This window comes from Primulina eburnea, chromosome 9 (assembly GCF_022965805.1).
Source record: "Primulina eburnea isolate SZY01 chromosome 9, ASM2296580v1, whole genome shotgun sequence".
NCBI classification, from domain to species: domain Eukaryota; kingdom Viridiplantae; phylum Streptophyta; class Magnoliopsida; order Lamiales; family Gesneriaceae; genus Primulina; species Primulina eburnea.
In genome coordinates, this window is record NC_133109.1 from 28,887,190 (window position 1) to 28,957,721 (window position 70,532).

A 70,532-nucleotide genomic window follows, 5' to 3' on the forward strand; every position below is an offset into this window, starting at 1 on the left:
TTTGAAAGTGTGCAGGCTATGTATGAAGAGCTATACGAAGATTGGATCAAAAGAAATAAAATAAATTTGATCCTCACCAAGGAGAATACTGATCTGAAAGAATCTGTGTCTCGACTCGAAGTCTTATTGAATAGAAGAGATCTTGAATTGTGCAAAGTCAAGGATGAGCTTGAGAAGGCCTCAAAGACTATTGGAAAATTCAACTCAAGTTCGTCAAAACTTGACTCAATGCTAACAATGGGAAAGGATGGCAGAACTGGTCTTGTATATGTTGAAAGCGCATATGAACATGGTGAATCTTCCAACTCCGGATCAAAATCAACTGTGTTTGTAAAAGGAATTAAAGACAATTCTGTCCCTTTAATGGTGAACCCTCCTATGGAGAATCTGTCAATCTCAAAGCTAGCATCGGAACAAAGGCCGAAACAAAATAGAGCTACTTCCCCTCCTTTGAAAGTTGATCCTTCGGTGAAGATATCACAAATCAAGAAACCAGTGTCAACTTCCAAACCAAAGCAAAGAAAGCGACATTTTATCTGCCACTACTGCTATAAGATTGGGCACATCAGACCCTTCTGCTACAAACTAAGAGACAACTACCTGAATTGGAAATCAAATCGGGTGTTGCCCACCGTGTTGTCCAACACCAAGCGCAACACCGTAGTCAAGAAATCTTCCACAAGGAAAGTTTGGGTACCTAAAACTGTTATTCGATGCAATATCATTTATACTTCTTTAAAAACTAACATTGCAGGTGCATGGTACTTCGACAGTGGGTGCTCACGCCACATGACCGGATCTAAAGAACACCTCACGGATTATGTTGAAATAAAAAGTGGGCGTGTAACCTATGGTGGTGGTTCTAAAGGAAGAATTGTAGGCAAAGGAACCCTGAACGTTGATGGGCTTCCTGAACTTCACAATATTCTACATGTTGAAGGACTTAACTCAAACTTAATAAGCATAAGTCAACTTTGTGATGATGATTTACATGTTAAGTTCAATAAAAATAATTGTGAAGTTTTTAATGATGTCAATGTTTGTGTAATGTGAGGTACTCGTTCAGCTGACAATTGTTATCAATTGGGAGAAGGTGATGGTTGCCGAAGTGCCAAGGTGAGTGAATTAGACGTATGGCATCAAAAACTGGGACACGTGAGTATCAATACCTTGAAGAATCTGCGTAAGTTTGATGCTGTGAGAGGTATGCCCAATTTAAATTTAGGTGTTGTGTATGTCTGTGGTCCATGCCAGAAGAGTAAACAAACCCGTGTTGCGCACCCGGTGTTGCAACACTTCGGGACAACACAGTGCCTTGAACTTTTGCATATGGATATACTGGGTCCAATGGATGTTGAGAGTTTGGGTGGTAAGAAATATTCGTTTGTTTGTGTTGATGATTTTTCGCATTTTACTTGGGTAAGTTTTCTTAGAGAAAAATCGGATACATTTGATGCTTTTAAGAAGTTGCATGCTAGGATAACAAATCTGTATGATATGAGGGTGGTTAAAATAAGAACCGATCATGGTGAGGAGTTGGAAAATTCTCATTTTGTTTCTTTGTGTCATAAGAAAGGTATCAGTCATGAATATTCATCTCCGAAGACCCCTCAAAAATTCGGCATAGCTGAAAGAAAAAATCGGACCCTCCTAGAAATGGCTCGGGTCATGCTTAGTTCTAAGAATGTGTCAAAATGTTTTTGGGCCGAAGCTTTAAATACGGCATGTCACATTTCCAACCGTGTTTATTTAAGGAGTGGTTCTACAATGACCTCATATGAGATTATCATGGGAAGAAAACCAAACCTTAAATATTTGCATATTTTTGTATGTGTAAGTTATGTGTTGAATGATAGAGATCATCTAGCTAAATTTGATTCAAAAGTGTTAAATGTCTCTTTCTTGGATATTCTACTAATGTCCGTGCTTATCGTGTATTTAATCTGAGAACTAGGACTACAATGGAATCAATTAACGCTGTGTTTGATGATCTTGCAGATCTAACAGTTAAAACACCGGAGGCTGATGTAGAAGAATGGCTGGATATAAGTGAGGCAATGACCAGAAACACTGTTGAGTCTGGTGTTGAGACCAGTGAGGCAACACCAAGCACAACACCACCTCTGAACCGAACAGAAACTGTGGATAATGATAACAATGATAATGATGATGTGGTGATTAATTGTGAAAGAGAAATTCCCAGCAAGATTCAGAAGAATCATCCATCATCACAAATCATTGGTGAATTACATGATGGTGTGCAAACAAGAAACAAAGAAAAGGTGGACTACCGCAAAATGATTGGTTTAATCTGCATGAGCTCCACGTTTTCCCAGATAAGTCACTCGTGTTTTGTGTCTCAAATTGAACTCAAGAATAATAATAATGGCATTTTGAATGAGGAAGCCTATGTCAGTCAACCTAAGGGATTTGAAGATCCTCACCACGTGGATCATGTCTACAAATTGAAGAAGGCCTTGTATGGACTGAAACAGGCTCCACGGACATGGTACGGTAGGTTAGCTAACAATCTGATAAACTTGAGCTTCAAACGAGGTGAGATTGACAAAACTCTTTTCATTCAAAAACTGAAATATGATATTTTGATCTATCAAGTGTATGTAGATGATATTATTTTCAGTGCTTCATCTCAAATGCTTGTGAATAACTCTGTGGATTGCATGTCATCACAATTCGAAATGAGCATGGTATGAGAACTAACTTTCTTTCTTGGATTGCAAGTTAAGCAATTGCATGATGGTATATTGTGACAACTCAAGTGTTATAGACATTTATAAGAATCATGTTCAACACTCTCGAACAAAACACATAGACATAAGACGTCACTTTATTCGAGATTTGGTTGAAAAAAGGCATAATTCACTGGAATTTGTTAGGACTGAGAATCAACTGGCTGATATATTCACGAAACCTTTGGATTTTGAGAGATTTTCCAATCTTCGGAAATCTCTCAGCATGTGTGTACTTTTAAAAACATTTGTTCAGTGTTGTCCGTGGTGTTGCCAACACCAGAGACAACATCCGTTTGTGCATAACCATTACTAGGATATTAGGCATACTGCATATTCATAATCATCCTATTTATTTGTGCAATGACTGAACAGTGAAGGCAAATTTCTGAAAGGTACCCCTGAGTGTTCATACTTCCAATCGTATGTTGAGAAATAGATTTTGCTCAAATCCAATGCATTGAGTAGTTGAGGACATTCATGAAAATCGTGATCTTGTCTAAAGTGAAAAGATGACTTGGAAAATGTGAGCAAAAGGAGAAAAACAGAAAAGAGGTAAATAAAAAAAAATTTGTTTAGAAGAAAATGGAAAAAGTTACCTAGAGGAGTCCATTGAAGACCGTTCTTCTAGTGTGGGAGCTACCACTTCGAAGTAAATAATAATAATGGAAAAAGCTACCTAGGGGAGTCCATTGAAGACCGTTCTTCTAGTTTGGGAGCTACCATTTCTGATCAAGATAAAATTTTATGGAAGTTTGAATAAAACTCAGTGGTGTTGCCAGGAGGTGTTGCCAACACCAAGTTCTGACACAACACAGTTTATACACTGCCTGAAATTTTGATAATTCATCATATTGGAGCCATATTTAGGACATGCATACTGATTTTTGTTTCGTGAATTCATTATGTACAGTGACATATCAGTATTGACTCATGATGGTTGATGAAAACCTTGATTACCTAAATTTTGAATTTATGTGACTACTTGTGTCAGTGGGTTATAATCGACGTGGGTTTTCACAGGATAGTATTTTGAAATCGTCGTAACACGAGTTTGAATCAATTTTACTATTTGTTTTTGGGATTAAACCATAATTAGTTTTTTTTTTTGGTAAATTTCGAAAATATTACATTCACCATGTGGATTGTTCAGAACTGAAGGAGTGAATCAATGTGATTTTTTTCCGTTGGAGCAAGAGTATATATGTTTTGTTACCGTTGAATCAATGATAATTATTCTTGCTTATTTTCACTTACTCTCCCATCTTTCCTTACTCTCGTGATTTCTTTGTGCGTAACTCCTTATATATCTTTATAATTTTCTCTCACATTTTTACAGGTGGCTAAAGATACTGCTGATGTTGAGTCCGATGTTGTCAACACCGCTGACAACACTGACTCTTTTGATAATGATGTAAGTCATTATGTCTCCACCAAATTTTACACTAAAGCTGCGTTAGTCCTATGGCCCTCTATGTTAATAGAGAATTTATTGAAGAGAGGAATATTGACATGACGGTGTATGACCAACAAAATTTGACGGCATTCTTCAGAGATCATGGAGTGTTTGCTACGGTCCAAATTAACTTTGATCTACAGTAGATTCAAAAGCCCAAAGAATCCATTGCTTACTAAGAAGCACAAGTAGCTGAGTAGAGAGCATTTTTGGAAGTTGGCTTACATTCTGGCCAAAAAGGGGGAGAAGGAGAACCAAAAATGAGATGGTTCTATGGATGGTGCTGAAGCATCTCGAGTTGTTGAGACTCTGTCTGTAATGTTGTTTGTGGGTTGCTCTTATATCTGTTTGCTTGATTATTGAATCTTTCTTTCGTATGTCTTCTTATGTTTTCAGGTGTTCTAACGATGGTGTTGTCAACACTGTCAACAACACCAGTGCTCTAACATGTTTAATTCAGGGGGAGACGAACTTTGACTCAGGGGGAGACATACTCAAATGCAGGGGGAGCTTAACTAACTGCGATGCTTACCAAGATTATCAGTTTTGGATGTTTTGTCCAGAAAGGCAAAAAGGGGGAGATTGAAAGGAATATTTTATTCCTTTATTATTTTGTTAAATTGATATTATCAATTTAAGATTTTGCCTTTCTAGACTAAAAGATTTTATTTACTTATTTCTAGATTATGAGATCTTTCTTGATTTATTTTTAGATGATAAGAACTTAATTGATTTACATCTAGATATTATATGATTTGTTTTTATCTCTAATATATTTTGTTCTTGTTTAAAAGAGTTTTATATCTAATAAAATCATGTTTCCATATTTGTAGGACTCTTCTATGGAATATCTTTTAGGCCAAGCCTTTGATATAAAGGGGGATAGACTCACAGCCGTAGAGTGCTTTGTGGAGAAGAGAGAGAAAAAGCTTTTGAGAGACAAGTGGGTTTTTAGAGAGAGTTGGACTATGATGCTTTTCACATAAAAGAAAATTACAAGTCCAACGAATATTTGCTCCGTAGTTTTTCTGTGATCGGTTATCACTTTTGTAGGAGCTTTTCGTGTGAGACTTGTGGTGTGACTATTTCGTGAGGTCGGTAGCGGAGTTCTTTCATAGAAGAAAAATACAAGAGCCGAGCCTATTTTGACGAGATGTTTTGGTGTGATCGGGAGATCACTTTACAGCGTATGAGAGCTGCTGGATTTTTCTGAACACACACAGAGTTAAGATAATTGAAGATTTTGTGTGATTGATTCACATATACCGTGTTGCCGATTGGTGTTGCCAACACTCGAAGAACAACATTGACGCAGAGTGTTGGACGAAGAGTGATTTCGTTTGGTTTTAAGCAACACGCTTTTTGTTTCATGCATCTAGTATTTACTTTGAATATTTTGATGCATGTTTAGTTTTGTTATTTTCACTAGTATTGTTTTTGGTGTAAACGACTTATATATTTTTCTAGTGAAATTTTTGCCATGAGGCATCGCACAAGTATTCGTACTTGTGCATAATTTAAATCTGGTGTTAATTTATTAAAATTATATTTGTGTGTTAAATACTTAATTTCTGCTGCAGTGTTGTGTGCTGTGTTGACAACACTGGGCACAACACTAACTTTTGATACACACATTATAATGTTTTATATTTATTTCCTGTACAACAATTCCTTACAGGACTCTTAAACGACTTGAAATAATTGAGTTTATCCAATGTTCTGAAATATCTATTTTACATAAAAGAGAACGAATAGATCCTGAAACAACTCGATATTGTTTACTTCATTGAATATAGAGGAATTGTTGTAAGGTACATAAAAACGTTAGATGATATGTATGCAATTTTTAAAATTTATGTGAATAAATGTAATATTGATATGGTACATGTAATTTTTAAATATATTTGAGTTTTTTTTAAAATGTAAACTAATAAACTTGATAGGAGATTTACGTAATTAAAAATAAAATATATTAATAACTTGTTTTTTTTGTTTCTATATTGTGGCCGCTCTTTGTTTATTGTGTAACCCGCTGAATGTTCAAAACCACATTTAGTTTTACTTTTAAAGTCACAGTTAAAAACTAAAGTAATTCGGTCTGAATTTAATGGAAATACAACATACCCCTAAGTTGAAGTTTCTCTCTTGATAAAAACATTTAGGGAAAAATAATCAAAAAATAAATGATTTTTGCTCTTTCGTTTGGAAAATATCAATTTTGGTCTATATATTTCTCTTTATAATTTTAAGAATCTATGTTATCAAATTTCAAGTTTGATAACTATATTTTTTCTCCTTCAAATTCAATCTTTTTCCACGCTAACGTGTGTGAAAATATTACTAAAATTTGTAAAAAAAAAAAAAAAACTTAAATATACTTGTCTAAGAGTAAATATTGTCAAGAACCAAAATCACAAAGTGGCAAACATAAACAACCAAAATGGCACGACAATAAACACAAGAGTTACACAAACACTCAATGCTTGCACCGGCCGACTAATACAAAGAAAAAACTCACAAGTTCGTTCTCTTCCACCATACTGTAAGTCGCACCATTTTAAGTTCAGATGGAAACCAAATTTCTAGTAGTAATCAACAGTATGAGAAAGAGAGTAGTGGTGGTAGTACTAGACTACAAGTAGATTAGCTAAGGGATTCAACAATACGGAATTAGAGATAAGACACAAGCAAATAGCCAAAGCAACACCTTAAAACACACACATCAAAACAAAGTTCTGTATAATACAAAAAACTAGTGAGTCCTTTCATAACACAGTGAACGAAAAAGCAGCAAATTAGTTCTCCCACATTCTGATGATGCTCAAAAACTCAGGTTTGCGTAGTGTTACTGCTACTGCTTCCACCAACTCGGTTGGGTTCACCCATTCTAGATGCCATAGCAAAAACTTCAGGTGACATTTCCCAGTTTCCACTTTTCCTACCCCAACTCGAACGCCTGGGATGTATTCCCACACGATCACCCTCGTCTACTGTATTCCTGATGATCTCTGGGGACATTTCACCATGTCCCACGTCCTTTGTATTTAGGCCGTCACTATCACTCAATTGACAGTCGTGATGATCTAAAACAGAGCCTACATCTCCCCAAACTGCTTTCCTTCCCATCTCAATGTCCTCAGCACCTTTCCCCATGTTTGGACTAACAAAACCACCACCCACAGATCGAGATGGTAAAGCATGTTCTTCTGGAACTTTTTTCCTAAAATCATTCTTTGATGGAGGCGTGGGACCACAAAATATCTCTTTAAAGTTCTGCACCAATCCTTTGTTGTAGGGATTGGCATGCCGATCATATCGATATCTAAAATTCTCATATGTTGTCTACAACAGCAAATAAAGCATTTAGTTTTAACCATAGGACAACAGGTTAAAAACGACAAAACACAAAGACCATCATAAAATTTCAGATAGTAGCTTACCAAGAGAAATTCTTACCTGATTTGTACTGATCAGATAAAGATGGAATGCAGTAAGACCACCCACAAACCAAACTGATATAAAAGTGTAGAGAATCAAAACAATGGAAGCAGGAGTCTTGATCATCGCTCTCCATACAGATATCCCCTCAGCATCCATGATGTTTATAATATAAATCCAGCAGAAACTGAAAACATATATACAGAGTAGAGTTGTCGAGAAGACAAACACGAAGAAGAACCGATAGTTTCTCTGCAAACAAAAATCATGATATAAACAGGTCAGACATGCTTTTGAACAATGCAAAGAGAGTCAATTACCTAAGTTGGTGTCATTGTAGAAGTTGATTTCACCAAGAAAAAGAACAATACGTAAAATATCTAGGTAGCATGAAACCTTCTTCGACTACCAACACAAAGCAAAGAGTACTACTAATCAATGTAACATGAATTTTCAGGGAGCTAAGAATACCAAAAGGCTATCAAGAAAGAATCTTCAAATGGTAAATCTTGATGGAGAAAATGTTCAACCATGCATTCATAAAAACTTGATGTTGGTATCCTGGCAAGGCAAATAAGAAGCATAAATGGACAAATTGAAGCTGACGTCTTTCTAATGCAGCAATCTACGAATGGAAGTAACCTGACTGAACTTACATGGTAAGACTAGAGATTTATATCATATAATTTTTTTTTATAAAAATTCTATTTCAATTTTACATGTATTTTCCTTCAAATTATTAAACTACAAGGAACTAAATTTCAAATCAATGGAATATGTTAACCATCATTTTTATGATGTAACGTATTAGCCTGCTCGGCTGGGTCATAACATGGCGGTAAAGAATTTTTAAGCCAAAAGATCATGCTAATGACTTCTCTATTTCACAGGAATTTAAAATTTTGTTTCTGTCCATCATTGTCAAACACGATGCACACTTCACAATTAAGTAAAATATTTCAAACATATGAACTGAAGAAAGAAAATTTTCTAGCACTTTTTACTTGCTATGAATTCTTTTTCAATTTTTGTCAACATCTTAACTCTTAAGCTCACAAAACATTGGCTGGACAATTTCAGAAAATTCTAGTCCTTTCCAATAGACAATTCACGTACAGGTATCCCTTTGCATGCGCAAAAGAATGTGTCCCAGAAAAAGCGACTCTTACCAGTCCAATGCATTGACCAACCCAAGGACAGTGATGATCAAATCGCTCAACACAATTATTACATATTGAACAGTGAGAGCAACGGGGAGGTCTATAAAGCATGCAGGTGTCACAATACTTTATCTTCACCGTAACACCGTTAACTTCAACTTCCTTAACACGAGGCAAGCGTAGCTGCGGTGTTTGAGCCCCTTCTACGCTCCCATCATAGCCTTCAGGTTCTGGTGGGTGTGCATTTCGAGGAATTATACCTGGATCTCTTCCAGAAGTAAGCAGTAGAAGAATTAAATCCTGCCATATGAACCAAGGACAGTTGAGAATCTGACTGAAAAAGTAATAATCAAGATATTGCTTCAAAAGATGCCATTAAATCCATTGAATGATCAACATTCTTAAAAAGAACCATACCGATCTTCCATAGGAGATTAGCTATATTTGAGTTCAAATACAGAACTAAATCAGGCCACACACTTCAGGGATGCATAAGTGGAGAAAAGGTATAGATCAAATATGGCACAAACAAAGAGTACATAATAAATTTTGATCATGAGTGTCTTCTCTTCAGCAACAAGACATCAAAACCAACCCATCAGCAATAAAATAATATGAAGATGATTAATAAATTATCCACAACCTCTAAGTCAATCTTTAAGTTTAGCCAAGACAATCAGAATCTCAATCCATGTCTCTGATTAATACAGCTAAAGGTCTAATCTGACAGAATCATTCAACGACAACATCAAAAGCCCAACTATATAGAATTTCCTTGGAGTCGATACACAAAAACAATGAAATATTGTCACCGGAGATTGCAAATACAAGAATCACCAAACAATGCAAAAGCCTACTGGAAGTTTTTGAAATTTAAGGAAATTGGTCAACAGCTCCATCCAGAATGGTAATTTACCTTCAAAAACTTGACCTAAAAATGACCATTATCTCAACACTTAGAAAATGCAAAACCATCACATCCAAGGTGACTGTTTTTCCATGAAAATAGCTCCAAATACTCACTTCAAACAAGAAAATTGAACTCCACCAGAGTGCATGCGTGCATGAGGTCGTGTGGGTGCATGTGTGTGAAGAGAGAGACAAAGAGAGAGAGAGAGAGACGTACATAAAATGTGAAGCCGGTGGCAATAACCATTATTGATACTCCCCAGTGATCAGAAAAATCATTCATTAGCTTTCTAGCAACAAAGACACAAAATACAGCGACAGGAACCACAATCAGTAATATTGTGAGCGCCAATGATCTTACATCTGGTCCAAAAATAAACCTTCCTTGAAGACAAAATTTCTGCAACAAGAAAAGAAAGCTAACAACATAAACATAACATAATTTCCAGAAAGAGCCTCAAAATGCGAAAACCAAAATCAAAGTTCAGTCATAACATCTCACTTGTCATCCCTACAAAGTAGTACAATATATTAGAATAAACATTGCTAACATCTAACTTCCATTAACTGGAGAGACACAAAACTTAACCACATCCCAAGTTACCAACCCCTAAAACTTAATTCGAATTAAGGTCGGGAAACGCATGACTAAAATCTCAAAAGGAATCAGATTAGATTCACAATACTAGCATACGATGCTGAACAACTCAGAGATGTAAACAGCAGATTGAAGTATTTTTACACATGCGAAGGGGCGGACTGAAAAACTCATATTTTGGCTCACCCCTTCCGCAACTGCACATGTGAATTTAAAGCAAAAATTTACACTCCTTTCCTCATCCCATTTTCACATTCCACGGGGTAGTATGATTGCTTCAGAAAAAACCCACGTACATTGAACAAGATAACAACTTTCTTAGGTGAAGAACCCGGTGAATGCCAGACAGTACAGAAACAGGTTACCCCAAATAAAAATAAAAATATAGATCGAAACAATTATTCAGACTCTATGCATTCAGACTTTATCAACTATTACACCATTTCCAATAGAAAAACCTTAGAAGATGGAATTGCCAGATACAAGCAGCACAACCCGATGTTCCAGTCGACATAATTTATAATAATGATCACAAATCACTCGCGAAACAAGAAAAAAGAACCCCAAGTATTGCCAATTTCAGCAAACACAAACTTCACACTCCAAGAAGCTAAGAAAAAAAGTAGACAAAAAGAAAGACTTACATTGCTGCCTTTCCAGGTCTGATAAACCAGCTTGGCATTCAACTCATTGGTAGATCCGGATAACGGATCGGATCTCTTCGGAGGAGGAACCACATACATCTTACTCTTTCCTTCTCTCTGAGCGCCTCAAGTTCAAATCTTTACCGAAAATAACTGCAAAAAGAATTACCACCCGAGGTGGTTCCAACAGCTAAAAGGTGCTCATAAGCTACTGGATTCAGTGTCGGAGTACCCTCCGGCAAGGCAATTAGAGACGAATTGGTGGAATATTCCGGCGGATGTAGAAGGGAGTGTTTGGGGGCAAACAGAGCGTGGGTACGAGTGTTTTCTTTATTTTGTGCGACTGAGATTTGTGAGGGCTCACTGCGGTTGTCCTATCGACGTGGCTGCCTTCCATTGCATGTGTTTTTTTTTTTTTTTTTTTGAGGAAGTATTTCTCTTTCTTATTACTCCTTGGACCTAATTAAGAAGTCAAAAGCAGACATGATTCATCAACTCGACACGGCTCAATCCAAAAAAATCAAATTTGAGTTTGAGTTTTTCGGGTTCAGTTCAGATCGGATTGGACCCGATAACTGATTCGAATAAAATGATCGGGTTGGGTTGAGTTGAGTTGGATTGGGTTCGGGTCTTGACCCGAAAATTTTAAAGTTTTTTTTTAAAAAAATATAATAATAAATATACCTACATTTTTATATATTGTACATTTGAAAAAATATTTATTGTATATCTCTATCATAAATTTTCATAATTTAATATTTATTTTGAACATTTTTTATTTTTTAAACAATTGTTTATTTCATTTAGTAAATATATTTTATTTTTCTACAATTAGATTTTTAAATTTAAATCATATATATGATGAGTGAGATTTTGTTATTATGTGTTTAAATTAAAATATTATTATTATTATTTGAATTTTATTATTAAATTTTTTTAAAAAAATTCAAAATCGGATTGATCGGGTTGATTCGGGTTTGGGTTGGACAATTTTTAAATAGTATTATTGCTCAACCCACCCGAATTGACATCTTTAGACCTAATACTTTACTCAAGGTAACTTGTGCATGTCTAAACGATTTTTTAAAAATGTTATTTTTAATAAAAAGAAAATTACCTTTTATGATACGATATAAGATTTTTTTTAGTATTTATAATTTTTTGTTGGTTAATGTCAATGATTTTTATATATCTGAACACACATGACAATCGCATTTTTAAAACTAATGTCACTGCACCAAAAATATTGCTCTCATATCCTTGGCTTGATATATTATGAGGGTCTCACGCTTTATATAGAAATAGAATTTTTAAGATGAGTTGTAACTTTGTTATCATGTAGTAAATATCTTTCTTTGTAAAATTAGTCGTGTCATCTAGCCCAAAGTTTTCCGATTTGTCTATTGCAAAAACTTGTGTGAGACGGTCTTACGGGTCATATTTTTGAGACGGATCTCTTATTTGAGTCATCCATGAAAAAGTATTACTTTCTATATTAAGAGTATTACTTTTTATTGTGAATATCCGTAGAGTTGACCTGTCTCACGGATTAATATCTGTGAGACGGTCTCACATGAGACCCACTCGTTGTCTATCTATACTTAGGCTCATCGTGTATATATAATTAGAGTGCACATGTTTGTGTAAATATTGAAGAGAAATAGAATGAAAATTATTACTTCGAATTTATTTTGTCCGACCCTTCTTTTCTTCATGGTATCAGATCCTCTTTTTTTATTTTCTGGACCTTTATGTATTCACAGTGACAGAGCCAGGAATCCGATTTTACTTGGGTTAAAATTTTAAACTCTAACATCCTTTAATATTTTAAATTGATCTACCCGAACTAATATCAAATTTATCCAAACATAACCAGTATTCCCACAACAACATATGATATATTGGAATCAAACTTGATGAAACAAATTACGATTTATGGTCCCAAGTTGTTGAATTGTACATCTCAGGCAGAGACAAGTTGGGATATGTTAATGGTGATCACCCATTACCTGAACCAATTGATCCAAATTTCAGAAGATGGAGAATAAAGAATGCTATCGTCAAGGGATGGCTAATTAATTATTTGATCGGTATGGGAGTCAATCCCCACGACTTATCTTGATGGAACCGACATGTCGCGTGTTTGCAGTTTAAAGAGACGGGTGACACGATCGAAACAAGATGGAGGTTCGCCATGCCATTGAATCTTACTACAACAATCTCCGAGGCTTGTGGAGGGAGACCGATTTCCGTAGCCCGAATCCCATGGAGTGTACAGATGTTATACAAAAATATATTGCATTTCTCAATGGAACCTCCAGCTTGTTTGTGGTCATGTTCGATGAGAGGACATTAGACATACAGTGAAGCTATCAGAAATAGAGGCGACACCTGCTGCAGTCTGGCTTCAAAAAATTTAAGACCAAATTCTCAACGGACCCCTTCCCTTCACTCAAAATAGCAAAATCTGGACTCTTTTCTCAAAATGGTGGAAAATTTAAATTTTTTCTTCTTAAGGAAAAGAACTTGCAGAAGGAGAAAGTTGTTCTCATTGTGGAAATCCAAAACATTCTCGTGATACTTGCTTCAAACTACATTGATATCCAGAATGGTGGAATGAACACAATGCTGGAGTACGAGTTTTCTAAATATTAAAGTTGGAATGAACACAATACTTCAAACTCAAAAGTTGGATTTATTAAATATTAAATTTTAGAGATTATAAAATTCAAGGAGTTGAATTTATAATTTAAATATTAAATTCAAATGTTGAATTTATAATGTATTTAATTTATTAAGCTCAAAGGTTGAGTTTATTAAATATTAAATTAAATATAGTGAGAAGTGTTTAATGGGCATGTAGGAGTACAAGTCCAACATATTAAATAATTAAAGTTCTTAATGGACTTTGATTAATTAATTATACTAATTAGACTAGTCCAATTAATTAATCAAGCCCATTAATATTAATTATGTGTATTAGGTTTTGGCTTAATTATAAATAGGAGTGAACAAGCCATAACCCTAGCCACCACCATTGTGATTTTCGAAATCCCCTCACCCAAGGACTCTAAAATTCGGCCACTTTCTTTTGAAGAAAAGTTTGAGCCGTCTCTCAAACTTTGATCTCCAATGCAAAACTTCTTCTAATTTTTTTAGTGCAAATTAGAAGAGGAATAAATCTTCCAGTCGTGGACCTGATTAGAAGATTAAACAGAGAAGTTTAGATCAGCAAACAAGTCATGAAGTTCGATCTTGTTAAGATCCTTTGACTCTCTCATTGTCATGGTCTTGACATCTCATTCTTTGGGAAGACCTCTGACCACCTTCAGTGTCACTTCTTTGTTAGAATACACATTTCCAAGTGCATTTAGCTCATTGATTATGTCATTAATCTTCTCATCATAATCATGCATGGATTCACCAGCTTTCATCTTGATGTTATCAAGTTTCTGAACATCAACTGATAGCTTGTTCTCTTTTGTTTGCTCGTTTCCTTCACACGGCTGGATCAGTTTCTCCCAGATCTCTTTGCCAGTTTTGCACATCTTGATTTTGCTGAAAGTGACTTTATCCTGCATTTTGTATAAGATATTCTTAGTCACATTGTCTAGGTTGGTTTTCTTTTTATTCTCAGTTGTCCATTCCTCTCTGGGCTTTTCTTTGCGATGAGTTACCCCATCAGTAATGGCAAGGTGCCCCATCAGTAATGTCAACTATTGTATTTGATTTTAGGATCTTCATGGGACCATCAGTAATGACATACCACATGTCATCATCTTGTGCAGCTAAATGAGCATGCATTCTGATTTTTCAGTCGTCAAAATCTTCTCTGGAAAACATTGGTATTTTGTTGAATGAAGACATGTTGATCAGTTTGTTAATAAGAGTATTCTGAGACAAGATTCAACTGCTCTGATACCACTTGTTAGGATCAGTTGATATGATGAGATGTGTTTAGAAGGCGGGGTTGAATAAACATTCACGATTTTATAATCTTTTTGAATTAAGTGTCAGTTTTGTGACAAACTGAAACTAGGAATCTTGTCAGTCAATGAAAATCAGTTTAACTGAAAACAGTTGCGGAAATAAACAGACTGAACGATAGAATAAATAACTGAAGTAATAACACAAAGATTTATGGATGTTCGGAGATTGAAATAACTCATACGTCATCCCTTCTATTACCAGGATAGGATATGCACTAAAAGACTTTGATCGATAAAAAAACTTGTACAGACCCACTTCAGTTTGGACTTAACACTGCCAAAACTGAAACTCTTAGTTTACTAAATATCTTACAGTTCTTCGACTGAATTTAGCACAACTGATCTAATTAAAGATCAAATAAACAATAAACAGTTTGTGCTTATATGCTCGAAAAGTAGCCTCAAATGCTACAAATAAATCTGATAAGTGTGAGCTTTTTTATTCTTGAATAAGAGCTATGAATTCAGCAGGGTAACAACAAGTTTAAGAGAATGGATATATCAATTATTTCTTCAGCTGCACTTCTCACCTATTTATAGGTTTCTTTTCAACGGTAACATTAAATATTCTTTGAATCTTTATATCTGTTGATTTCCACATCAATATTCCTCTGACATTCGTATACTATAAACTCTGAAATGCGGCGTTCCACTATGAGTTGCAGTCTGCTTTGTACTGTTGTCGGTGGAATGTCATTTTCAACAACTGATGACGTGTACAGCTGAATGATCAGCTGATTTGCTGGTAAGCTCACAACTGATTATATCAACTGATCAGTCAGTTGTCTTCGTAAGTTCAGTTCAACTGGTTTTAGTTGCCTTCGATAAACTGAGCATAATCTTCAGTTAGGAAACTGTCAGTTGATTTAAGTAGATCAATTTCTTCAAGCTACTTGATCAGTTAGTCCAATTAATTAATCTCTTAGTTTGTCAAACAACCGAAATTAAGTTTCCAACAACTTCTAAAAATTATTATAGTAAAAATTACGAGCAAAATAATAAAAATCTATTATAATATTTTATGGTGTACAATCACTCACTGTGTTTTCGAAAGAACACACACTCTCTTAATACAAAAGAACAAAACATCTCACAAATATTATAGAACAACATACTCAAATAAGAATATATTTAGATAAGAGAAGAATTCAAAAATGAGATGATTTTGAATGTGGAGATGAAGTTCTATTTATGGAGCTACTCGTTCATGTGAAAACGCGAACAAAAATGTGTATTCTGTCTGAACATTTCTTTTGTCAAATTATATGTCTTTCATCCGAAAATTCGGCAAGCACAATTAATATGTCATTATTTGTGTACCTCTATTATTGCTCCACCTAACTCCACATAGATTCTGTTGGTAAACATACCATGTTAATGGTTTTTATATAGTAGAGCTAGCATGTCAATTGCACTTGAGCCCAAATTATATTGTTCGAAAGTCCGCGAACTTTGATATTTTATAAATATAAATATATAATTAATAAATAGATTTCGAACCTTTTGAATATTAATTTTCGAGTAATAGTTCGAATAGTTCGTAAATACATTTGAATCTTTCGAGCCAAACTCGAAATCAAGTCTTTGTTTGATCAGAATCGAACAAAAAAAATTAATTTTGCGTACTTCAAATCGAGCGCAAGCACAAATATATATATATATATTTCGATATGAATTCAAATTTTAAAATTTTTATCATATTCAACTTGATTTAGTTTGTTTACGCCAATATAATTTTTTTTTATTTGTTTGCGAGGCCAGTGGGATTCGATGGGAGGTCTCACTGCAGCTGTCTGATCGACATGGTTGCGTCACATTGCATGTCTTTTTTTCCCCTTCTCATCTTATTCCTCCTAGGACCTATATGATACGTATTGCCATATAAACTCTCTTCCTCGTCGGTGCATAAATAATCGATTTTTTTATTTTTTATTATAATAAATAAATTATATTTAATTTTTTTTATCTTTTTATGATACAATTTAAGATTTTTGTTGGTATTTATAACTATTTTGTTGGTAAAAATTACCATGTTAATGTTTTTATATAGTAGAGCTAGCATGACAATCGCCCTTGGAACAAAAATATCGCTCTCGTGGGCTTAAATATATTACAAGAGTCTCATGCTTTAGATATAGTATGGATATAAAAATAGAGAGATGTTACAATATTTTCATTTTATGTAATGACAATTACATAAAATATTTATAATGAATGAATTATTCCGTACAATAAATGATAACTATGATTGGTTTAGTGCTTTCGAGATTTGTATTTGAACCTGCAAAGGCCGAATTTATGCATTATATATGTGAACAAAAATTGATATTACAAAAAATCAAAGGAAAAATTCCAAAGCTTCTCATGTGAGTTAATTAGTTCAAATAAACTTGACTTATCAAAATTTGATTTTCATCTATAAGTCAATCTTTTTTTTTATTTTTTTGTCAGAGTAGTGAAATCACGCCAGACATATCAACGATGTTTTTATGTTATATCAACAATGTCTGAAGTTATTTAATACTTTGGAAAAAAAAAAGATTAAAAGCGCAAAAAACATCAATTTGTTATCAAAAGACCGAATATCAACCCATTAGAGAGCTGGAAATCTATCTAAATCAAGACAAAAATTTGTGTGAGACGGTCTCACAAGTCGTATCTTGTGAGACGAATCTCTTATTCGTATCATCCATGAAAAAATATTATTTTTTATGCTAAGAGTATTACTTTTTATTGTGAATAGGGTTGACACGTCTCACAGATAAAGATTCGTGAGATCGTCTCACAAGAGACCTGCTCACCAACCAGATATACATGAGTATTATTGAAATTTTCCTTGTAAAAAAATTGAATGAGATGGCAGTTACTTGGGATGAGGCAAGAAAAGCAGTAAACGTACGTGATGGGATGGGTGGATATTTCCTTAATACAGCCAAATTTGTTCTATCCTGGGAAAGTGATCAGTAAGAAAGAATTAAGACAAAGTGCCATGCTGCTAGTCTTACTTCTACAAATTCCTTCACAAATTATGCCTCAACACTTATTTTTGTTCTTACTTTCATAATGGAAACAGATTTGGACTCCATTCTGCTGTTAATATGAACGAAAATCAAGACTATGATAGCTGTCAGACGAGGTGCAACTTGATCATCGGTTCGAATAATCCGGCCTAATATGTTCGCCTTTTTTCTCCCTACAAGTCTCACCCCACATCTTAGCCTCTGCAACGGCAAGCTCTCGATCCTGATTTTCGATGTTCAACTGTTTGGACATTTCCTGTTCCTTAAACTCACTTCTTTGTCCACCTCCTTCGTCGGTTTTATGTTGATCTGTATTCGAATCATACTCCAAAGATTGGGTTGTCAAGTAATTCATGGCATGCGCTATGTCTCTCATGCTAGGCCGAGATTGTGCATCTTCTTGGAGACACATTAGAGCCACTTCTATGGCCTTGCTTAAGATATTCTCCGAAAATCGGCCTCTTAGTAGGGGATCTGCCAGATTCACGAACTTCTTGCGCTCCTTCAACATAGGTCGTGCCTATAAAGATAAGTATCCGCAATCACAAATATGTGTATAGCAAGGATAATGCATGACTCAAACTCTCCCCACCAATTCCCCTTCCACCGATATATAAATACTAATAGTTATTTGGAAATATTTACCCAGTCTACAAGCATGTGCATTGTGCTTCCTTCAGTCACCTCCACCGCTCTACGTCCGGTGATCAACTCCAACAGAAAAACACCAAAATTGTATACATCCGACTTCACTGTGAGTTTTCCAGTTTGAGCATATTCGGGCGCACAGTATCCTCGAGTACCCATTACCCTGGTGGAGACATGTGACTTATCATCATCCGGACCAAACTTGGCGAGGCCGAAATCTGATAGTTTCGGGTGGAACTCTTCACTTAATAATATGTTAGATGCTTTCAGGTCCCTGTAGATTACTTGAGGCTTAGCTTGGTTATGCAAGAAATCCAATCCTTTTGCTGCACCAGCTGCTATTTGCATCCTTGTATTCCAATCTAATGGCTGCATATCAGGTGTAAGATCTGCGATGATATTTTTTTATTTATATATGCATGATCTAAGGATTTATCTTGAATTCATGATACAACAATGAAGAATTTATATTCATGCAGGCAACTGGGACATAAAGGAATGTAGAAGTTATAAATATCTTGGATATATAGACGATTAGTGAATGGGTAATGGAAATTATGTAGGCTAGACTTTAAATTTTACTTGTTTCTTTAATCCATCTGTCACATTATGTTTCATTAGAACTTCACAGTTTTACTTCATTAACTTGCAGTTTTTCAATTTGGGTATTTTTTCACCGGAGTGCTGGTGTGACACCGGGAAACAATGATGTGGCTTCGGACATTGTTAACGTGACTGGTGTTATGTCAGCATTCTGATGAAAAATGATTAAAATTGAAAAAAAAAAGTGTAATTTAAGTATATTGAAACTGTGAATTGACCGATAACATGATAAAAAATGAAAATATGTAAGTTATATATAATATAAAAATGTTGTTTTTCCTTACCAAAATCATCATGTAAGTTGGCTTGTATATGATTTAGTCATCGAGTCAAAACTAGGTATTAATACAATAAATATTTTGTTCCACATTTGTCTTTTTTCACCAAACTACTGAATGACACTAGATATTATTAACATAAGGTTGTATATTGCTGACATGACATGCATATATTCTAGCAAAACAGGAACACAAATAAGAAAAATTAACTTATTACTTGAAGACCAAATTTTGATTACTTCAAAAAGACCAAACCCAAACTTAGGCTAATCACTTACAGTGCAATATTGGTCATTTCCCTATTAATACAGATGTGGTTGTCACAAATTCATATAAACCTGTTTTCTGCTTTTACAAACTTTTTCTGTTCTAGAATAATTCAATTTCAACCTACCATCACCACATATCTTTTCACGTTCTAAGTTACTCCATGAATTTTTCTTTGCTTACCAACTCTTCTAGATATGGTTCTATTCTATTATTTCATGTTTGATGCTAGTATTGTCTAGAACATTATTCAAGAAATGGGCATCACAGTTTATCAGAAAATCGAAGATCATGCATGATAACATAATTATTTTACGCGATCACATGAGAGTAATAATTAATCAAGTCCAAACCATGGAGGTGACATTCCAAAGATCCCAAAGGCATGAATTCATACACAAGAAGGCGCTGCTCCCCTTCGGCACAATATCCAATCAAACTCACGAGGTTAGGGTGCTGCAGATTAGAAAGCATCAGAACTTCCACCAGAAACTCCTTGTCACCTTGCAAACCAGAATGATTTAACTGTTTAACAGCAACAACCTGCAAGTAAATTGAACAACCCGCAAAATTACAAAATGACTTGAGTTAATACAAGAAAAACTACGTCTCTGTTCATGTAACTTGTACAGTTTTCGTTTTTAGTCATGTTATCTATCAGACAATGCACGGTCTTAGCCAACTAATTTACATTTTTTTTCAGTTTTAATAATACATGACATCAATATTCGGTGTTATGTCATATTTTCCAGTACCATATCAGTATTATGATGAAAAAACATAAAACTGAAAAACTCTAAGAATGTGAATTGACTAATAACAGAGCTGAAACTGTAAAACGTGTGTATTTTCATATAATGCGTGTGTAATACCTGGCCAGTGGTTTCTATTTTGCCCTTGTATACTGGGCCAAAACCACCTTCCCCGAGAAGGGATTCTTGCCTAAAGTTGTTGGTTGCAGTAGCCAGCTCGCGGTAGCTAAATATGATCAAGCCATTACTTTTACCATGATCATTTGAGTCTGCAGTATCAAGCCTTTGCTCTATTTTCATATTCATACTCCCTGATATACATATATATATAGTTTAGCTCGAGATTTAGCGTCGATCGTCATAATATATGTGTATATATAATGTAACATATATAGATATCCGAATTCAGATCATTATAGGAAGAAGTAGACAAGAAATTTGATTTACACGTGAAAAAGGAAACGTTGATAATATTGATTATACATGAATCGAAAGCAGATATAGATCTACTAAATGATGCAAAACAGCAATCATTTAAATTAATTTGGAGACACCCTATCTGAAAACATCCATGCACATGCAAGAATCGATTCTATATCTTATAAAAAATAATCTATATGGATTGAAGATTAATTTGAAATCGAAAAATTGCAGGTTCATGATCATCTGAATCTGTTATATTTATTTGGATTCTCTTAATTTCCACAAATTTGATTCATTTTTCATCCTAAATTTTTCTATGGATCAATATAATAGATTTCAGATTCAGTCATTTGAAATTTATTCATCGGATCGAAACAAAATCCATGCAAATGCAAACGCAAACGCAAACACTAGAATAACAAGAGGACGAATTTAGAAGGAAAAGAAAACAATGAAACTGACCTATTGACTTGTCATCAAGATGTGGCTCGCTTTTCAACTTGATCTCCTTGTTTCTTCCAAAACATGAACAATGGCCTGGCCATTTCAACATGGAAAAAGATTTGTTTTTTTCTCTTTTTTTTTTTTAAATACTCTAACCTAGCTCCACAGAATTAGCAACCAAAAGTTGAGTAGACAAGCTGTTTTTAGAGGTTAGTTATATTTTCTGTTTCGCAAGCTAAGTATGTGCATGGAAAAATTATATTTATAGTCGTGTAATTTTTATGTTTTTCATTTTTAATCTTATTGTTGATCAATTTATAATTTTAGTTCATTAATTTAAAAGTCATCATTTTTTATGATACTGTCGGCAATATGAAAATGGACTATAATTGAAAAAACTTCAAAAATAATAAATGTTATATTTAAAAAAAATTATTTAGTTCTTTTTATTTATTTCAAATAAACGGGAAGGTGTGAGGCTAGCCCGTCACCCTAACCCCGGCATTGATTTATTTTTTTAAAAAAAATAAGATAACATTTTTTTTGTATTTAACGTTTATTGAAAATCCTGACTATAATCTGGTTTTAATGGGCGAACTTTAGCCAATTAATGGGAGCACCTCAAATTCTTGAATTCCTCCCAACCTCACGTTGGAATTCAACCCTCTGCATGCATGCATGTGTTCATCTCTCCTTACCCCCTCCCGGCCGGCCTGTTTCTTGCAGGCGTTTGATGTCTGAAAATGGGGTCCATTGCAATGGAACCCGATGACATAGTTTCATATGCACAGATATATCATCCGCAGGAGAATCTCTCATCAATCTGCATCCCAACCGGGAGGTATTATTCGAGGGGCATCTTCGCCAATACCAATCCTCTTGATTATTCCGTTCCTCTCATTCTGGCACAGCTCTCCCTCTCCTCCGTCTTCATTCTCTTCACCTCTCGCCTGCTCAGTCCTCTCGGCCAACCCAGCATGGTTATCCACATACTGGTAATTGATTTTGAGTTGATTACGTACTCTAGCTTGCCAGTGGGTCTATGGGATTGAAATGTTATATGGGTTGATGATGTTTTGTTCATGCAGGCTGGTTTGGCTTTGGGTCCATCGTTTTTGGGCAGGTTTGCTGGCTTTACAGAACATGTGTATCCCTATGAGAGTCTGATCCTTCTTGATGCATTTGCAGTGTTTGGTTGCATGTTCTACTTCTTCCTCATTGGAGTGCAGATGGATCCCTGGATATTGAGAAAGATTGAGAGGAAAGAGATAACCATCGGGGTTTCCACCGTCGTCCTGGCATTAATGTTGAGCATCTCTGCCTCATCCATCGTATCACGGCTCAGCTATAGTTCGACAACCCCGACTCTTGGTCTGGTGGCTATCACGTCGTCTATGCTTAGTTTTCCAATCGTAGCTCACTACCTCACGGAATTAAAAATGGCGAATACGGAGTTTGGGAGAGTGGCCTTGACATCATCCTTGGTCAGCAATGCATTTGGCTTCTGCATCATAACCATCACTATCTTGACGCATGAAGATGGTTCAAATTCCTGGATCGAGGTTATAAAAACTATTGCGGTAGGGTCTGGCTTTGTGCTGTTGGTTGCTTTCGTGGTCCGACCCATTATTCTATGGGCATTGCAAAGAAACCCGGAGGGGGAACCCTTGAAGCAAAGCTTCATTTACTTGGTGTTTGTTGGTGTTGTGATGGCTGGATTTTGCAGTAAAGCTGTCGGGCTCAACATTTTCTTTGGCCCTCTGGTTTATGGGATGGTGATACCCGCAGGCCCTCCCTTGGGATCAGCCCTCACGCAGAAGCTAGACTTCATCACTTCTTGGATCTTTATGCCTCTCTACTTCGTGAAGAACGGGCTGGTCATCGACGTATTCATGGTTAGCGTTGGAGACTATTTGACAGTGCATTCTGTCATACTCATCGCCAGCATCGGCAAGTTTCTTGGAGCAACGCTCTCTTCCATTTTTGGAGGAATACCACTTAGGGAATCAGTTCAGATTGGCCTTGTGATGAATGTACAAGGTGTTCTGGAACTAGGTCTGTACAAGATGTTCAAGAGAAACAAGGTTTGGAAAATTCTATACTCTCTTGCTTTAACAAACACACATTATTTGAAACCCGTTGATGATCTTGTATTAGTTGATTTGATGGCACAGGCAATAGATGAAAATACATTCGTGGTTTTGTGCGCATCAATGTTAGTTGTTACTGCTATCTGCACCAATTTACTCAGGTACTTGTACGATCCTTTGCGGAGGCACACATTTTACAAGAGGAGAACAATGTTGGAGTTGAGGCCAGACTCCGAACTCCGGGTCTTAGCTTGCGTGCATCACCAGGAGAACGTCCCCTCCATAATCGAACTTCTTGAAAGCCTCCATCCTACAAAGCGCAGCCCCGTTGATGTGTATTTGTTACACCTTGTCGAGCTTGCTGGTCGGGCTCATCCACTGCTCATTCCCCACAAATTGGAAAAAATAAACTCTGCCAAGACTCACACACCGATGAGTATCATCAATGCCTTCCAAATCTTGCAGCAAAAATACCATGGAGCCATCACCGTGCATCCCTTTACTGGGATATCTCCTTATGCAAGCATGCACGATGAAGTGTGTCAGATGGCAGTGGACAGGAGGGTTTCGCTCGTGATCATTCCATTTCACCGGAGATTTAACTCAACCGCTGAATCGTCGTCGTTAGGTATCAAGACGATGAATGACCAAGTTCTCCAAATGGTGCCTTGTACCACAGCCATCGTGGTCGACAGAGCACCAACCATTATATCATCATCAGCAACAACAGGAGCACCGCCATCATCACACGGGGACCTATTTGGAGTCGCTGTTTTTTTCATCGGGGGCCCAGACGACCGAGAGGCACTTGCTATAGGATCAAGGATGGCGGCACAAATCAACATCCACTTGACCATATATCGGCTGATCCTCAGGGACGAGGCAATCAGTATCGATATCGAGGATACAAACATGGAAAAGAAGTTGGACAACGAAGTTATGAATGAGATATTGTCGAAATCCCGATATGATAGTGATCAGAGGGTGAGTTATGTAGAAGAAGTGGTGAGAGATGGGACCGGGACAGTCGCGCTGATTCGATCCATAGAGAACGAGCACGAGACCATAATAGTTGGGAGACGACACGACACGAAATCCCCACTGTTGGGAGGCCTTTCAGATTGGAGTGAGGATTCAGAACTGGGAACAATAGGAGACATGTTTGCTTTGGTAGATTCAAAGGCGACTTCCACCATCCTTGTGATTAAAAACCACATCACCCATTCATTATCTAACAAGTTTACAATGGAAGAAATTGGAAGAACAGATACTATGTAACTTTTTTCTCTCGTTCTTTGTAATACTGTTACTGTAGAATACACGTTTTTGTTTCGTTTAGATCCTCAAAAAAAAAAAAAACAAACAAACAAACAAACAAACCACACAAAACTAGCGGATTTCAATGTTTTTTTTGGTCGGTTTAGTTCAATTTATCTAAGCATGATCATCATTATCAAAATATTTTTATGTAAAATCAAGAATAGACTCATATGTCTAGACCAATCATAATAAGTGAATCTGATCTATTATATTATATTATATTATATTATATTATACATATTATATTATATTATATTATACTGGATAAACAATACAAATAAATTATTCATAATTTTAAAAACAAAATATTATTATAATACACCATAATTTTAGAAATAACAAAAAGCTATACTACTTAAATAACCATTTCACTGCTGAACATTATATATACACAAAATGGCTAATTCATAAATGATTTTTAATATAAAAAAATTATAATTACTAAAATAATTATTTAAATACGAGGTTTTGTTATTTTAACATTTATATGTTTTATAATGATTGATTACATCATAATATTATGGATGACCCTCATGTGCATGAAATTGCAATTTTGGTTCTATATGTTTTTTGATTATGATCTTCTATATTATCAAATGCTAGAATTAATAGTTATCTTTCAATTTTAGTCATTTTTCATTAGAAGTGTTAACTTACATTCATCAATGTCATTCCACACCATATCAGTTTTACATTGATTTCACATAAGTATCATTTCTAGAAAAAAAATATCAAAATTATGGAAAAAAAAAATATATAACTTAATAACTTATGTGAACCCAAACTTTCAGAAGAACTAATAATTCCAGCAATAGCTATCATTTTTCAACAGCTAGCGAATTTAGCAACTGGTCATTCTTTTTCAGTAGACAAAATTTAGTAGCAGCAAAAAATTTTAGCAGTAGCAAGCAATGTCCAACAACAAACATTTTTTTAGCAATAGCTAACTTTTACAACAACTGACCATTTCAGCAGCCGAAAATTCAGTTTTCGAAATCCATCGGACCATAACAATAGTCAACTGTTGATTCTGATCCAAACCTATAATTGAAGCATTAAAGTCGAAATCATGTCAGATAATAACCAATAATTGGGAGGTTAACATTCAGAATTTTTCCTATAAATAACACACGAATTTCTGAGTTGGTATTACACAAATTCTGAGCAAATCACCCCAAACTTAGAAGCAATATTTCGAGCTAAGAGAGGGCATTTTCGAACAGTAGTCCAGTAGCATTTTCGAGCAGCAGTACAGTAGCAACAAAATAGATCATGTCCAAGTACCAACCGAAATTATTTTAGCAAACTGCAGTAAGTTTATTTTCTGTTTTAATTCTTGATAATCGCTTTAAAACCAACCATCATATATGTGTGAGTTTTGAAATCTGTATTCTGAAGCACTGATTAATGAGAATATATATATTCTGAACATGTCTGATTCTTATTATTCCCGATTTATGCTTCACCCTTTAAAAGATTAAAATAGCTATGAAATTCATAATTTGTATAGTGCTAAAATAATACATTTTATTCCGAATATATGTTGTTTCTATATTGAATATATGTATACAAGATTTATATTGAAAATGATCTATAAGTTTGGGAGGATTTACCTCATTTATTGAGTGATAATCATATTACTCTTCACTCAAACCTCTCTCAAATAAAAATTTAAAGAGATCGTAAATATGAACAGATCCAGTTCTGGTATTGTGAAGAAGAAAAATAAATAGTTGTTGCTTCTTAGTTTTGATTCTGTATATGCGCTGCATTTGTTAGACATTAGGTTATTTTGTATATATAGTTTTGCATTTCTTTCACTGTAAAACAATATTTGAAATTGTATAAGATAATGAAATGTTCAGTATTATTAATATATACTAGTTTTGAAGTTCTGAATATATATTTTTAAGGCTTGTTATTCTCGAATATATGTTAGAGAGCAATGCCAATGTCAGCTGCCCCTCTCTTCTGAGTAGTAACGTAACTGTTTAAGAGAAAATTAACCACAATGAGAAAAAATAACTTTTCTAGCTCATAATTTTACCTTGGGAAAACAATATTTTTTAACCACTAAGTTTTCTCATTGTGCGCTTTAGTCCATTAACTTGTTAAAATTTGATTTTGATACATTAACTTTTAATTTCCGGAATTTCGGTGCAATTGCTGATATGGTTCCAGACACACCAGCATTTACTGGCATCACATCAATATTTTTCTACGCCACATCATCAATTTCGGTGCCAAAAAAAAAACAAAATTACTGCGTCAAAATTAACCAAATTTTGAATATTTAATGACCAAAATCTTATATAGAAAAAGTTAAAAATATTTTCCCTTGTACCTTTTGTATCAACCTATCAAAAGATGGATGAAACATGAGAAAGTGATGTTTGGGGCCTGGAGAAATATAAGTTGGAATCAAGCAAGCTGAACGCTTCTCTCTTATTCAACTGATTTACTGGTTTACGCTATTTTTTCTTTATGTAAGATTATGCTACTGTTTTCAATAAATTAAGATCACATCCACCATTATCGCCCCACCATCCCATTGCAATTGCCATTTATAGAAGGCATCGACCAAGAAAGATAAAGAACTCCTACCACCAAAATCTAAATCATATCAGATAAAATTAATCCAAAACTTCCATGATTTTCTCCTATCTATTTTCTGGGGTTCAAGAGCGGTCATCAAAAAACTATCATTGAATTTGCAGACAACCACCTTAGGAAGCAATACGGTGGAATATAGATTCATTTAATAGTGTTTTTCGAAAGGATCGATGATGGGTTTTATGAAAGATGAGATTTCTTCCTTTTTTAACAACAGATGGCTCGTTTTCGTGGCCGCCATGTGGATACAATCTTGTGCGGGGATTGGATATTTGTTCGGCAGCATTTCACCGACCATCAAAAGTTGTTTAAACTACAACCAAAAGCAGGTCGCGTGGTTGGGCGTGGCCAAGGACTTGGGAGATAGCGTAGGATTCTTGGCTGGTAGTTTATCTGAGATTTTTCCATTGTGGGGTGCTCTTCTTGTTGGCGCTATTCAGAATTTTGTTGGATATGGCCTAGTTTGGCTTGTAGTCACCTGGCCGAGTTCCTGTTTTGCCATTATGGACGGTGAGTATCGAATTATTGATTGTAATAACATATGATTTTCTTCAAACTATTGCTCTTGATTCGTACAAAAAAATGTTTCTGATAAATAAGGTTGACGCATCCCTTTATATATCATGGGATACCGTTTGACTACTTTCTTGATGAATTTATTGCAGATGTGCATTCTTATATTCGTAGGAACAAATGGGGAGACATACTTTAACACAGCTGCACTAGTCTCTTGCGTGCAAAACTTCCCCAAAAACCGTGGTCCGATTGTCGGAATACTGAAGGGTTTTGCTGGTTTGGGAGGTGCCATCTTGACTCAGGTATATGCAATGATGCATTCCCCAGATCATGCTTCACTCATATTTATGGTAGCGGTCGGGCCGACAATGGTGGTCATTGGTCTAATGTTCGTGGTCAGGCCAGTTGGAGGTCACAGACAGATGAGGTCCCTCGGATGGGTTCAGTTTCTCTGTTATCTACAGCATATGTCTCATCTTGGCTGCGTATCTGATGGGGGTCATGCTTGTTGAAGATCTAATTGATTTGAGCCCAACTGTTATCACAAGCTTCACTATAATTTTATTTGTTTTGTTGTTGATTCCCATTGTTATTCCCGTCACCTTAAGTTTCTCTCGGGAGCCAAGGTCTCCAGCAGAGGAGCCATTGTTACCTCAAGAGGATGTCATATTCAGCGAGATCGAAGACGAAAAGCCGAGAGGAGTGGACTTACTGCCAGCTTCAGAGAGACAAAAGACAGTGGCTAAGCTTCAGGCAAGATTAGCCCAAGCAGCTGCAGAAGGAGCTGTGAGAATCAAGAAGCGAAGGCCGCACCGGGGGGAGGACTTCACATTGACAGAAGCACTGATAAAGGCGGACTTTTGGCTCATATTCTTCTCTCTTCTCTTAGGTTCTGGTTCCGGCTTGACGGTGATCGACAACTTGGGCCAGATGAGCCAGTCCTTGGGGTACGACAACACCCATGTATTCGTTTCCATGATCAGCATTTGGAACTTCCTCGGGCGGGTCGGTGGCGGTTACTTCTCCGAGAATATTGTCCGGGACTATGCATATCCACGGCCTGTTGCCATGGCCATTGCCCAACTTATAATGGCGATCGGACATTTCTCCTTCGCAATGGGTTGGACGGGGGATATGTACGTCGGAACCCTTCTGGTCGGGCTCGGATACGGAGCACACTGGGCTATAGTGCCTGCCACCGCCTCCGAGATGTTTGGACTGAAGAAGTTTGGAGCATTGTACAATTTTCTAACATTGGCCAATCCAGCCGGATCATTAGTATTCTCGGGCATTATCGCTAGCAGCATATACGACAGCGAGGCGGAGAAACAAGCTCGGCACATGATCAGATCAAACACAGATGAAGCTCTAACGTGCCACGGGGCTGTCTGTTTCTTCTTGACTTCGTTGATCATGTCGGGACTTTGCATTCTTGCAGTTGTTCTGAGCATGATTCTTGTACATCGAACGAGGCCAGTGTATACTCATCTCTATGGAAAGTCCATAACTCGGAGGTAGCTATTGTAGCGGTAATTTTTATATTGTTTTTTTAGAATTAATGCTTTTTTAAAACCCAAAGACATTGGGCTGTAAATAACATTTGATTTAACACATGTAATTAAGTTAATTATGCTAAATAAACTCCTATAATCATGAAATTAAAAATTTACTTAGGAAATATATTATTTCAATTGAAACATCACACAAACTCTCACGAGTTATTTAGTTAAACCGAACTCTCATTTAGACCACTCATAAAAAAATATTTTTCGTACTAAAATTATTATTTTTTATTATAAATATAGATAAAATTGACTCATCTCACAAAAAAATATGGTTGAGATCGTCTCGGGTTACAAACATTTGCTAACTTATCTTATAACTTTAAGTGTGATTTCAGCTGATCTCGCAATGAACTTATAAAAGGGAAAATCAATCGGACCAAAACACGACCCAAACGGGTCAAAATATAGATGCACAACAATCCGACCCGTATCGCTTATTCTACATACATAATGTGCAAAATTCCCTTATCCAGATGATACTATTCAGTAGTATGCACAATGGCTACCTCTTTCCTACCCAACCTCTTCTCTTTCTTCACCCTCTCCAAACAACCGCCACCACCACCGCCGTCTCTCCCCGTGACTCCGCCGTCGCAGGTCTCTCTCTCCTCCACAAACCGTGGATTTTCGTCTGATGAGCTCCGCTGGAATCCAACGCCGCTTTCTTCCTCTTCAGATGTCACGTCCGTGATTTGCCCCTCTCTCGCATATGCCAACACTCTCTTCTTCCGATCGGCGTACAATGTTCAGGTCCTCGTCGATGATAACGAACCGGAGGAGAAGCTTCTCGGCCGCTTCAGAAGAGAGGTCATGAGAGCTGGAGTCATTCAAGAATGCAAACGCCGCCGGTTTTTCGAGAATAAACAGGATGAGAAGAAGCGCAAAACACGCGAGGCTGCGAAGCGCAATCGTCGCAGGTTTCTCTTTTACTAGTGTATTAGTTATTATTATCTTTTAATTTCTTATAATCACATTATTACGGCTGGAAATCCAAGGAATCGTGTTCGTAAGTAAAAATCGACTCCTGGTCTGTTTTTTCATATCATATTTTATGCATCTGTTTACTGCTTGAGTGTGTGTGTCAACCCACCAAAGCAATGCTTAAGATTTAGCCTTTGGTATTAAGAATTTTACAAAACTAGCCATACAGACCAAAAAGAGCCAAACTTAGTATGACATCATAATGTTTGAGGTTCATCCTGATTGATACCTACCATCACAGCTTCGTTGTAGCTTATTTTGCGAAGAGAACACCTCAGGACTCACTTTCTCCTGAATTGTTTGGACAATCTTGCCTCCTAGAAAATTTAAAATTTATGTTGTCAATTGTAGTTTTAGTTTGCGTTTCTTAGAAGAAGGGAAATTGTGCATATTGCCAGTTGTTGAGTTGACTGTTAGTTTTAGTTTTCTTGCAACTGTTTTTGAAATATTTAAACCAATAGAATAGTTGATGGCTCATGGCATGCTGCAACACAAAGGATAGAAGTTTTTCATCACTCTTTGCATTTGGCATGATTGCGCACATTGTGTTTCTTTTGCTTTTTCTATCGTTTTTCGTTCCTTCTCTCGAAGGTTCTTCATTTAGTATATAGTCTGTACTTGTTCCCAGAAAAGTCCACTGTCCTTTTTCCAACTAATTTTCAAATTTAATGGCCAACCGTGTTTAAATTTTTGAAGCATTTGATGTTCGTCATGATTCTGGATCAAGTAATTTTGTTAAAATCTTAGTAGGCGCCCTCAATGGAAAAACGGTACGCAAGATAGAGAAGAAGCACCTAAGATCAAGAAGAGGGATGACGAGGGAGATAACTGGGATATTCCTGAAGGAGCCCTTGCCTAATGATCTCTTATTGTAGTTCCTGTTCTATGTGATAGAATACTGCTGCTCTCCCATCCTTTCTGGAGGATTTTCAGTACATGTAACTTGTCATTATATTTTTTCTGTAAGTTTTACCAAAACTTTACCTTCTGCATCCTTGGTGATGAACATATGATGTTTTTGAATTTTGGTTTCATTTATTAACGAGAAAATGACTGGTCCTCTGTTTATAAAAACATGACATTTTCTTGGCATGGTTGGATCTGCTTGTATGCATACTCTCCGCGCAAGGACTGAGATTTATCTATCACCGCAGATCCAATAGAAATATTATTGTCCAAATTCAATTTCATTGGATAATATTCCAAAAGTTCCAAGACCTGCTCTTTTATTTCACAAAACAAGGTAATTTAATTATTTTAGAAGTCTCTATGTGCGACCTATGTCGTGTTTTAATCTACATCTTAAGACCAAGCCTATTATCGTGCTCATTATCCTAGCAGCAAAACCAAAATATGCATCCCTCCACCGATTATTGATTATCAAAGAGCCACATACTCCCAAAACCCTATCAGGTAACCCAATGCAATGAAAGCAAATAGCAAGAGCTTTTCCAGATTATCATTCTCATTTGTATCACCCCCCGTCTTCACGGGGAAATGGAGACAAACAGATGCTCATCACATTCAGCTGATAATGGAACTCCACAGAGAAACATGTTTCCTTCATAAATGGATGGATCATTCAGTGTTCAGATTGCTTGTGGGAATCCTGCCCGACAGGTTATTGTAGGATAGATTTAGTGGTTCAGGAAAGTTAAAGCCGCCATACTTGGTGGGATAGGCCCTGACAATAGGTTTTTTGAAAGGTCCAGCGTTTCTATCCTCTCTAAATTCTGAATATGATGGGATTTTTGCTGTCAAGCAATTCATGGATAAATTTAGGGTGCCTAATCTGAATAGGGTTGTGATTTCTGCTGGGATTTCTCTGGATAAATTGTTATTTGACATGTCCATATTGTTTACAAGGTAAAGGATGGTCTTAAACAGCAGTAACTTCCCCTTTGAAATCACCTTGCAAGCTCCCCTCGTAAAGCAATGTAACCTGAGGCACTAAATCTCTTTTAAAGCCACTGATATTTCCGAGGCAGGAAGGAATTTTCCCAGACAAGTTATTTTTGGAAACATCCAAAATGTGAAGGACTGAGTTTACATAGCTGTGAAGGAATGTTGCCAGTGAATGTATTGTTGCGTAATCTTAAAATTTATAGTGATGCCATGTTATTTCCAATCCAAGCTGGAAGGCCTGCGGAAATCTTATTGTCACCCAAATCAAGGCTAGTTAGTTGGGTACAGTTTTTCAAGCGGGAAGACAAGCTTCCAGAAAGCTTATTGCTGGAGAGAATGAAAAATCGATGATTGGCTAGGAACCGTATGGAATCAGGTATATTACCATGGAGAAAGAAGTTTGACATATCGAGAACGTAAAGCATGGGCGTGTTAGCCCAAGAACATGGAATTTCTCCATGAAGTTGATTGTTTGACACGACTAAGGTCATTAACCCTGTCGAACTAGCCAAGGACGAAGGAATTGTACCATTCAGATTGTTTATTGAGATGTCCGAGTCTGCCTAAAAAGGCAATGCTGTTCAAATGTTGTGTGGGATGGGTCCAAAGAATTTGTTATCCCTTGGATACAAGGTACTCAAATTAGATGACCAGCGTGGGAGATATTCCTCAAAACTGTTGGAACTCAAATCAACATTGGAATCGGAAATGAACTGTGGTGACTTCGGTACCCTGCCTGTCAGTTTATTGTATGCAACATCGGGTTCTTTAAGTCGCAAACCCATCTCCAAAAACCAATCAGGTATGACATCTGAAATCTTTGCATAGTTGATCACCACGGTTTTAAGATCCCTTTGATTTCTTAGCCATGTTGGAAACACCCAGTTGGCATCCTTGAATTTTAACATATTCGAGCTTGAAAAAGAGGCATCCACTCACAGCTGAGAGATTGGCGAAATGTGCTTCCGTGATGACACCTTCCCATGAGTTTTTATACGAGTCCATCACAACCAAGGATACAAGTTGGCCAAACTCTCAGGTATTTTTCCACTCATGGTGTTGTTTGAGAGAGAGCACTAACAAAGATGACAAATTCCTTATTGTTGATGGAATTGAACCAGTGAAAGAGTTGTACCAGAGATATATATTTCTCTGGTTCCTTAAAAGACCAAATGACTCGGGAAGAATTGCAGGGAGTTTATTGTATCCCAGGTTTAGAGTCTCCAATCTGCTGTTGTTGCAATCAGAGAGGTGGTCAACAAATTCCATGATCTCGCCATTGAGGTTGTTTTCAGCTAGAGAGAACTTCTGCAGGTCACATAATACTCCTAGCCCCTGTGGTAAAGGATCTCCAATACCGTTATTCGATGACATATCAAGGTTCTGAAGGGCGGTTATGCCTGATAATTCTTGTGGTATCACCCCATAAAGACCATTGTAACTTAGATCAAGGCTTTTTAGGCTAGTGAGATTGAACAAACATTTCGGGATTATGGAAGTGAAACCGTTGCTGGAGAGGTCAGGTACCAGAAGGGACATCAAATTAGTAGATTGCAAGTAGTGGGGAAAGCTCGAAAGCTGGCATCGTGGCAAATGCAGCTCCAAAAGAGATGGCAATATGCCAACAGTTTCAAGCCAGTAAGAAGCACCTTCACTGAGGTCGTTCCTCCCAAATTCAAATATTTCAACGAATAAAGGCCCGATATCCGTCTAACATCTCTCTCCAGGGACTCGTAGTTGGAAGAGCTGAGATCTAAATGCTCTAAGCCCGAAAGATTTCCAAGATTTTGAGGAATCCTGCCACCCCAAGATGCACCAGATAGATTGAGATACCTCACAATCTTGTAAAGGACCCAAAAAGTTGGGAATTTCAGCCCCTTGGAAATTGTTCATGCTCAAGTCTAAATGACTCAGATATTTTAGTTCAAGCAAAGAAGAATCTATCTCGCCGCTTAGCTCCTCTCCATAACCATGGACACCACTGCCGGAGTACCTGCTTCCTAGGTCGAGCTGGATAATGTTTCTGGTTCTGTTACTAGAGGTTTCGCCACTCCATCAGCAGCAATCTTTTCCTTCCCAAGAAGAGAGCCTTTTCCACAAATCCACGAGATTTTCTTTGAACTTTAGCAGTGAATTCTTCTCATTCTCTTTTCTACTAGAACCGAGATTTTGGGTGCGAAACACAAACAAAAGTATAAGAAATGAAAACCATTGAAACGGTACCCTTTCCCTACCCATTCTTACTCTACAAAAGAGAGCAGCTAAATGTGAGTTTATGATTGTGCTTCACCTGCATCTTAAAGTTAATAACGACGAAGAATTTCCAAGAAATTTTGGAGAACATGTACCGGTCTACTGCAAATTTGGAGTCAGTATTGGAGATGTGAAATGTAGAGAAAGATTTCATGTTTCAGATACATTTCCTTTTCCTCATTACATCCAACAGAATTGCATATAACAAGGAAAGACTCTTCCCAATTACTGAAGATGGTTCCATCCTAGGTTCAGTCAATTGAGCAGATTTCATTGTGTGTCTGTCTCTAGGAAAACAGAAAAAAGCAGGCACTACCACTTTGCATGAAAAATAATGGGACGTCGTTTTTGAATTACCCATAAGATAGAATCAACAAATCCCCTATGATGATTGATAAAATTATAAGACGTCATGCAGATAGACGTATAAAAACACAGTATGGATTGTTGATTGGACGAATATAGAGATTATTTAAATTATTCCATCTTTTCGATATTTTCTCTTATTAAATCAGGTTTATTTATATTTTTTTATGCCCACGCCACCACATATTTATATTTTTTTTGTTATTATGTTTATTCAAGTTATTTGAGCATCTATTTTTTCATGTATAAGATTCAACTTCATTATCATTTTTAAATGGTATCGGATTCCTTATCATTGTGGGATTTAATTTCAAAGCAAAGTTTATAATTAAAATGAATGTTCATGTCTAATGGGAGTTTTTCAAAAATACAAGTATATAAGTTTTTGTTAACTTAAATTGAAAGAATTCTGTGTTTAGATGTATCTTGATAATCTTGGTCTTAAATCTAATTAAATCTGACATCATCTTCACAACAAACTCAAATTACTATTATATGATTCTTCTGTAATTTCATGGATTCTCTACCTGTATTTTACAGAAGAGGACAGCTAGTTAAGTGAACTGAAGCTATGACTATGTCATATTGTCTGATTTCTGATCTGCATCAGCAGTAGCCTGGACTTGAGCAGCATACTGTAAATTCCAGAGAACGTCCTCGAACGATGGCCTGTTGGAAGATTCAGGGGATGTACATTTGTTGGTGATGGATATCACTATGGACAAGGATTCTTGGGAGCTAGTGGCTAGCACGATTGAATCCACTAGTTTCTTTCTACCATCTTGGCTGCTGAAGGATGCCTATCACATGGAAAAAGCAACAAGAGATGAGATATTTGCTTGGAACTACCAATGGATGTATTGTTACCACATTAACACACCATTTCGTTTAGCATAAATGCTTCTTTGTTTTCACTTGCATCAGGACCTACAAGCGTTTCGAACAATATGAGCCCAAAGTTGTAAACATCGTCGTCCGGCTTTTCCACATGCCTGAAACAGACATTTCTAGAGAAATCAATCACAACTAGCAGAGAAATTTTCATAAAGGAATCTTGGAAAGTTTGTTATTGCTTGCTATCATTTTCAAGCAGGGTTGTTTCTCGATGGAATATTTATTAAAATGCAATGTTCCTTACTCTGCTTTCGCAGCATCTTTCTTCGCCTACAAACAGAGATTGCACGAGTTAGTCATACCTCATACAACCTTAACATATGGTCTGAATATTGAAGGAACCATACCTCAGGTTTTTCAGTTTCATCACCAATTATGGACATTCCGTAATCACTAAGCTTGGCTCTCTGATGCTCATCAATTAGTACATTATTCGTCTTAAGCCTATTGTTAAATGAAGGGGGAATCACCCCAGTATGCAAAAAATGGACACCCTTGGCTACATCAATTAGCACAGCCAATCTGTTCGACCATTTCAGAACCTTCACCTTCTCCGGGCAGGTTTCTTGCAGGAACAAGCAATTCAATTTAAGACTCCAACATATAAATTACAATAACTAGTTTTAAAACAAGACAGATAAATGGTCCAACTATAGTTTTATCTGTGCAATATGGCTTCAAATAGATCGCACTCGACTGTAGGAAGCTCAAAACTCATTGTAGGGAATTGCTGTATCTTCTGTTTTACCAAAAGATAACTAGAATAGCTAATCACCAGTCAGCAACAATCCTATAAACTCTAGTCAATAACCAAAAGAGAGAAAAGATTCTCTTGTTTATTCAACCAACATTGAGTTGCCATTATTCAATGACTTAATCCTATAAATTGAGACGAGGATAGTGCCTAAAACATAAGTACCTGAAAGATGAGTATGTAAGTTCCCATTTGGAATGAATTCGTACACAAGGAACAATCTATTCACGGTGACGTTTTCCTGGAGTTCTGCTTCAACGCAATGACCCAGAAGATTAACTAGGTTCGGATGACGAAGTTTTGAGAGTAAATCCAGCCTCAACTTGAGGTTCCGGACTGAGTATTTTCTGAATAAAGTCAAAGATCGTATGGCAACAAAGGCACCATTTTCCAACTTTCCTTTAAAAACCTGCAGAAATGAAGGTAGACCCAGAGGTAGTCAAGAACTAAATTTTCTTTCCCAACAGAGCTGAACCAGGCACAAGGATACCTTTCCAATAGTGCTTTCACCCAGATACGATGATTGCCCGAACTTCCCTGTGGCATCTTCCAGTTCTTTTATGGAGAACACCTTGTATGCTGAAGCAGAAGGGTTACGCATTTTCACTGCTGGTGAAATTACTCCTGGAGTACCAAAAAAAACCCATAAAAAGACAACAAAAAGATAATTATACTAGAAGGATTACAGATGCAATTCTCCAATATAGAACAAAGATAGAACACAAAAGCATGGTGCGGATGCCTCTATGAAATTGCAATAATTTCCACGTCTACTATATTCTTAATTTGCTTAAAAAACCACTCCAAAAGCATGATAGAACATAAAATTAATCCTAACCAAACTTACTGGCACTTCCAAGAGTAGACCTGATAAAGTGCAAAACTAAATTTGACTCAACTTACTAGCATTTTCAAAAACTTCAGTTGAAATCCCTGACCTTGCACCATCTTGCACAACCTTTGGTGCAATATGCTGAACTATCGTCTCCTGTTCAATGTGACTTTTACAGAATGTGACATATCCAACACCTAAGAGGATGACTACAATAATGGCAGTTCCGCTGATAACACCGACCACCACTGCTATTACCTTTCTCGTAAATAGCCTTTTCCCATTATCAGGGTCTTTGCAGTATTGTGCCGGATGCTGGTTAGAAGCATTGGTGGAAAAGCAATTCCCTCCAATTTTTACAATTCTAACATCAGCAGCAGAGTCCAAGCAACTCGGAAGCTGACCTATGAATCTGTTGCCAGAAAGATCAACAAGACTCAGTGTGTCCCCACACCTGATATTTTCGTCAAGTGATCCACTGAGAATGTTGGATGATAAATTCAAGTAACTGATGTTGGGCAAAGAGAACAGTACAGAAGGTGGAGTTCCACTTATATAATTGTCTGACAAGTCAAGATGCTGAAGTTGCTTCAACTGGCCAAATTGGTCTGGAATACTTCCAGAAAACGAATTGTTACTCAGGAAAACATTCGCCAGCTCCTTGGGCAATGGAGAAAGTTCAGAGTCCAAATTATTGTCTCTCAAATCTATCAACCTTAAGCTAACTAAATCACCCAAATAAGGTAATTTCCCAGAAAGGAAATTGTGGGACATCACAACTTCAGTCAGTGTTGCCATTGTGGACAACGCCGAAGGAATGTGACCCCTCAACCTGTTCTTCTTTAGGCTCAAAATGGACAAATTTTTTAATGAATCCAACCACTCAGGAACTGTATCATTGAAAAAGTTTCCATCCAATGTCAACGTCTGAAGCTTTACCAACCTAGAGATTTCAGATGGGATTGAACCATACAAGAAATTCGAACTCAAATCCAAACCTTCAAGCAAAGATAACCGATGAATTTTATCAGGAAGTGGCCCCCAAATCCCTAAAGACACTAAGCTAAGGACCCTCAAACTGGACAACCTTGTCAATGTAGTAAACAAAGAATCAACAGAGAAACTCTGAGATAAGGTTTGATTAGGTACTGCAAATCCTCTAAACTCACTGATATTTGCAGGCTTAGCTCCAATAATCCTGAGTTCGGTCACAGAATCATTCTCACACTTAATGCTCATTTGCGGCGGGGAGGACAAGCTACACAAATCCCCATTGCTATTTTCCCAAACACTTAACACCACTGGGTACTCCAAATGCTTCATCAGCTGGAGAAGTATTTCCGTGTCATAGCTTCGCAACTGATGAGTGGAGCTTGACGCAAAGAGAACCCAAGAAACAAACGCCAGGATAAAAGAAGATGAACACCCCATTTGCAAACTTCAGCTGGTCAGGGCTGACGAAAGAGAGAGTAAAGACCCAGCGAGAAGAGTCTTTCCATGAAGAGCTAAGCCAAAAATGCAGTATATTTCAAAGACTGTCCCTTTTAAAGTGGTCGCTGAAAAGAAGACACAAGCAGCACAACATTCAAGACGGCACTTTAATATAGGCTCGTTTATTGGTGGCTTTAAATGATAGAATCTGCCACCAAATTCCAAGAACAAGCTGAAACTGAAAATGGAAATTTCAACATTGATGGCTGCTGAATAGCTTATTAGGAAAACCCATAAAAGCAGAAAGAAACAACCTTAAGCTACCCCAAGGCACCAGTAGGATGCCGGATGTTCTTGGTAGACCTGCCTGGATTTGGGTCTGGGTCCAGGTTGGATTCGGATGGTTAGGGTTCAATCTAGGCTCTTACGGACGGTTATGGACCGAGTTACGGATCTGACGAGCCGATTTCGGGTTTGGGTTTGGTTCACCGTCGAGTCCGAGTCTAGTTAATTTTTTAAAAAAGAATTAAAAATTTGACATTTAAAAAATAACTGATAAACTTTTAATTGTTATGTCCAAATATTAGAAACGCATATATATATATATATATATATATATATATATATATAATTTACAATAATAATTTTTAATTTTTATAATAAATTTCTCCTAAGACGGTCTCACGAATCTTTATCTGTGAGACGGATTAATTTACAATAAAAAGTAATAATCTTAATATAAAAATTAATATTTTTTCATGGATTACCCAAATAAATGATATGTCTCACAAAATACGAATGTGAGACTGTCTCACATAAATTTTTGCATATATTAAATACGACTAGCTTTATCATAATTGTTTATTCATCTATCTCTTAATTTATGAATTTTGCAGCATTTTTACTTCTCACAAGACAGCATTTCACCTTCCAATTTTTTGCTATTAAAATTATATTTTCTCATTTTTCTTGTTAATTTTCTACGGACTTGTTCTTGCTTATTCTTACCAGTTTTTAAATAAAATAAAAAATTTGTCAATCATAATAAAAAAAAGTAAACATTTATCAACCAATGAAGTAAACTATTTAGTAGTAATAAGCATGAAGTTCAATTTTAATTTTAATTCTAAACCGAAAATTGAACACATTAATTGTCCTTATTTTCATTCACAGAATAGGTATCTTGTGAGACGATCAAACAAATCTTTATCTGTGTGACAGGTCAACCCCACCGATATTCAAAATAAAAAATAATACCATTAGCATAAAAAGTAATATTTTTTCATTGATAACTCAAATAAGATATATGTCTCATGAAATATGACATGTGAGACTGTCTCATACAAGTTTTTGCCTCATTCACAAATTAAGCCACCGAGTATCTTCTTTTTAAGTAATTTAAGATGCCTCCATGCATGATTCGTTTTTTCACAATAATTAAGAGAATTAAACATTAATTATTATATTGCATGTCATAATGATAATCATAATAATCAATGTTTAATTCTCTTAATTACTGTCATAGGTTAGGAAATAAGGGAGGCATATTAATTGAGAATCTTAGATGGGTTGAAATATATATTCTATAACCTTTTTTTCAAAATTATATTCCAAACATAATTAAATATTTAGGAGTTATGCTTAATATTTAAATATAAAATTTATATAAATTATATTGTTTTCAGGCTTAAAAAATAAATCATACAACTTAGACAATGATGATAAATAGAGGTGTCAAAATAATTAGATCTGTCTAGTTGGCATGTTTCGTCATGTAAAATAGGTGGGTTGGGTTGATAATTTCCCAACTTACCAAACGACGGCATGCCCACCCCACCTAATGGTGGGTTGTGAAGAATAGTCGGCTTCAACATGCCAAATTACATATAAGTATATCTGGTTAGCCCGCACCACTCCGTCATCTAAAATAAGTGGGTTGAGTCGATGTTTTCCCAACCTCCGGATTCTTAATTGTTTGGCTAATAAGTTGATGTAGAATAAGGGTTGTCCTTTAGATATCTGAAGAAGAACCGGGCAACCCGGGCTGTGCACCCAGGAAAGCGGGCCTACATTAAATGTGGCTGCATGCATTCAAAAAGCAAAAGGAAATGAAAATTTTTCGTCATTTTTTCTTTATATTTTTAGTAGGTTTTTCTTAGAGTGATAATATAAGAGAATGAAATTTATATTTTTTTAAAAAAAAATAGTGGAGTGAAAAGAATTTTAAAATTATATATTCGAAATATATAATATAATATAATAAATAGGTACATTTAAATTGGACAGGACCACGAGTCGGTAGCTAGCTTTTTTAGATTGGAATTATTATTATTCTTATTGTTATTAAGTAATAGAGATAATAAATGAAAAGTTTATAAAAGAATAATTTTGACAGGATAATTCATAATTGTCATTTAATAAAATTGAGTGAAGGTGTGTGTGATTATTGGAGTAGGGCTTTATACAAAGAATATGTGTCTTGTGACACGGTCTCACGAATCTTTATCTGTGAAACGGCTTAAAACTATTGATAGTCACAAGAAAAAGTAATACTCTTATCATAAAAAATAATGTTTTTTCATGGATGACATAAATAAGAAACTCATCTCACAAAATACGATATGTGAGATTGTCTTACACAAATTTTTTCTTTATATAAAATTGAGGGTTTGCTTTGGTTTGCTCTGCTTTTAAAAGGGAAAATAATTTAATTTTCTAGCAACTAAAGGCTTTCCATTCGACGTTGGGAGCTGAGGATTGGTTATGAGCCATTCCCCATGCCCTTTTGACCAAATCAAAAGCAAAATCGAAACTGAAAACCGAGAAGACGGATCCTTAAACCAAATTTTAAATTAAATCTTTTGAATCAAGCGGCCATCCAGCACTACCTTTCAATCATTTTTCGTAAAAGTGTAAGAAATCATTTTTAAAATATTTGAAATCGAGTTTTTCGAGCTCAACCTAGAAAATTACTACTACTAGAACTCGAGTCGGCTCAATTGCACCTCTATTCATTCAAGCTCCTGTAGTTAATTTTTTTTTTTTGTTGAGATCGAGTAAACTCGACTCATAGTACCCTTATTCATAGCTTTGAACTCATTTTTTTTTAAAAAAAACTTATTTTGAATTTTTAAATCCAAAAATTATATTTATAAAAAATAAAATATATATGAAAATTCTCAACAGCTGAAATTTTTTTTTTAAAAAAAATTAATTTCCAACTTCTTTTTTAATTAAAAAATCAAAAAATTAATTTATAGATACTCATCAATTATCACAAATTATTTGATTCTTCCGAACATAGTTATTTAGGTGTAGCTCCTTGGATAGTTGTTGATTTGGTCATATGAAGATGAGATCAAACACAATCTCAATCTGATATGCATTAGATTGACAGGTTAATGAAAGAAGTAGAAAGATGTCATTGAAAAATTGGATAAAAGTTACTAAAGAGAATATCTTACATATTGATTTAAAATATGACATATGAGAAAATCGCTTAGTTTTGAGAACTAATATTCATATAACCGACCTCGTAACTAGTGAGAATGTATTGTAATAATGATGATTTCATTCATACAAACACGTTATTTTACATCATAAATTTACATTTATAATAAAAAAAATTATTAAATTTTAAATAAATTACACTCGTAAAATAAGATTAATTTATTTTAAGTAATAAATATATTTGGAAATAATTTTATAATAATAATCATTTCTAGATTGTAAATAAATTAAAATATATATTTACTTAATGTAAACTAAGAATAAAAATGAAAGATTGGACGATGAAACTCACAAATAATGAATGTTAATTTTAAAACGGAGCGAAAAGAGAGATGTTATTAATGTATGTGTGGCATATCGACCACATTTTTTTTTAAGATATGGTAGATGTCATAACATCGTCAATGTAGATATCCTTATAATTATTCAAGTTATTTTATTGAAACCAATTTATATTAGCTATTATAATATAACATCAATTTTTGCATGATGTAATTAATTTAATGATTTGAATAAATTATTTAAATGCATCATTGATACATAAATGTAATTGAGTATTTATAAACTGATATTCGATTAAATAAAAAAACTATTATAAACTAAAAGAAAAAGGAGTCTTCAGGAAAGTTTGAAACAAATATGATGGATAATAGATTTATCTTTTTAGCAGAAACATGCACTATAATTGCAAGAAATGACGTTAATGCATAGGCAATACTCCTTAAATCTAAATCTCATGCTGAGCCATACTCGCACACAGGCAAAAGGTAAAATGATTGGAACCAAAAATTTCAGTCTCTAGCACTGATAATCACATTATTATAGCTACTACAATCAGATACAGACAGGCGGAGCCGCCAGCCTGCTACCCTTGACACATTTAGCTTGCAGCGAGTTTCGACTGAGCATTTGAAGAAGCCTCCAGATACGAGATTACGAGATCAGCAGCATGGCACCCACTCGATATTGCTTTCCCGACGGATAATCCTCCCTTGTGGTTGCCTATCAATGATCTTGTGTGTTTCAGCACAAACATAAACACACAAACACGAAGATATGAGATAAAGCAAAATGCTTCGACTACCCCCCCAAATGCGTGTTTACCCTTTGGTTTGCCTTATTTTTACAACAAATTATTCCCCCCCTTCAGCGGATGGTGTCATATTTTTTGATTCTTCAAAAATGGCAAGAAGTGTGATGGAATAAATAACAATTTGCAGAATTATTTTAGCCAGATCAAAAATGAAAATGTTTTCCGGTATAAAGACAAGTAGAAGAGAATTTAAGAAAACCAAGGAAAGTAGACATTAACCGGAGACTTGCCAGCGTAAAAAAATCCTGGAAGGTCTTTTTCCATCTTCCCAATAGCTTCGGTGACCGAGTTATAATCATGCCCATATAAAGGAAATCCTCTGCTCCAATAATAGTGACTGCAATCAATCACATAACCTGTAAGCAAGTATAACCGGAAGCACTATTTTCCTAGTCCGAACTGCAAATCATATACTTCAGAAAAGCCGGTTCTCCCTCAGCTCCCAACAATTGTTTGAGATCAGAAGTCACTATCTGTTCCAGTTCATCCCTGTTAAAAAAATACTATGAGAAAGCTGTATGTACTCGAGACATGCACAAAAAGTCAATGATATTTTCTATACCTTGATGCCTTTGCAAGTTCTCTGTTTCGGCTCCCCCCAACAAATGTGGTGTAGAGATGAACATCACTGGGTGCACGATCTGGAAACATCATAGAAGAGAAGAGGGTGCCTGCAATCACAAGGGATTATAGCAGAAATACATGGATAACAATAATAGTTACACAACCTGGAGGGGCAGTGTGTCACCAAGTGTCTTCAAACCATTTTCTTGCTCTTTGGAAGGTACGAGAATTCCAAAACCTTCAAGGGGCCGCTTGACATACTCTCTCTTAAATGTGGTGATTATAACAGACATTGGTATATAACTGACCTGCACATATTACATCACGACAATCGAGCAGAAATCATACAAGTACTTCTCTATTAAATGCAATAAGTGCTGTACACAAACTTATCCCACTATGAACAACTAATCAGGGTAAGGATGTTAGCACTAGGATAAGGTAACCTAAGACCTATTAAATGTCACAAACTGAGTAAATATATCAAACATGTATGACACCATTGACCTTTGCAAGTAAGAAGAAACAATTACTGTTCATCCACAAAATAACACTCACAATTGCAACTTCCTTCTTGAATTTGTCAACACAAAATAATATGATGAAACTTGGACGTGTTTACTGAAAAGGCTAAAAAATGCATACCTCAGGAACAAAGTCTAGTGGAAAAGGGCTTCCTCTTATGATAATATTCATGTGCTTAACAACAGAGAGGGGGGCCTGACAGAAAAATTCAAAATCATTCCAATATCTCAGACATCCTGTACATTGTAAGTTTTAACATCGTAAGCACTAGAATTTGCATTAAAAAAGAATTGTCCAGGTTACTTTCATATTTATATGGACACAGGAGGCTAGAGGATAGAAGTGATGTCTCTTTTATTGTAGACAAGGCAGTCTATCTATTGTGACATGGACTTCAAAGAGATATAATTGCTTTTGTAAAAATTCATTACGAAACCGTCTCTACAAATATTTACTTACTGTAACTACCAATGCGTCAAAAGACTTCTCATCATTAAGCTTCTTGCCATCTGACTCATAAGAAACTGACCAGTTATCTAGTGGAGAGTGCTCATTGCAGCTACTGGATAATTCCAGCACCTTAGATTGGAGTTTTAGTTCCTCTTTATCAAGTACATCGCACAGTGCGTCAGTGAGTGTCTGCAAAGACGCATAAATTAACACATCACCATGCCAGGTCCATCGGTGTATCCAGAAATTTATGTTAACATGATGATATAAGCTAACGTGCGTAACAACTAGAGAGTCTGACCCTTCCGAATCCCTTAGAGAAGGTTTTTAATGAAGTTAATATAAGTAATCACAACTTTTATATATGCAATGCAACTGAGGAGTACAATCGATTTTATTCTGAGTTAATCTGTGAGTATCTTGATTATATGTAGAGAAGGTTTTTAATGAAGTTAATATAAGTAATCACAACTTTTATATATGCAATGCAACTGAGGAGTACAATCGATTTTATTCTGAGTAAATCTGTAAGTATCTTGATTATATGTAATTCATCCATATAGGATACAAAATAATTTAATGCCAGAGCTTAAACTTTATCCTCTATCTTGATGGTCTCTTAGCAAGGTCAGAAAACAACAGATACCTGCATCCCACCCAGAAATGAGAAAGACCCACGCTTATGTTTTTTCGCTGATGAGTTCTTCATTCCGCCAGAAGTATCCTTTTTGGAAGATAACTTAGACTGGAAAGCACCAGCTATAATGGAGCCAAACCTGATAACACCGAAGTTTTTTCAGAACTATCAATAGAATCAAAACAGAAGTTATGAATGCATGTGTTTAGATTGTTTCACAACTGTTGCCTCCATGTGTCTAAACTGTAATCATACAAAGTAGATAGTCATAAAGAAAGATCTTCGCCATCTTTCTCTACATAAGAAAATATTAATTCAAACTACAGATAACCCATAAGCAACTGCATTCCACAGAATAACATACCAACTTACCTCTGCTCAAGATTCCATAACTCTGGAAATACATGGTGCATCTGGTCAAGAAGAAAATAGGAAAAACATTTTCGGTGATTTCAACAGCATAGTTTATGTAAGTTAATCGAAACAAAACCATCAAAGGAGTTAAATGCGCTCCAGTGTCTGTTCTTTCATTTTCCTCTGTTCAGTCATTGATCAAATCGTTAGAGATATTGTCATTCAGTTGTTGGGCGGATCAACAAAGAAAATTGAAATCACTCACAGAAAGGGATTCAGGATCACCTCCGCTTGTTCCCGCAACGAAAGGATCGATAAGATAGTCAACAACCTAACAAAAAAAAATTCTTAAGAATATATTTGGAAGCTGAAACTTACAAGCATTGTGTAAACTAAGCCACAGTTGATCATTAAAAAAAATCCGGGATAGAATTTCCATTTTGAGGACACAACAAAAATAAGGCAAAAAGGTGTGATCAAAATCAACATATTGGTTTGGGGTCGAGGTCAATGGCAAACATGACAATCGTTGAGCTGAAATGAATGAAAAATTTTAAATTTGTGAAGCTATATAAACTACCTCTTTCCCAAAATGGCGTTGGAAGAAGGAGCCAACACTGCAGAAACAATTAAACATTGGTCACATATTGTAAGCTCGTTTTTTCATATGGCGCGAAAAAATAGCTATGCGAAGTAAAGTTAATGTAAGATGTGATAGAAGAGAACAGAAACTAATAAGGTTGACCATGTCTTGCTGGAGGAATCCTATAACATATACATATATTTCCTAAACAATTCATTACTAAAGATGGTTCCTAGTAGATTTATCAAAAAACAAAAATGTTGTCGATGACAACGATCAACAGAATATTCCAAGAAAGCTCCTTGGTAATCACATAAATAGAGTTGACAATGGCATGGCAGTTTAATTAGGAAAAGATATCATTAAAAGAAAAATATTCAAGGACTCCATGATAAAGAAGACAAAGATAAATATCACAAATAAATAGCTAGTGTAGCATGTTTGTTCAATCAGTGATACCTTTCCCATGTGTCAGGCCCAGTGGAGATATTATTTTTCTTCCATAAAAATGGCTCCAATAAGAGTTGAAGCTTGAAATAGAAGAAAAAAGAAACACTGCAGTGAATAAATGGGGGGGTACTTAACCCCTTGCATTAAATGAAGAGATTTCATCAAAGTCAAATGAGATAAGAAACCTTTGATCCTGATGAAAGAAAATTGCTTCGGATCAATTCTATGGGATTCGATGGTAACTGTACAGGAATAATTTACTAAATATTAGGGAAAAAAATTTGCCAAACATGAAGTAGTGCCTTCTGCATAATCAAGAGGATAATATATGCTTCTCCTGTAAATGAACTGAGGACATTACCATTACAGGGGACCCATTTTTGGCGATATAGCGCTTGTGCTGAGAAATTGGCTGCATTCAGGCACACAAAGTTAAAAGCACAAACTAAATAAACTAAAGCAACCAAATCAAAAGCTCAAGATTGCATGCAATTATACTTCATGAATCATATCGCTACGGCAACAAAACTCAAACCACTTGACTAAAACCTTCCAAGGCAATTTCAAGAAAAGCAGAAGCAAAATGAGGGGAAACGGAGAAATAAAACAAAGGAAAAAAGCCATACAAATTGTTGCTTCTCTCTGAGTCCGAGATTATCCAGCAAAAATCCAACATCAGCCTCACTCTCAGTCTAAACATCAAAGTCAAGAAGAAGTCATTTGAGTTAGCATATATATATATATATATATATATATATATATATATATATATATATATATATATATATATATATCAAACGAACCATGGTATTTGCACCCTCGTCCCATATCAAACCATCGTGGGCAACGGTTTTCAACTTTCCTCCAGCTCTCCCATCAGCTTCAAATACCGTGACTTTTAAACCTTGCAATTTCAACTTGTACGCCGCAGATAACCCACTTCACAAAAAAGAAAAAAGAGGCCAGATAACGTAACAAAACACAAGAAACACACAGTCGAAGCGAAATTCAGCAAAAGAATGGAAAAATCGGCTTAAGACAACCACATTTCTATGCTTTTATCACAAAGTATAACACTAGCTTGATTCACGACTAACATACCTAACACCAGCTCCAATCACAGCAACACGCTTCCGCGAAAAATCTAAAACGCGACAATAGTCAATCTTTCACACCGAGGATTCCACGGTCGCAATAAAAAATCAAGTGAGGAAACCAGACCTTTCTTATCATCTTTGGTCGCAGAATTCATTGCCAGTATTCTTCGAACACGAAGTTGTGGCAGCGAAAGTTGATGGGTTAGAGATTTATCCAGCCTTTCTCCGTGGTCTTGGCGTAAGAAATTATTACTGTTCAAATTCAACAATCTTGTTCAGGTAGAAAACCGCTTCAAAAAAGGCAGGTGGAAAAAGGTAGTTGGGCTTTCTGATTTACATATAATGGGCCGCACTGTTAATTTTGGACCATATTCACACTCGACGTATCGGCCCAATAACGATATTTGGATAATTCTATTTACTTCAGATGAGCACTTGTATGTGTTCAAGTATCTTTATTGATGAAATGCAACATATTAGGTTCCAAACAAGTTAACTTTCTTCTGAGCAAACCACAGATCAATCCAAAATTGATTTAGAAACTTTCAGTCACTGAGAAATGTATTATTTTCAGTTTTTCTTGATAATCAACATCTGTGCAATAGGGCTACTTTATTTGTTTGCCATATCTTCGCTAGGTGTTTATGGAATTATTATAATTTACAAGGAATTCGTCGATTAGAGACTGACGAATCGCTCTCTATTATGAAATAAAGATCGGTTATGGCGGTATCAAAAAGCTGGATCGCTAATTTTTAGAGATATGCTTAGTTCTAATTTAACGAGTGAAATTATTGCACTGAACCCTATATTAGATAATGATAATTTTTACTCGATTTCTAACTTAGAGATCGATTTAAATTCAGTTACTAAATTAAAGACCGAAGATAAATTTAGTCTATAATCTAGGGACCGATTTAATTAACTTTTTATCTAAATTAGAGATTGATATAATAAGTTGGTCTCGAATCTAGAAACTAGTCACTCTATTTAGTGATCTAGTCAACAATAACTATTTTGTTATCTACCACCAATTCAAACAACACAACATCAATACCAAATCAAGCAAAATATTTCTACAAAATATTCAAGTTTGAAATATTTCATAGCGAATATCAATTCGTTATAAAAGTAATGTTTTCAATCAATTCATTCAAAAACTCGAAATTTTACTGCAGATGTAGAGGCGATGATGTTTGAGTCTCACTAGAATCAATAATAGATGATGAATAATATGAAAAACTTATTGATGATATAATGGTTGAGACGACACCATACAAGACACAAAATGAAACGCCTACTACTTGTTTTTTTTTAAAATATACTAGAAAATTTTTGTTTACCCATCATGCATTCGGCCGAAATAATACCATACATAGAGATATGCATTTTTAAAAATAACTTTGCATCATTTTAAAGATAAAACAACCAACTATTATTTGAAACTTAAGAAGGAAATTCAAAGCATAAAATCGTAAATCTTCAATCAAACATAACTTTAACATTTTCAAAACTAACTTAACTCTGCATCCTCTCAGTATCATCATAAGTCATAAAATCTTAAAAATAACTCAAATCATTTAGCATAAGTCATAAACGCAAATCATAAGCGTAAGTTAATTGCAGAAAACTAGCGCTTGTCCTCGAATTGTGTGCACCTTCAGTCCAGTAAGATCAACGATCAAGTCCCTCATTAATATCAACATCATGCTCACTTGCATCAATCATACCTTGTGAGTCTATTGACTCAGCAAACATTAATCACGATAACAAGTAATACATATACAATCACATGCAATAATGAAAATATTTTTACTTAAAATAACTTCCATGAACATGAATAAACTTAAACATTTTTTTTCATCATATACATATATGTTTTCCTTTTATTGAATTCAGATCGTTAATTGTAACTTTCATATCAACTAAAGGTCGATTGATATATCTACGTATAATCACAGTACTGGGTGGCGGTGACATCAGCGACACTCTCACCCGTCAACCGTCAATTGAGCCATGACCTATCATATCATAATATCATGTTGATGGAAATACGATCGACGGGCTCCCTCTGGGACTTTCTCCTGTAAACGAATTCCCTCTGGGGCCTTTTTCCTTACGTATCTCCAATCATATTATCATATTATTCACAATCATTTCATCTCCTTCAAATTTTCATATTTTCATCACTTATAAAAAATCATGCATATATAAATAATTTTTCTTTTAAACCAAACATGCCGCATATCTTTTAGCATTAACTTTTCATCATATAATTTCATAAACATTTAAATTCAATATGTTACAATTATTTACAGCATTCAGAGCACTGTCAGAACGTCTAACAATTTTTTGTGAGGGTGTGTGCTTGTATGATGCTAGGAAAGTCCCATTATTTTTTTGTGAGGGTGGGCATGTATTTGTGTGGGTTTTGGGGAAGGTTTTTGACTTTAAATATCAATTACAAAACATGGTGTAAGCTTAGTCTTATTAACATAGTATATTATTCCCATTTAGCCCATTTGATAATAACTAATTAAAATATTTTGTTTAGTAAAGCATGCAGAAATGTTAGCCCGGTTCCTCAAAAGTCCATATTTTTGTCGAAAATCTAATACCGTTTAAAAATACGACTCGGCGTATAAGAACACCTCATTTTGAAAATTTCATTTAAAATACACCACACATTAAACAATTAAAATAATTATTTAATAAAAATATTTTTCTCTTATTTGGTCTCCGGTCTCCGTTCTTCGATCGCGTCTCTCGAATAACCTTTAAAACACTGTTTTTATGCATTCATGTAGAAAGATACATTTTACCATGTAAACATGCCCAACATATTAAGTTCATGCAATTAAACCAATTTAATTAATCATTTTTCATTTTCCCTAGATTCGCATGTAGTTAAGTTACGTTATCGCATTTTAGACTTTACATGGAACGTGTACACCAATCTTTTCAAGTCTACCATACGAGCTCTCGACTTCGTATGATTTGCACGGACTTCTCTAATTCTACCTTACGAGCTCTCAACTCCGTATCAACTGCACTCAACTTCTCTAATTCCACCATGCGATCTCTCAACTCGACATTCTTTACCCCTCGGTTCTTCTATGTCAACAAATGATCATCTCGGACGACTCATGCCCTAACTATAAGAACTTGTTAATAGAGACCAAGTTTAAGGATTTAGTGTTTATTTTTGATTTAAAAAAAAATTAAATTTAAGACCGAATTTACTAATCAGTGACTAAAAAACAATTTGTATATAAATTAGAGCCCAACGAAATATTTGGTTTCAAAGTAAAGATCGACTACTAACGTTCTCTCAAATTAGATACCGAAAATAATTAATCGGCGGGAAATTTGGCTTCAGTCCCCAGCCGCCTTTTTTCTTTGTTTTCAGTCCCTAGGTACTTTTTTAGTACCACATTTCCACATGAAGTGTACCACATTTCCACATGAAGTGTACCACATTTTGTATGAAATAGTACCACAATTTTGTGGATAGGGAGTGAATGCAAAGAAATATTATGATTGGGGATTTTTAAATAACTTCCCCATTAATCGGTCACAAATAATATATTATTTTATTTTTAGGGAAAAAAATATGTGTAAAAACCAAATTTAATTCATCGGTTCGTAATTAAAGTCTGTTTTTTATTTTTGTTCTTTAATTGGGAACCAACATTTATTTTCGACTCTGATGTCGTTACAAAATTCGCAAATTTCATTTTATTTTTTTAAAAAAATTAAAAACCTTAAATAATCATTTTTTAATTAGAGACCGATGTCTATTACGGTCTTTAATTCCGTTACAAATTTACAAGAAAGATTGGATTTTTTTAAGATATTCTTCCAGTGTAAATACTGTTGGGACATCGTTTTCTCGCACTCAAGACGCAACGGAAGTTTAAAAATTTTGTTCTTGAGCGTCGTCTGTGTAGAAACCATACATATGATGTTTAGAATTATAAATTTGTGTTCTTAATGCTGAACTTCAAACTATTCCGGTTTTTACGCGGAGATAGTTTTTCTTGTAAATTTCTACGAACGACTATTCAGATTTGATCGCCTAATTAGGTCCACGATGGAAAGCTATATTCCTATCTTGGTTTGCACTAGAAAATCCAAACGATTTTTTGTTGAGACTGGGACGTCTGAATTTCTCAAATCCGGAGTCGGTGTAGTGACGACAAGGTACGTCACAAGGAAGAAACTTGCTGCCAAATTTTCCTCCACTTTTTCAAAGTGGCCGAACCCCCCTTTCCAAAGTGGCCAAGAAACCTTTTTGAGGTTGTAAGGATTTATGTTAATTTTTAGGGGTGATCAAATTTTTTTACTAACCTCCCAAACCGAATTGCACCGCACCCGTTTTTCATAATATTTTATAAAAACCGCGATTAAAATATTAATCATAAACCGCACCGCATACGCGGTTCGGTTATTTTTTTGACCAAGAACCGCACCAACCGCACACCGCCTAAACCGCTTGCGATAATTATTAACTTAGTTTTGAATCTTGATTATTTTTTTATCTATTTTATTTTTATATGCTTTGAATTATATTTTTATTTGAAGACACTATATTGTTGTTGTTTTCAAATAAATTAGAATATATGTTTTAATATTTTTTATTTAAAAAACCGTAAACCGACCGCAACCGCTCAAAACCGCAAAGCTAATTTTCCATGTAAAACCGCAATTAATTTTTCAAAATACTAACCGACCGCATATGGCAATTCATTTTGAATTTTTTTAAAATAACCGCAAAACCGCACCGTGATCACCCCTATTAATTTTTGCTTATTAATTCTCAATCAATAATTAATTAAGGTAATTATCTCCAAAATCATGATTGATCCTTGATCTCCTTTCCACTTTGGCCGTGAGTTTACCTTTTGAATTTGGGAAGGAATTTTCATGATATTTAAATTCCCATATCATTAATATATACTATATTTATCAACTTTTGATAATACATGATATATTATATATACATATATTTAATATCACTATATAAAATGTATGTATACATTTATTAATTAAATTAAATAACCCTGATCGACGACCCGAGAGCGCCGATATATCAAGAATACAAATATTGTTCATATAATGAAAATTGAAAATTTCGAAGATCAAAATTTTCATTTACCATATTGAGCAGTTGCCAATTTTAGTGAACTCCTTCATAAAACTGGCATTTCCACTCTCCTTTCTTATTTAGCAATCATGTCAACTTCCATTTCTTTCATCATATATAATCAGTTCATAAACTCCTTTATAAGCTTCTTGTTTGATCTCCATCAAACTATAGTCGTCAAATTCCAACTCCTTGAAATTTGACTATCTCAACGGGAACACAAATTCAGATACTTGTGTGACCCTCAATGGTTCAGGGATACAGCCAGTCGTGGGTTCACATCTCCGTGTGATTCAAAATAACATTTATTCTTATTCAGGTTTACCCTAGTTAACCTCATTCTTTCATCAACTCTTTGATCAAGAATGTCAGAACTTATTTCTGATTGCACCCATCGGATCATGGTAAGAGCGTCTAGTAGTATCGCCTCATGATCCCCTAGGTATCACTGATAATGCCTGCAAGAACCTTTAGTCATGGTTAGCGTTTCCCTTCAACACATATATCCCGATCGAATCTGCAACCATTGGTGTATCGAGAGTTGTATATGAATCGATAACGATGTGATTTATCTTTGAGTACTAATAGTGACATGGCATGTGCAACTAGGAAAACACATTTCCCTAAAGCACATTTCTTGCTCTGGTCAGAGACTCTTTGCACTATTAACTCATCAGATCACATAAGATATCTTCACCCGTAGGCGAACGATGAATATCCGACTACAATGCATTTTCTCTTACGTATTTCGAAACTACATCCAACCTCGCCACCTGATGACCCTCGATGGAGTCGATAAACGGATCAAAGTACATGTTAGTACGTATAGCCCCTAAATTGTCTCGCGTCAAAGGACTAATGGTGTACAACCATAACTGCAAACTATTCCACTCGATAAGTGGAAAACCACCTGGATAGTCCGAGGAAGGGTTGTTCAGTGCATCATCAATGATCACTCATCTGTGTGAATGGACATCTCTATGCCCTTACCGATGAAACATGGTGTTTACTCCACAGATGCTAGTCTCGAGCGACCTTTATTCTTATTTTAGGCGGCTGATTCGACTAAGAACCTATTTTGAATATACGGTACACTTCCTAATGAATTCCATGATCTTACGTTGCGACGCAGACCTCATTGTGCCTATTGTATATTCAAGGACTTTATTTATGCAGCTTGCATGGGTATAAAGATAAAGTATAATGCCATAATCGAATGAAATTGTAAAATATTATTAAAATAAAGATTGTTTTACATTAGATTCAATAAAGCCTGAGCCACAATTTGGCTTGTCGTGTACCTACTCTAACAATCTCTCACTTGCCCTATAGCCAACTACCCATAGATCTTAGACACATTGCTTCACGATGCTTCTCAAACAATGTTCCTGGCAGGAGCTTTGTCAGTGGATCAGTAACGTTATCTGCGGAGGCGACTCTCTCTACCGAAATGTCTCTTCTTTCCACAATCTCCCGGATTATGTGGAACTTCCTCAGTATATGTTTGGATCACTGATGAGACCTCGGTTCCTTTGCTTGTGCAATGACACCGGTGTTGTCACAGTAGACCGGAACTGGACCAACTGTTTGAGGAATTACACCCAACTCTTGGATGAAATTCCTCATCCAAACTCCCTCTTTTGTTGCAGCCGATGCAGCTATGTATTCAACCTCAGTAATTGAATCCGCTGCGATGTCTTGCTTGGAACTCTTCCAGGAGACAGCACCACCATTGATTTTTAATACAAATCCAGAGGTCGATTTCGAATCATTCATATCTGATTGGAAGCTAGAATAAGTGCAGCCTTCCAATTTTAGTTCTCCACTCCCATTTACCAAGAACAAATTCTTAGTTCTTCTCAAGTACTTAAGAATTTCTTTCGCTGCTTTCCAATGCAGCGGACCGGGATTCCACTGATATCGGCTTGCAACACTCAGTGCATATACAATATCAGGTCGAGTAGATATCATATCATACATAATACTGCATATGGCAGATGCATATGGAATGCGGCTCATGGTTTCCATCTCTTCAGTAGTCTTAGGGCACATAGACTTGGATAGATTCGCACAATGAGGCATTGGGAGATATCCTCTCTTGGACTCCTCCATAGATAATCTCATCAGTATGGTATCAATATATGTGGATTGGGTGAGCCCTAGCATCCTCTTTGATCTATCCCTATAGATCTGTATTCCTAATACATATGATGCTTCACCCCATATCTTTCATGGAGAACTTCCGGCTAACCATACTTTAGTTGACTGCAACATCCCTACATCATTCCCAATTAGTAGTATGTCATCAACATAAAGTACTAGGAATGTCACTGCACTTCCACTAACCTTCTTGTATACACAAGGTTCCTCATGATTTTTGGCAAAATCAAACTCTTTGATAGTGTTGTCAAATCTGAGGTTCCAGCTCCTTGATGCCTGTTTGAGTCCATAAATGGATCTCTAAAGTTTGCATATTTTATGCTCATTTCCTACTGATGTGAATCCTTCAGGTTTAGAGATGTAAATAACTTCCTTAATCTACCCATTAAGGATCGCTGTCTTCACATCCATCTGCCATATTTCATAGTTGCATGATATGGCTATCAGTATCCTAATGGACTTGAACATTGTGACTGGAGAATAGGTTTCCTCATAGTCAACACCTTGCCTTTGAGTATATCCTTTTGCTATCAATCTAGCTTTGAAGGTCACCACCTTCCTATTCGCTCCGAGTTTCCTTTTGTAAATCTATTTGCATCATATGGGAACAATTCCCTCAGGTGGATCTACTAAGGACCATACTTGATTCGAATGCATGGAGTCCATCTCAGACTGCATGGCTTCAAGCCATTTAGATGAATCGACATCAGACAATGCTTCCTTGAAATTTCTTGGATCACATCCAGGAATGGTCTCACATTGGCCCTCTTCAAGAAGCAGGCTCAACCTATTAGGCGGCCTTGAGATTCTCTCGGATCTTTTAAGAGCTTGTGTTTCTTTGATTGGCTGTTTGGGTGTGGGTTCTGCTACTCTCGTAGTAGGTGGTTCTCGAATCTCATCGAGTTCTATCATCCCGCCTTTTCTATCCAATAGAAACTCCTTCTCTAAGAAGGTGGCATTCCTTGAAACAAACACATTTGTTTCACTGGGATAATAAAAGTAATATCCAATAGAGTTCTTCGGATATCCTACAAAGTAGCAAAAAATGGCTCTACTATTCACTTTGTCTCTCACTGTCTGCTTCAAGCAAGCAGGGCATCCCCATATTCTTAAGAAAAAATATTCGGGGAGCCTTCCCATTCATATCTCATACGGATTTTTATTCACTACATTTGTATGGACTTGATTCAACAACCTTGCCGCTGTTTCAAATGTATATCCCCAAAGGGATGGCGGCAATTCAGTGAATGTCATCATAGATTGAACCATGTTCATCAATGTCTGATTACGACGTTCTGACACACCATTCAAGTGCGATGTGACAGGCGGAGTCCACTGCGAGAGAATCTCATTCTTTTTAAGGTAGTCTTGAAACTCAGTACTCAAGTATTCTTCATCTCGATCTAATCATGGTGTTTTAATATTCTTTCTTAACTGTTTCTCTACTTCTGCTCTGAATTCTTTGAACTTTTTAAAAGCTTCAAACTTGTATTTCATAAAATACTCATACCCAAACCTCCAATGATCTCCGGTAAAGGTAATGACGTAGGAAAGACCAAATCTCGTGCTAACACTTTGCGGCCACACACATCTGTATGAATCAAATCCAATAGATCATGTGCACGTTCTACTTTTCCTAAGAAAGGGGCCTTGATCATTTTTCATTTCAGACAGGACCCACATGTCTCTTAGAGAGTTTATGTCTGACGAGTCAAACATGTCCTCTCCCACTAGCTCTTGGATCCTTCTTTGAGAAACATGTCATAGCCTAACGTGCCACAATTGTGCTTGGTTTAGATTATCTTGTTTTATTTTGTTTGTTTTTGAAACCGTGTTTACTTGGACATTCACTTATAATTGACAAAATATTTCTGACCCAGATCATTTCTTATGTCCATGCTTCTAGCAGTGAAACATACATGTTCTAAATTATCGGACCTTGTCAAATTTCAGGCCCACCACCTTCTCATTAGGACCAATCATACTTACACCATGCTCATGGGCAAGAGACCCATCTTGTATGCATGTAGTCATGTGTTCCTTAAAAGTGGTGTGCATCATTGTGCAAGTTTCATCCACTATGCAACTCTTGCATGTGTATTCGAATGTCAACAGCATTCAAAATTTCCTCAAACTGTCTCTACAATTCATTTGACATAGAAGCGAGCATATAACAATTTAATTTGCATACTATGGTCCCACCATCTTGCATGCTTTGTCAGTTCAGCAAGACTGACATTAGTGTGTATGTCATTCTCTCCGAATTTAGAACAATTTTCCCGTCCAATCTTGAAAATTATTGTTCGGTTAGCTTGTTTTAATAATTGAAATGGATTTGTTGGGTTAAGCGTGCATGAGTGAGAGTAGTACTGGAATGGGAGACCTCCTGCGAAGTTCTCATACGTCAAGCTGCTGACATTGCGACGCTTGATCTGGTGGGCTAAATGGGCCATAAAAGAGTAACACCATATCTGAACGGGTTATAATGTCCCTGCTGGGGACAGGACCGACGGTAGGGAAAGGGTAAGACTGATCTCTAAGAGATATGAGACAGCACCAGCAGATAGACACGCACCTCCCCGGACTCATGGGATCAGGTCCACTTTTAATTATCAAATAATCAAAATTAAAACACGTAAGATATCCTAACATACACTTAGCACATTGGTCATGGCTCTCGATCACCCTTTTAACATATAATATCATATATTATATAAATTCCATTATATCACATATTATCAATAAATTGTGTATCTCGTAAATTATCACTAGCCGTCATAATTATCAAATTAAATAAACACTTTTTATTTAATTTCAAATAATTAAATTTCTTGTAAAACACCTTATACTATAAATAATTTAAATCATATTTCAATTATTTATTTTGTAAGAAATTGATTTTATCAAAATTATTGTTAGGGTAAAATCGTCCAAATTTTCATAAAATATCATTTTAACCAAAAATTTTGAAAAATCAGAAAATCGCCCATATGCCCGAAAAATTCAAGGCACGACCCAACACGGTGCCCAATATGTTCCCGGGCACCAGCCCGTGCGCTGCCCGATCCGATCGGGCGCCGCGCGCACAGTCACGCAAGCCGCGCGCGACTACCCGGAACAGTTCCGAACAGACCCAAAATTTATTCTTTTTTTAAAAAATATGGTTTTTGATTTCTGATGGGCATTTTTCTTAAAAATTCTTAAGCGGTTAGAAATAATAAACTCTACACAATTTAATTTAAAACACATGATTAAGAATAACTTGGCTCTGATACCACTGTTGGGACATCGTATTCTCGCACCCAAGACGCAGCGGAAGTTTAAAAATTTTGTTCTTGGGCGTCATGTGTTTAGAAACCATGCATACGATGTTTAGAATTATTTATTTATGTTCTTAACACTGAACTCCAATTATTCCAATTTTTACGCGGAGATAGTCTTTCTTGTAAATCCATACGAACGGCTCTTCAAATTTGATCGTCTAATTAGGTCCATGATCGAAAGTTATATTCTTCGCTTGGTTTGCACTAGAAAATCCAAACGATTTTCGTTGAGACTGGGACGTCCGAATTTCCCAAATCCGGAGTCGGTATAGCGACGACAAGGTGCTTCACAAGGAAGAAACTTGCGGCCAATTTTTCCTCCAATTTTTCAAAGTGGCCGAACTCCCTTTTTCAAAGTGGCCGAGAAACCCTTTTGAGGTTGTAAGGATTTATGTTAATTTTTGTTTATTAATTCTCAATCAATAATTAATCAAGGTAATTATCTCCATAATCATGACTGATCCTTGATCTCCTTTCCACTTTGGCCGTGACTCTACCTTTTGAAATATTTGGGAAGGAATTTTCATGACATTTAAATTCTCATATCATTGCTGATAAAGTATAATGTCATAATCGAATGAAATCGTAAAATATTATTAAAAGAAAGATTGTTTTATATTAGAGTCAATAAAGCCCGACTCACAAGTTGACTTGTCGGGCACCTACTCTAACAAATACAGTACTTCACATATATTATATTTGTATTTATATTTATATTTATATAGACCCACATATGAGTCAAGATTATATATAAGCAGTGGCATATAATATGATTATTATACAAAAATAAACAGAAAATACTTTTATATATATATATATATTTTATATTAGAGTCAACTTGTGAGTCGGACTTTATTGACTCTAATATAAAATATATATATATATATATATATATATATATATATATATAAAAGTATTTTCTGTTTATTTTTGTATAATAATCATATTATATGCCACTGCTTTTGTAGTAGACCGATGATCATTTTTCCATTGTGTGAGAGGTTACAATTCATATCCTAGTGACAGGAGATATATAGTTCACTCATTCCAAGAAGTTAAAAAAGAATATATATTTTGTAAGGTTAATTATGCAAAGGTGAGAGAACTAATGTGATGAGTGATATTTTGATATACTGCTGATATTGTGCTGTTTGATCTGATTGATTAAATAAGTCGTTAAAAATGAATGCTGATGTTAATGAGTAAGATTTTTTTTCTGTTGGGACAACACTAAAAGTAGAATAAGTGTAAATTGATCTTGATGAACTAAGACAACCCAACAATGAGACATTATCCCAAAACCCCTCTCGATTCAAGGGCCTAACAACACATCTCATTGGCACCACAACTGTAACGTCCGAAAATCAGTCAACGTAGACCACGTGCATGAAAATTATTAAATCTCTAAAATATTTTAATGGTTTTGGATCCGTGAATGATATAATTTGAGTGACTAAATGATTGATTATGTAATTTTGATTGGTTTCATAATTTAAATAGTTTCAGACGCATATCGATGGTTGGTCAGAGACGGAGGACCCGAGACGATTAAGGTGTTAAAGATTTAAAAGTTAAATTTTTTTTAGTTAATAACATAACTATTTTAAATAATTTAAGAATTATGAAATTTTTAAGGTCAAATTTAAATTAAATAGTTCGAGCAAGGGAATTATATATTTTATAAAAGATTTTTTAATCTTTTAATTTGATGCCTAATAATTTTACAAAGTTTAATGGACCTAATTTATTAATTAAAAATATGGTTGATTAAGCTCATTAATTAAGTGATTAAAGAAGCCTTTTATTATTTATTTTTTTAAAAAAGAAGATAATAAATAAATAAATAAGAGTTAGTTCTACACATACCCGAAACACACACCTACACTTTACGTGAAGTGGAGAAGAAAGTTTTCAAGCGGCCGAACCTCTTTGTGCTTGTAAGGGTTCATTTTCGAATTTTTCCTCATTCGTTCTTCGCTTTTCTTCCTCGTTCTTCCTTCCAACAATGATCGCTCGACTCCCTTGCATTACAATGTGGGGTTTTGACAAGCAAAAAAGGTAGAAAAAGGTATAAATCGTCATCCGTTCGTCACCAACTTTCACTACTTCGATATTCGTATTTCGAGCGTTTTACATGCAAAGACACGTTTTTAAACCTTCTTTTTGCACCATTCAAATCATATTATGTGTGTTTAATTAATCATGTTTGCATGAAAAATAAGAAACCCTCCTTTTATTTTCGTTTTCATGGCTTGTACAAGTTAAAACTTGAATTTTCATGCTTTCAAACTCATGATTATGATGCATAAAAGAGCTGTCATGGTAGGGCTCTCGGAAGAGACGTTTTTACACATGTTTAAAGATCCCTAGGTGTACGTTTAAAGGCTGAAAAGGTTAGGACAAGATGATGAACGAAAATTGGGTTTTAAATAAACTAGGGTTTTCGAATTTGGGTGCTAGAAGGGCAAGACTATGTGCTGCATATGAGTCATATCCAGAGGCCTCAAGAGGGGTGTATGATGGTCCCATAGGGGTTAAAGTGGGTGTTGGTGCAAGGGGGGGGGGGGGGGGGGGGGGGTGCTATGGGTTCTAGGCTTACCAAGCTCGGTCCAGTAGGATCTCTAGGGGTCGGTCATGGTCCTAGGAGCGTCAGCTAGGGTCTGGGCCTGGTGGTTAAGTGTTGGATTCGAAGGGACTAAGGGTTGGCGCAAACTATAGGGCTTGGTTCGAATGAGCAGAATTTTTCAGCAGCTTCCTAGGCTCGTTCAAGGGTTTTAATTGGCTTGATATGGGTTGGATAGGGTATGGTTAGGTGTGAATAAACTATGGTTCAAGTTTGGTAAAGTTTTATTAAGATTCGAGTCGATTCAGGTTAAAATTTGGACGTAGGTTGAAGTTTTAAAACGAATTAGGAAGTTAGTCGAAGAGCTTAAGTTTATGTCTAAGAAATGTTTATGGATGTATTTTAATATATCATGTTAAGTTTATGTTTAAAATTTGGGAAGAAAATATTATGTTTGAATTTATTCAGGTAAAAAACGCTTCATGGTTTAGATATTAAATATTAAATCGAAATGCTCAGTTTTACGTCTAAGAAAAATATTAGAGGACAAATTTAAGTTCATAAAATGATTTGGGATAGGTTCGAGTCAATAAAATAAGAAAAAGCTAAAATCGAGAATTCTGGAGTCCAGAGGTAAAATAGTCATTTTGCGTCCCCGGGTAGTATGAATGGCTTGGCAGCGCCCCAAATAATCATAAAGCGTGCTAAATGATATTTTAAATCATTTATGATAAAAATATGAGATTTTATTATTTATGATAAAGTTATGCAATTTTTACTGTTAAAATGTTATTTTTAGAATGTGGAAAAGAAACGAAATTTTATTATTAAAATGGAAAGAAAAAAATATTTTGAAGGATGTGAACTGACTATGACAAAAATGATATGATATATGATTTTTGGGAATATCGTGAGAGAGAGAGCTCCAGAGGGGGCCCGTTTTAAGGAAGAAGGCCCGAGAGGGAGCTCAACGATTATATTTCCATTTTACGTCGGTGCCTAGTGTCTGTCCCTATACGCAATGGTGAGCTAAGACTGATCAGTCGACCAGATGATACAACTAGTCACTTTCAAGGACCAAACTTCACCCAAAATGATAAATTACACTTTCTTATTTTACTAAAAATATTTATTTTAAATCTGCATGTGCATGTATATGTATTATTTGTTATATATGGTTATATATGGTTAGAACGTGCTGAGTCATTAGACTCACTAGGTTTGAATGGTTGCAGGCGATGATGATTTTGAGAGAAGCGCTGACGCTTGAGTGGATCAAGTCCGACAGTACACTCCCGGGGGATATTTATTTTTCACACTTATTTAGCATTTAAAAATTTTACGAAAAGATTTCGAGGATTTTCTGTTTAGAGATAATGCTTTATTTTGAAGTTTAATTTTGGATTAGTTTTAAATGTTGACGTATGATTTTGGTAGTTGACGATTTATGAAATCTGTATGCATTTACGATTTTTGAAAAGTTGTGTGAGTTTTAATTAAAGGTTTCGAATTTTATAAATAAATTTTTTAGTAGTATTATAAAGTTTAAAAGTAGTGTATGTTTCAAAAACAATGCAGCTCCACATGTCCAGGAAGAATACTGGAAAGAATATGAAAATATGGGGGGCTTAAACCGGCCCGCTTTCATTATTTCATATCGGTAGGTTGAAAGCCCATTGCTTAGCATAAGATATGTGCTTCCATAAGTATAAGGAAAATAAATTTGTGTAATGAATAAAACTTACATACAAATGTATATATTCCAAAATAACTCGCATTTTTTTTTTAATTTAAAAATTAATAATAATTTGCATTTATAATTTTCAAAATTATTTCCAAGGAGAATATATTAATAATTATTTTTAAATAATTCATCGATTTTAAGTTTGTTAAGTTTTTTCCTATCATATTCACTGTTCTAGTAGTATTAAAAAAAATTATATTTTCTATATTTTCAAAGTAATAATTACTTTTTATCCCAATTTAGTTTTTTCCTACCCAAAAACAATATGGTGCTAAAAATTTTATTCAATACAATTTATTTTAATATTTTGAAAAATTTCGTACACTAGTAAACTGATTATATATATATATATATATATATATATATATATATATATATATATATATATATATATATATATGGTTGACCCGTCTCACAGATAAAGATTCGTGAGACCGTCTCTCAAGAGAGGTCTCACAGATAAAGATTCGTGAGACCGTCTCTCAAGAGAGGTCTCACAGATAAAAATTCGTGAGACCGTCTCTCAAGAGACCTATTATATATATATATATATATATATATATATATATATATATATATATATATATATATATATATATATATATATATATATAAGGCTACAAATCCCCAACTTAGACGGACTAGTCCACAGGTCGGCCCACGAAAAACAAAATAAATTATAATTATAATTAATTGAAATTTTCATTTCATAAATAAATATTTTTAAAAAATATCAATAAAATTTATACTTTTTTTACTTTATACAAAGTAATTAATACAAAAATCTAACTCTAATTAATATTATATATATATATATATCACTATAAATTTATAATGTAAAAAAATTATTTTTTGGCTTTAAATTAACGGAAAAAAATTTCAACTCAACTCAATTAAATTATGTGGTAGATCATATCGACCCGATAAGCCCAACCCAAATTGATGATTCTAAGCGTAAAATATGAGATAAACCTCTCAACAACAACTTGAAATATGTAACAATATTAAGAGTGGGTCTCATGTGAGACCGTCTCACGGATCTTAATCTGTGAGACGGGTCAACCCTACGGATATTCACAATAAAAAGTAATACTCTTAGCATAAAAAGTAATATTTTTTCATAGATTATCCAAATAAGATATCCGTCTCACAAATACGACCCGTGAGACCGTCTCACACAAGTGTTTGCCCAATATTAAATATTGTAAAGTAGTACCTAACTATAATGAAACCTCACCAAAAAAACGCTAATACAATTCAAAACTTCAAAAATATGGGATGCTTATAATTTTGAACTTTATTTGCGCCGCAATACTTAATTTCATATTGTTTTAAGAGCCTAATTTTATCCTTTGAAAATCGGTTCATTTGATATTATATATTAATTACTGAATAAAAAAAATAAAAAATGGAAACTTAATTAAAACAATTTTGATTGTGATTTTATGCTCCACACAGCACATAAATCATTGCTATGGGAAGATTTTGTTATCAGGTATGTTATACATCGTAACATTTTGCACGAATCTATGTGTCTATTAATATTATGCAACTACTCATATTAATGAATGAGTAACTCGAGACAAAAATATGTCAAAATTATATATTAAATAGATGTGTCGTTTTATTGGTGTTTGTGTGCAACATATCAAAACTCTCTATGTATAGATAATTTTGATATCGTGAACACGTGTTGTGAAGACGTGTGCAGAAAGGGAGCCAAAAGAGGGGGCCGTGGAAGTTGTGGTCAATTTATGTTTTTATAAACCAAGGTACTAGATTATTTTACTTCATTTCCTTTTCTTAAAATATGCCCTTGTCCTCCTAAATTTTTTAAATATACTTTTCATTTCCTCATTTTGTTTTTCTGGCTCCGTCCCTGCCTTTGCGAGCACCGATTGAGACGATGTTCTTATGAGTTTTCGATATGGTGAGCGTCATTGCGAGCATCTATATGAGCACCAGCTGAGGTGAAGTCCTGTATATCTGATAGGTGGATCCACTATTGCTTAAATAAATGATCACAATGAGTGCTCACCATATCAAAACTCATAAATCTTAGCAAATCTTATATTAAAGTTTTGTTACATCTTTTAAAATACATCGATGAAATGGCATTTCAGTTCTACAGCTCTTAAAACCCGAATAAAATTCAAGTGTTGTACAATAATAGTAAAATATTTGATAAAAAACAAAAAATATATCATATATAATGCAAATTCAAGTAATATCAATTTTTTCAAAAGAATTACAGTCAAAAAAAAGGATATTAATGTTTTCATGTTAGACAGAATGGAATACGATCATATATATACATATACATGCGAGGAGACCAACTTCACATGAAACTGAAAAGGGCAAAAAAGAAACCAACACTAACCAATGCATTAGCATGCAGTATACGCACTTATATATTATTATTATCATATAAATTAAAAATGTTGATTTTTGCACAAATTTTGTGACGTGTGTACACCTCATTGGACGCATAAAACGCTAATTCGACCTTTGATCACATGCAATTACTCAGATTATACTTCCAAGTGGAAATTTATCTTGACATCTTAATCTTTGCAGTACTTATAATTAAAGATGGAAATGATTATTATAATCATGCACATGCATCAAAACAAAAGTCTAGCTTACCACTTTCGAAGATAAAAACGTTGTAGGTCCGAACGTTTGTAGTTTTATTAAAAATTATAATTGGTGATATTGGTGCAACTCGAATCTTTTAAATCATACAACAGCTCAAACGTCACTGTTCGATCGCTCTCTCAACATAGACATTTATTGCACATTAACGGTCTCACTCTCAATAATTGTACTCTTTGTAATCAGTGAAAATCGAACATGTGAGATTGATTCTGATACTAATTGTATTACTTGAGCAATTGATATCTTATCAAAAACTATAACTGGTGATAATTGTGTAATTCAAAATTTTTAAATCATATAACATTTTTTTTCAATTCTAACTTGATGATGTATTATTATACTTTATCCAAAATGATCAAGTGTAGGCAAATGGACAAAATAAATTAAGTGGGGTTGACAACTTATATATATAAAAAAATCTTTTATATTATATGTATATAAAAGTTTTTTCTTTGAATTATAATTAAAAGATGAATAAAATTAAAAAAATTAATATTTTTGCGTTACTAAAATTCAAAAAATTTCGAATTTTTTTTTTTCAAATTATTTTGGTTTCTCATTTAATGAATATACGTTTTCGGACATATATTTTTTTTTATTGCTTTTGTAAATGTAATTTATGACCAATGAATATTAACTAATCATAAATATAAGGAGTGACAATAATTAAAAGAAATAAAGAATTATATATTTTGACCGTTCATTCAAATCTCCACAAGATATGCAAGCTACCCCACATTTGGTGAAAATCGTATTTTTTATTAATATGGTATTTGATTCAAACACATCACATTCTAACCTTTAAGACATACCCTACATATAAATTAAAAATTCTATTTTTTAAAAAAAATTAAGTTATCTAAGCATAAATTCAAAAATATTATAACTACTTCAATTAAAAAACTTATTATTTCAAATTAAAATATAAGTATAACTCCTATTGTTAATAATTTCAAATAAATAATATAAGTCGAAATAAGAATTTGAATTCTTGAGTACGTCTCTTGTGAGACGGTTACACAAATCTTTATCTGTGAGACGGGTCAACATTACCTATATTCACAATGAAACGTAATATTCTTAGCATAAAAAGTAATATTTTTTCATGAATGAGTCAAATAAGATATCCGTCTCACAAAATACGACCCGTGAGACCGTCTCACACAAATTTTTGCCAAAAATTCTTTTACAAGCACTTAATTTATCACAATTTTTTTTAACAGAATTTAAATTTAAAATTTAATCGTCACAATTTTATTGGTTCAAGTAGCATGATATAATTAGTCTATACCATTTTATCTATGTATCGTGATACAGATTGACCTGATTCATAAATATCGTGAATAGTAATATTTTTGACATAAACATAATAATTTTTCTTAAATTTGGTTGTGTCGAAGATTCGTCTTATAAAATTGATCAATAAAACCGTCTAATATGAGTTTTTAAATTTTTTTTTATGGTTTAAAAATACCCTTTAATAAACTGATTTGTAATTTTTTTTTTTTAAAAATAACAAATTTGCCCAAATAACAACCTAAATTATTATTTTGTTATTATTTCAACCCTGAAATCACGCCAACTGACATTAGTACCAAATCATTTATATTTTTAATTATTTTAAAGATATATAATATTAGTTATTATATATTTAATATATGCCCATAAATACCCCCACCTCTACCACTGGCGCTCACTCGTTTCAAGTTTGTCTTCTCTTTCTCGACTACTGTGTCGCCACTCTCTTTCCAGCCACCAGGCAACTCGCCATTGCGCTGCTACTCTAGTCTTCCGCTATCAAATGATGGCATTGAGGCACGGCGGCGGCGGCGGAAGCTTTCTCGCGGGGAAGCAGGTGGTTCCCCTGGATTACCAGGCCGAGGTCTCGCAGCGGCTTCTCGAAGCTGCGCTATGTAACGATCTGAAATCGGCGATCGAATGCATCGGCGATCCTTTTGCTGACGTCAACTACGTTGGTGCTGTGTGCTTGAGGATCCGGAAGACTGAGATTGTTTTGCTTGAGGAGTCACCGTGCGAGGTGCGAGTCGATTACGAAGAGTTCCGGACTGACGTCACGCCGTTGTTCGTGGCTGTTAATAATGGAAATATTGATCTCGTTAAGAACTTACTGGTAAGACAATGTTGAGTTTGAGCTGTTGATTTCTATATCATTTGCTTTCAGTTTCTGCCTATTTTATTTTTGTATAGATGCATCGTTTCTTCTACCATTTCTTTCAATACTCGCTCAATACAGTGGCAGGAATCTCTCGATGAGAAGTTGTTGATTAAGGAAGTGTCTGTGATTTAACATTGGATTACTGAAATCTCGGTTTTTATTTTGAATGGGGACTTCCGCTTTTCTATTCAAAATTTAAAAGTTGATGCTCGAGTTTTCTCTTTCCAAGTCCTTTTTTGAACCACCTTTACGAGTCGATTAGGAGGTTTTAGCTGTTTTAACAGCTTAAATCCTGTTCGTTTTTATTTAATTAGACTTCTCTTGCCGTGATCAAATATTATAAACTGAATTGGCCTTTATTTTTCTTGCGCTACCATGATAATCTTATTTTTTTTAAAAAAATCGCCTTTATTTTTCTTGCGCTACCATGGGAATCTTAATCTGATGAAATTGAAACTTTTACGACTGTGTGACACTCGCATGATGCTAACTTGTGCATTGACTTAGGCACTTAGCGAATGTGAGTCATCTCACAGTTATAGAGAGGACAGGCAAGTATTTGGAGCTTTCTCGCATGCTGCTTTTAGTTGCTCTCTTGCAAGAAATTGCAATTTTTTTCGAAACTGATTTAGCAATTGAAGTGAAGGGAATTTCAGACTGGCGTTGTGTCTTTTTCCAGAGTCTTGTGCACTTGTTTTGTCTGCTGTGATTTATGAATTTATTCTTTTTGTAAATTGGCAGAGTGCAGGAGCTGATTTGAACCTGCAACTATTTAGGGGCTTTGCGACCACAGCAGCTGTAAGGGAAGGCCACTTTGAGATCCTTGAAATTTTACTCAAGGCTGGGGCATCTCAACCAGCATGTGAGGAAGCATTATTAGAGGCCAGCAATCACGGGCGATCAAATTCGGTGAAGCTTCTTATGGGTTTTGATCTTATACGGCCTCATGTTGCCATTCATGCTCTTGTGACAGCATGCTGTAGAGGTTTTGTGGATGTGGTGAAAGCTTTCATGAAGGTTAAATTTCTGACATGTTTGCTAATATGAATTAGGGAAATTAAAATTGTTGGCTAACAGGTCGATCAGCTATTTGTTAAGAGAAAGAATATATGTAATGAAAATATCCGATCATTTATTTTAAAAAATTGAGCGTCATGATCTTAATATTGGAAGTTACTTGTCTTTCCGCCCTTTTATCCATGCCTTTCGTGAAGTCAAGTTACTGCTATGAGAATCCCATTTTTTCTACAGTTAGTCCAGCATGTTCATAGTCAACATTATAGCACTAGTGAGACTACCTAGCTGTGTTGATTACCCATTTATGTTGCTGATTCACTTGGGAAAAAAAAGAACCTAAGAAGGGAGATCGTATGTGTGTAATCAAGAAATTTTCTTGCATAGATTTGAGTGAACACTGATTATGAGTTAAAGTGTGTTTCCTATTAATTTCTTTCTGTTCTTTGTGCTCACATTACATGGGAAACTCATGCTATGTTTGTCTATCTTGACCTATTTTTTTTGCTTTCTCAACCATCTGCCGTCATCTTTATTTTGTTGCTTGGTTTCAGTGTGGAGTGGATGTGAATGCAACTGACCGCATGTTGCTTCAATCATGCAAACCTTGTCTACATGCAAATGCTGACTGTACTGCGCTTGTGGCTGCTGTGGTCAGTAGGCAGATCTCAGTTGTTCGCCTGCTGCTGGAAGTAAGCTATTTGATGCTAAATTTGTGTTTGTGTTTCTCATGAATCTACTTTTATCTAGTAAGTTTCAAGAATTGGTGAAAATTTTCTGCTAAAAGAATTGCTTTACCCAGTTACCTTGTAAAAATTCAACGCAAAAAAGGTCATATTTTAAGTTTTGAACAAAATAGAACCACAACCAATCTGTACTGACAATTTACCATAATTGTTTATTATTTCATATTGTTGGTTTAAGAACTAGGTGATGTCACACTTTGCAAACTATCTTCAAAGAATATTTTGTTTTTGCGTTTTGTGGACAGAAACTGACATCCATTCTGTCTTTTATTAACTTTTGGAGCGAAGGCTGGAGCCAGAACCGATGTTAAAGTGCAGCTTGGGGCATGGTCATGGGATACAGCTTCAGGTGAGGAACTTCGAGTGGGTGCAGGGCTGGCAGAGCCTTACCCCATTACCTGGTGTGCAGTAGAATATTTTGAGGCAACAGGTTCAATCTTGCAGATGCTTCTCCATCACCTCTCCCCAAACGCCCGTCATCATGGAAGAACACTTCTCCACCATGCAATTCTCTGTGGCAATGATGGTGCTGTGAAAGTGCTTGTAAAATGTGGTGCTCACATAGAAACTCCAGTCGAGACCACTCAAAAATTGGGGTTTAGACCATTACATTTTGCTGCTCGTCTTGGATTTCCAACGATTCTTAAAAGTTTAATAGATTCTGGTTGTAATCTCAACTCCAGAACAGAATCCGGGGAAACAGCACTTTTAATCAGTGTCAAGTACAAGCAGGAAGATTGCCTTAAAGTATTAGCAAAAGCAGGTGCAGACTTTGGTTTGGTTGACACAGCTAGCCAAACTGTGGTTTGTATTGCAAGGTCTAATCAATGGCATATAGAG

The 70,532-nt window shown here is 35.2% G+C and overlaps 8 protein-coding genes and 2 pseudogenes across 11 annotated transcripts in view; 4 read left to right on the forward strand and 6 right to left on the reverse strand.

Annotated features, from left to right (window-relative positions):
- Nucleotides 1–6,819: 6,819 nt before the first annotated feature.
- Nucleotides 6,820–11,318, reverse strand: LOC140841482 (probable protein S-acyltransferase 7). Its single transcript, XM_073208952.1, has 5 exons — nt 10,956–11,318; nt 9,931–10,113; nt 8,814–9,104; nt 7,663–7,896; nt 6,820–7,548 (listed from the first exon to the last, which is right to left on the reverse strand). Exons 1-5 carry the CDS (start codon nt 11,052–11,054, stop codon nt 7,036–7,038), a joined length of 1,320 nt encoding a protein of 439 aa, XP_073065053.1. The 5' UTR covers nt 11,055–11,318; the 3' UTR covers nt 6,820–7,035.
- A 2,936-nt stretch (nt 11,319–14,254) lies between these two features.
- LOC140840866 (uncharacterized) lies at nt 14,255–14,659 on the reverse strand. The gene has a single exon (XM_073208027.1). It carries the CDS (start codon nt 14,657–14,659, stop codon nt 14,255–14,257), a length of 405 nt encoding a protein of 134 aa, XP_073064128.1.
- Nucleotides 14,660–17,869: 3,210 nt separating this feature from the next.
- Nucleotides 17,870–21,513, reverse strand: LOC140840498 (probable serine/threonine-protein kinase PBL7). Its single transcript, XM_073207684.1, has 5 exons — nt 21,398–21,513; nt 20,633–20,823; nt 20,114–20,303; nt 18,610–19,001; nt 17,870–18,484 (listed from the first exon to the last, which is right to left on the reverse strand). The coding sequence occupies exons 1-5, from the start codon at nt 21,486–21,488 to the stop codon at nt 18,092–18,094; spliced, it is 1,257 nt and encodes a 418-aa protein (XP_073063785.1). The 5' UTR covers nt 21,489–21,513; the 3' UTR covers nt 17,870–18,091.
- A 510-nt stretch (nt 21,514–22,023) lies between these two features.
- Nucleotides 22,024–24,813, forward strand: LOC140841483 (cation/H(+) antiporter 15-like). Of its 2 annotated transcripts, XM_073208954.1 has the most exons (4): nt 22,024–22,374; nt 22,468–22,502; nt 22,568–23,463; nt 23,554–24,813. In XM_073208954.1, the coding sequence occupies exons 1-4, from the start codon at nt 22,163–22,165 to the stop codon at nt 24,745–24,747; spliced, it is 2,337 nt and encodes a 778-aa protein (XP_073065055.1). In that variant the 5' UTR covers nt 22,024–22,162; the 3' UTR covers nt 24,748–24,813. The 2 variants fall into 2 exon arrangements, with proteins under 2 accessions (XP_073065055.1, XP_073065054.1); XM_073208953.1 differs by having other exon boundaries at nt 22,025–22,374; nt 22,468–23,463; nt 23,554–24,811.
- A 2,588-nt stretch (nt 24,814–27,401) lies between these two features.
- LOC140841484 (protein NUCLEAR FUSION DEFECTIVE 4-like) lies at nt 27,402–29,546 on the forward strand (annotated as a pseudogene).
- A 397-nt stretch (nt 29,547–29,943) lies between these two features.
- Nucleotides 29,944–31,540, forward strand: LOC140841486 (small ribosomal subunit protein bS21c). 2 transcript variants are annotated; one of them, XM_073208955.1, is made up of 2 exons: nt 29,944–30,400; nt 31,212–31,540. In XM_073208955.1, exons 1-2 carry the CDS (start codon nt 29,982–29,984, stop codon nt 31,321–31,323), a joined length of 531 nt encoding a protein of 176 aa, XP_073065056.1. In that variant the 5' UTR covers nt 29,944–29,981; the 3' UTR covers nt 31,324–31,540. The 2 variants fall into 2 exon arrangements, with proteins under 2 accessions (XP_073065056.1, XP_073065058.1); XM_073208957.1 differs by having other exon boundaries at nt 29,945–30,400; nt 31,215–31,540.
- A 133-nt stretch (nt 31,541–31,673) lies between these two features.
- On the reverse strand, nt 31,674–34,851 carry LOC140841485 (receptor-like protein EIX2; annotated as a pseudogene).
- Nucleotides 34,852–35,432: 581 nt separating this feature from the next.
- On the reverse strand, nt 35,433–39,318 carry LOC140841487 (probable inactive leucine-rich repeat receptor-like protein kinase At3g03770). The gene is made up of 7 exons (XM_073208958.1): nt 37,540–39,318; nt 37,127–37,260; nt 36,802–37,045; nt 36,230–36,447; nt 36,127–36,152; nt 35,869–35,980; nt 35,433–35,788 (listed from the first exon to the last, which is right to left on the reverse strand). Exons 1-7 carry the CDS (start codon nt 38,897–38,899, stop codon nt 35,564–35,566), a joined length of 2,319 nt encoding a protein of 772 aa, XP_073065059.1. The 5' UTR covers nt 38,900–39,318; the 3' UTR covers nt 35,433–35,563.
- A 3,709-nt stretch (nt 39,319–43,027) lies between these two features.
- Nucleotides 43,028–48,436, reverse strand: LOC140841488 (protoporphyrinogen oxidase, mitochondrial-like). 2 transcript variants are annotated; one of them, XM_073208959.1, is made up of 18 exons: nt 48,287–48,436; nt 48,167–48,209; nt 47,869–48,004; nt 47,692–47,757; nt 47,427–47,477; nt 47,251–47,307; nt 47,075–47,145; nt 46,613–46,649; nt 46,298–46,363; nt 46,051–46,091; nt 45,688–45,817; nt 45,051–45,230; nt 44,712–44,786; nt 44,251–44,374; nt 44,065–44,173; nt 43,917–43,991; nt 43,733–43,839; nt 43,028–43,411 (listed from the first exon to the last, which is right to left on the reverse strand). In XM_073208959.1, exons 1-18 carry the CDS (start codon nt 48,315–48,317, stop codon nt 43,290–43,292), a joined length of 1,521 nt encoding a protein of 506 aa, XP_073065060.1. In that variant the 5' UTR covers nt 48,318–48,436; the 3' UTR covers nt 43,028–43,289. The 2 variants fall into 2 exon arrangements, with proteins under 2 accessions (XP_073065060.1, XP_073065061.1); XM_073208960.1 differs by having other exon boundaries at nt 43,722–43,839.
- Nucleotides 48,437–67,458: 19,022 nt separating this feature from the next.
- Nucleotides 67,459–70,532, forward strand: part of LOC140841489 (uncharacterized) — a 4,151-nt gene continuing 1,077 nt past the window's right edge. The window contains exons 1-4 of the mRNA XM_073208961.1: nt 67,459–67,887; nt 68,674–68,949; nt 69,501–69,638; nt 69,981–70,532. The exon at nt 69,981–70,532 is cut by the window's right edge and continues 1,077 nt beyond it. Coding sequence (XP_073065062.1) covers nt 67,558–67,887; nt 68,674–68,949; nt 69,501–69,638; nt 69,981–70,532 — 1,296 coding nt within the window. The 5' untranslated portion in view covers nt 67,459–67,557. The remainder of the gene's footprint in view (nt 67,888–68,673; nt 68,950–69,500; nt 69,639–69,980) is intronic.

Bases quoted from the DNA above. Each gene is read 5' to 3' on its own strand.
- LOC140841487 (XM_073208958.1), bottom strand. From the start codon at position 38,899: ATGGGGTGTTCATCTTCTTTTATCCTGGCGTTTGTTTCTTGGGTTCTC. The intron at 37,261-37,539 runs GTAAGTTGAGTC...TTGGTACTCCAG, and splicing joins TGAAGTTTTTGAAAATGCTA to GAGTAATTTCACCAGCAGTG. The intron at 36,153-36,229 runs GTATGGTTCCTT...CTCTGTTTGTAG, and splicing joins ATGAAACTGAAAAACCTGAG to GCGAAGAAAGATGCTGCGAA.
- LOC140840866 (XM_073208027.1), bottom strand. From the start codon at position 14,659: ATGGGGCACCTTGCCATTACTGATGGGGTAACTCATCGCAAAGAAAAG.
- LOC140841486 (XM_073208955.1), top strand. From the start codon at position 29,982: ATGGCTACCTCTTTCCTACCCAACCTCTTCTCTTTCTTCACCCTCTCC. The intron at 30,401-31,211 runs GTTTCTCTTTTA...TTAAAATCTTAG, and splicing joins GCGAAGCGCAATCGTCGCAG to TAGGCGCCCTCAATGGAAAA.
- LOC140841482 (XM_073208952.1), bottom strand. From the start codon at position 11,054: ATGTATGTGGTTCCTCCTCCGAAGAGATCCGATCCGTTATCCGGATCT. The intron at 9,105-9,930 runs GTACGTCTCTCT...TTCATATGGCAG, and splicing joins CCACCGGCTTCACATTTTAT to GATTTAATTCTTCTACTGCT. The intron at 7,549-7,662 runs GTAAGAATTTCT...TTGCTGTTGTAG, and splicing joins ATCTGATCAGTACAAATCAG to ACAACATATGAGAATTTTAG.
- LOC140841483 (XM_073208953.1), top strand. From the start codon at position 22,123: ATGGGGTCCATTGCAATGGAACCCGATGACATAGTTTCATATGCACAG. The intron at 22,375-22,467 runs GTAATTGATTTT...TTGTTCATGCAG, and splicing joins GCATGGTTATCCACATACTG to GCTGGTTTGGCTTTGGGTCC. The intron at 23,464-23,553 runs GTTTGGAAAATT...TTGATGGCACAG, and splicing joins AGATGTTCAAGAGAAACAAG to GCAATAGATGAAAATACATT.
- LOC140840498 (XM_073207684.1), bottom strand. From the start codon at position 21,488: ATGTTGAAATGGCCAGGCCATTGTTCATGTTTTGGAAGAAACAAGGAG. The intron at 20,824-21,397 runs GTCAGTTTCATT...TATGTATATCAG, and splicing joins TCTTGATGACAAGTCAATAG to GGAGTATGAATATGAAAATA. The intron at 18,485-18,609 runs GTAAATATTTCC...TTATCTTTATAG, and splicing joins TGCACATGCTTGTAGACTGG to GCACGACCTATGTTGAAGGA.
- LOC140841488 (XM_073208959.1), bottom strand. From the start codon at position 48,317: ATGAATTCTGCGACCAAAGATGATAAGAAAG. The intron at 48,005-48,166 runs GTATGTTAGTCG...TTTTTTGTGAAG, and splicing joins GTGATTGGAGCTGGTGTTAG to TGGGTTATCTGCGGCGTACA. The intron at 43,412-43,732 runs GCAAGTCTCCGG...GATCATTGATAG, and splicing joins TCCAGGATTTTTTTACGCTG to GCAACCACAAGGGAGGATTA.